At 33.0% G+C, this 72,089-nt stretch overlaps 4 protein-coding genes and 1 long non-coding RNA gene across 10 annotated transcripts; 3 read left to right on the top strand and 2 right to left on the bottom strand.

The window, feature by feature from the left end:
• Nucleotides 1-28,124: 28,124 nt before the first annotated feature.
• Nucleotides 28,125-31,372, bottom strand: LOC117905846 (receptor-like protein 9DC3). Its single transcript, XM_034818706.1, has 3 exons — nucleotides 30,886-31,372; nucleotides 28,565-29,353; nucleotides 28,125-28,174 (listed from the first exon to the last, which is right to left on the bottom strand). Exons 2-3 carry the CDS (start codon nucleotides 29,325-29,327, stop codon nucleotides 28,125-28,127), a joined length of 813 nt encoding a protein of 270 aa, XP_034674597.1. The 5' UTR covers nucleotides 29,328-29,353; nucleotides 30,886-31,372.
• Nucleotides 31,373-38,568: 7,196 nt separating this feature from the next.
• On the bottom strand, nucleotides 38,569-45,464 carry LOC117906083 (glycerophosphodiester phosphodiesterase GDPD4-like). 4 transcript variants are annotated; one of them, XM_034819027.1, is made up of 9 exons: nucleotides 45,196-45,464; nucleotides 44,130-44,216; nucleotides 43,189-43,286; nucleotides 42,367-42,427; nucleotides 41,582-41,662; nucleotides 41,256-41,348; nucleotides 40,799-40,888; nucleotides 38,960-39,087; nucleotides 38,571-38,870 (listed from the first exon to the last, which is right to left on the bottom strand). In XM_034819027.1, the coding sequence occupies exons 1-9, from the start codon at nucleotides 45,367-45,369 to the stop codon at nucleotides 38,705-38,707; spliced, it is 978 nt and encodes a 325-aa protein (XP_034674918.1). In that variant the 5' UTR covers nucleotides 45,370-45,464; the 3' UTR covers nucleotides 38,571-38,704. The 4 variants fall into 4 exon arrangements, with proteins under 4 accessions (XP_034674916.1, XP_034674917.1, XP_034674919.1 ...); XM_034819025.1 differs by having other exon boundaries at nucleotides 38,569-39,087; XM_034819026.1 differs by lacking the exon at nucleotides 40,799-40,888 and having other exon boundaries at nucleotides 38,569-39,087.
• Nucleotides 45,465-47,276: 1,812 nt separating this feature from the next.
• On the top strand, nucleotides 47,277-51,745 carry LOC117906130. The gene is made up of 5 exons (XM_034819088.1): nucleotides 47,277-47,560; nucleotides 48,156-48,226; nucleotides 49,625-49,730; nucleotides 50,791-50,923; nucleotides 51,373-51,745. Exons 1-5 carry the CDS (start codon nucleotides 47,478-47,480, stop codon nucleotides 51,535-51,537), a joined length of 558 nt encoding a protein of 185 aa, XP_034674979.1. The 5' UTR covers nucleotides 47,277-47,477; the 3' UTR covers nucleotides 51,538-51,745.
• A 3,640-nt stretch (nucleotides 51,746-55,385) lies between these two features.
• LOC117907700 (disease resistance protein RUN1-like) lies at nucleotides 55,386-67,338 on the top strand. Of its 3 annotated transcripts, none has more exons than XM_034821329.1 (10): nucleotides 55,386-56,064; nucleotides 58,682-59,762; nucleotides 59,865-60,149; nucleotides 60,244-60,346; nucleotides 60,428-61,479; nucleotides 61,549-63,216; nucleotides 63,292-63,873; nucleotides 63,966-64,541; nucleotides 64,628-65,267; nucleotides 66,668-66,712. In XM_034821329.1, exons 1-9 carry the CDS (start codon nucleotides 55,559-55,561, stop codon nucleotides 65,264-65,266), a joined length of 6,492 nt encoding a protein of 2,163 aa, XP_034677220.1. In that variant the 5' UTR covers nucleotides 55,386-55,558; the 3' UTR covers nucleotide 65,267; nucleotides 66,668-66,712. The 3 variants fall into 3 exon arrangements, with proteins under 3 accessions (XP_034677220.1, XP_034677219.1, XP_034677221.1); XM_034821328.1 differs by lacking the exon at nucleotides 66,668-66,712 and adding an exon at nucleotides 67,224-67,338 and having other exon boundaries at nucleotides 55,387-56,064; XM_034821330.1 differs by lacking the exon at nucleotides 66,668-66,712 and adding an exon at nucleotides 67,224-67,338 and having other exon boundaries at nucleotides 55,960-56,064; nucleotides 59,626-59,762.
• A 1,460-nt stretch (nucleotides 67,339-68,798) lies between these two features.
• On the top strand, nucleotides 68,799-69,428 carry LOC117907703. Its single transcript, XR_004650037.1, has 3 exons — nucleotides 68,799-68,948; nucleotides 69,043-69,152; nucleotides 69,400-69,428. It is a non-coding gene; the product is annotated as an uncharacterized LOC117907703 (long non-coding RNA).
• Nucleotides 69,429-72,089: the final 2,661 nt, after the last annotated feature.

The following is a 72,089-nucleotide window of genomic DNA, read 5'->3' as shown; positions in this document are numbered from 1 at the left end:
CAACATCGAATGACCCGCCGTACTGTCAACTAGCATGTCGATGTGTGGAAGGGGAAAATCATCCTTAGGATTGGCCTTGTTGAGATCTCGGAAATCAACACAGACTCTCACCTTGCCGTCTTTTTTGGGAACAGGGACGACATTAGCCAACCACTCCGGGTACTCGACCACTGATAAGAATCCTACACTAAGCTGCTTCTGAATCTCCTCCTTGACCTGCAAGCTCCAACGAGAATGCCATCGTCTCAACTTCTGTTTAACCGGTCTGGCATTGGGCAGAAGCGGCAAACGATGCTGGACGATAGATGGATCAAGGCCTGGCATGTCCTCATAGGACCATGCGAAAACGTCCAAGTATGCTCCGAGCAACTGGATGAGGCTATCTCTCTCATCAACAGATAAATCTGACCCAATCCTTAACTCCCTAGGCTGATCTGCTGTGCCAAAATCAACAATCTCTGTGTCCCCTACAGTAGGTGAAACTCTCTCATCAATGGGACTCGAATCGGAAGCAGAAGACGAGTCATCGTCTGAATCGTGCTGTGCAATCTCATCATCAATATCAAAAATCTGTGATGTGGGTAAAGATGGTGCAGATAAATCAATATCAGAAGAGACAGGCAAATACTCGAAAATGCTCAAATCCATAGATGAAAAGTCGGAAACATAGTCAGGACAGGAGACAAATCCCGATAAAACATCAAATGAAAAAGGTGAGTCCACAAAGTCGGGCACTCCCTCAACAAGGCCAACAGGGCCGTCAATCAAATCAGCGACAGCTATAACATCCTCAGCAATCCCCAGAGCAGGAGCTGTCTGGATCTCCTCAATGATCTCGATGAAAGACACCCCGAAAAGATTGAATGGTGAAGTGAGCCCAGGATGAACTCTCTCCTCGATCGGGCTCAGGTTCATCGTGAGCATCTCATCGATGTACTCGTCATGTGGCACGGCTCCGTCCACTATGTCGCTGATCTCGACAAATGCCCCATGATCATCAATCTTATTAGGGAAGCAAAGCGTCATAAGGCTCGTGCGATCCGGAGAGGAATGAGTGATCGACACAGAAGTCGAAGGTCCAGGGGCTCCGTCACTCAACTGTAACTGCTGGACGAGGCGCTAAAGCTCGGCCTCCTGAGTGGTGCTAAGTCCTCCGATGATCCCATCAGATGGTGCATGTGGCTCTGATGCCCTCACAAAGTAATCGGTTAGGCTCATGGTGTATGGACGGACAGGATAATAAAAGGGCATACGAGTCAAGCGAGCCCTCACCCTTTCCCTGCGCAGCCGCACCATATGACGATAGTCGGACTCAGTGGGAATGAATCCGAGCCCGAATGGTACTTCGCGGTCCGGAAAGGCGATGAACTCACTAGGCCCGTGCTGACGCCGCCTCAATCCCATGCCCGGAAGATAAAACATGCTCCGCATAATATCCAGCACCACCGTGCTGCTGTACTGATCGAAGGACATGGCCACAAAATCTCGGCAGAAGTCCTCTATTTCCACGGTCTGCACCTCATCGAAGGTGAATCCAGTCAGAAGAAGATCGTCATCAGCGTGACTAATCTCGAGCACAGGCTCAACAGCAATGAACAAGTCTCCCACAGACTGCACCACGACGCCCTGACCATCGTGAATAAACTTCACTTTCTGATGAAGGGAAGAAGGAATGGCTCCGGCTCTGTGGATCCATGGTCGACCTAGAAGCAGGTTAAAGGATGTGGGAATCCTCAAAACCTGGAATACGGCGACAAAAGTGGCCGGACCGATCAGCAGCTCGATCTCCAATGTACCCATGATCTCCCTCTGAGTACTGTCGTATGCGCGAACTGTCTAAGTGGAGGGACCGAAATCGGAAGGAGCGTATCCAAGGGCGATGGCAGTGGCAAAAGGACATACGTTCAGGGCCGAGCCATTGTCCAAAAGGACATATGGGACTCGGCGGCCTGAAAAGCCGATAGATATAAAAAGCGGAAGAGTGTGGTCCGAGCCCTCCGGTGGCAAGTTGTCGTTCGAGAATACGATACATGTGGCTCGGCCGGCCGTCATCATGTGAATCAAACCCTCATGAGTGGTGGTGGTCTCAACTCTGATCTGGCTCAGGGCTCTAATCAATGCATCTTGGTGAGTGCTCGAAGACGCCAACAAACTCTAGATGGAGATACGAGCCTGAGTGTTCTGTAGCTGCCTCAAAATTTCATCATCCTCTACTCTGACCTCCTCGGAAGCAGATGTACCCTCAACTGGCTTAGCTGTCGCGGGAGGTGGCTGTTGCATCACTCTACCCCCTCGGAGAATATACTGGATGTCCGGAGTCTGAGAAATATCAACATGTGGAGCCTGAACCTCCTCAACATCCGGGATCAGAATGTACGGCGCCTGAATGCTATAGCGGGTGAATATCAAAGGCTCGATAATGGTCGTCTGTACGGATGCCATCTCAAGAACCAGCCTAAATGGAGTGGGCACTTGAGGCCCCAAAGACATGCTGCTCGTCTCATAAATATCCCCCAACTCTATGGGCTCTGGATCCATGTCATCCCAGCTCAACATGTGAATGTGATCATCTGAATCAGCAAAATCCAGGAAATGAATACCACCATCTGGTGGAGGAACTGCATGCGTGGTATGGGCCGGTAATGGGTTTTGGGTTACACTCGGCTGACCCAAGTGAACTAAACCTCGATCAATCAAGTCCTGGATGGCGTGCCTCAGTGCGGTACACCTATCTGTCTCGTGCCCTGGCCCCTGATGGTAGGCACAATGCAGATCCATCCTAAACTGAGGAGGTAGAGGCTGAGGGGGTGGTCTCGGAGTGAGTGCAGTCAACAAACCGGTCTCTGTGAGCTTCCGAAGAGCCTGGCTCAACAGCATGCCTATTTGTGAGAACTGTCTCTACGTCCTCAAAGCAAAGGGAGTAGAGGCCTGCTGAGCTCCAGGTCGGGGATAAGGCGCCGCAAGTCTCGCGGTGAATTGAGCAGCGTAGCATGGCTGCCCTGCGGTCGTGTAGGAGACCGCGGGTCTCTCAATACCCTGAGCGGCACAATGAGGTAAAACCAATGTCTGTGGCATGTATGTCTGATCGTCAGCTGGACGAGGTGTCCGTGGCCTATACTGAAGAGATGCATAAGACGAATGAGGCTCGAAAAACTGTGGGATCGGCTGATGGCGCCTGAGAGGCCTCTGATTGGAAGAACCGATAGCGCTCACATCTGCTGGCCTCGGTCCTACGAAGGGCTTCTTCCCCTTAATATCACTAGGGGAATAATCTGTCCATAATCCTCTCGAGATGCCATCCTCGACATCGTATAAAGCCATAACCAATGACCCAAAATCTGCGAACGGTACCCTGACCACATGCCTGGCGATCCTGAGCCGTAAACTCCTCAAAACCATCTATATATGTGTGGACCCCACATTTCGGCTCAATGCGTTTCCCACTCTATGGCGAGCTCGATTTTTATTTTGAAAATTGATTTTATTTATTGTTTGAAAAATGACTTGGAGTCGCCACTTATTTTTGTTTTATTTTTTAAAGGGTAAACAAAATAAGAAAGAAAAACCCTAAGTGTGACTCCTTGTTTTGGAAAAGGTTGGTCTACGAAAAACCGGATCGGGTTCGGGGGTCAGGTTATTTATCGGGAAGGTACGGTAAAAACCATAGCACCCCTCTAAGTCCCTAAAGTCGGGTCTCTACTAATAAAATGAAGCTGACATGGCGACCAACGAGAAAGTCAATGAATACTCAAATCAATCATGCACGTATGAGAATTAGAAACAAGCATAAGGAGTGACCGTGATGCGAGAATATACATACTTGGGTCGCGAATGATCAATGCGCTATCATAAAAATGAGGTTAGTGCACAATTAAGGAATAATTTCGAGCATGTCATAGAGTAGAATAACACCAATCATGCATGACAATTAAATCAATCAATCAATCAGTTAATTATAAATTCATGTATGTAGGGCCCCCACCAAAGCCCATTTTATTTTGCATGAATTAATTCCATAAATTCCACTATTCGGAATTACAGAATTGAATCTATGCGTATTTTAAAACATTTTAAAAAATATAGGAAGTGTGAAAATTGCTTGCCATAAAGAAAAGTGGCAGCAAATTTTTATTGAAAATAAGATGTTGAGTGATCCTAAAAATTCTAAAAAATGAAAATTTGAAAGAATAAAATTATTTGATAGGAATGGAATTTGGGAAATGAAATAAAATAAACTAAAGTCCAGGAAATTAAATGGAAAATGGGAGTGTGGAGAAAAAAAATAAATCTAAGGATGAAAAGTTAGAAAGCAAAAATTGTTTGAAGGATTTGGAAATCGGAAAATTATTTAAGAAAATAAGAGTTTAAAAAAAAAATATTTGAGAACTATGAATGTGAGAAATCAATTAAGAAAACAGAACTATGATGAAGAATTTGGAAATTTGACGTTATTAAAAAAAACAATTGGAAGAATTATTAATAAAATGATTTGCGGGAAAATTATTTTGAAACTCACGGGAAAAGGTAAGTGGGTGATAACACGTGGCCCCAAGTTCACTGCCACTGCCACTATACCCACCATAATCACCAGGCTCTCTGCTAATACCTTCGTTTCTTGTGCAATTCTCCCAATGGCAGCATCAACAAGACTTGGGCTTGTTTTCAAACGCTGCCAAGTGTTCTCAGCCAAATCCTTTCTGATTATAATTCTTACTCCTCATCAAGTTGTGCCGAAACACCTTCGCATCAAAATCGGAATCAACAGCCACAGACGAGGAAGAAGAAGACTCGGACTCGCCTAAACACCAGACAGAGAGAGGCTTCCGGCGCCGCCAACAGTGGCCATTGGATCAGACTGTTGAAAGTGGAAGGGCATTGTTTGGTGGGTGTAAACTGGTGGCTGTGATCATAATGGAACCAGGCAGGCACCATTTTCTATCACTCACACACTTTACCTCATGGAAAGAGCCACATCTCAGCCTGTTGTTGAACAGAGCTATGCTCAAAGCTGCTGTGTTCATCCCATAGATCACTTGTCCCATTAAATCTGTTATCCAAATGAATACCTTCCTTCCGTCAACCTGAATATACTCCGAGCTCTCTTCATAATATCGGGATTTCCACATTATGCAGCTAGTCAAATTTGAGGATATTCTCTTTTTTTTATCAGAAAATTCAACGCATAAGTGAACAATTATGAGTTCACCCGTGCAGCAAATTGACTTATAGCTTCAAAAATCTGGGTAATCCCCTCCACATGCTCAGATTGTCAACAATGTGATGCACCTCTTCATATAAGCAGCGGACTGTTTCTCAAAGGTTGATTGTTCTCGAAGCTTAAACGTGTCAACAATGTCAACCATTTTGACAGCTTGAACTAGCTCCTCGGCTGAAAATTGCTGCAACTTGCAAAAAATGGCTTCCTGAACTAAGGGCAGTGTCTTTATACTCATTTGTTTCTTCGCTTCAAAGAATAAAATCTCAAGTTTCCAACAACTATTTTACATAGCTCTAGAAGTCTGATCTCAACGTCTTCAGAAACAGCCATGCTGCTTCTGTTCTTGCATCCGCCTCTGATACTCTTTAATCCTCAAGTGAGTAAAATTCCCTATTGCAAACTTTTCTGATCCCAATCAGTCATAGGCAAAGATTTCTTGGTAACCGACCTTGCTAACCTATCAATCTTTTCAATTATATCTCTGGAATGAAAATGCCCTGGCAACTCTAGGTCTTCCAAGATCTCTTCTATTCTCTGCCTCTGAATAAATCTTCAATTTCATTTCAACCTCATGTGGTTTGGCGTCTTTAGACTGTAACTCCTGTGAGCATATCCCTAATTTATTGGACATCTCTGCAAGGGATTGCTCGAGAGTCTCTTGCTGCACATTCAGACCTTTACCTTTGGCAACAGCAATGCTGAGCTTCTCTCTAACAGAAGATACCCGCTGCCCAGACTACACAAGTTCAGTTACAGTCTCCTGTAACTCAGAACGAGCAGCAACAAATGCCTCCTCTGCCTTTCTCAAGCTTAGAAACCGTGCCCAAATGGAAACCAATGGCGATGCTAACAAAACCCTTCTCCTTGGGACTATGAATGACCTCCGAAAACAAAGAGTAAACAGCAAGGGAGCAAACACAAAAAAACAGAGTAGCAATTGGACCAAAGAAAACATTGACCCAAGCTCCATCTCATATTGGATTTAATGGGCTTATGCATGGGTGGGAAAAAAAACAGGGGAACTATGATCCCGAATATGTGACTCAAACATCCAAAAGAAAGCTATAAAGGAATCAGACTACTCTAAAGCAAATTTGCTATGAAGAACAAAGCAAGGATACATCATCACATAGTCACAGCAAAACAAAGGATATCAATGGCAATTAAAATGTGGTCTAGCAAACATACCTGAGGGTGCTCCCTTTCTTCCCTCTGTTTTCTTTTTAGTTTCCCTTTACCCTCTCGAAAGCTCCTGGAATCTCCTCTTTCCCCCCTAAAGCTCTCTCCAAAGCTCTCTCTCAAAGATATCTCTGAAACAAACAATGGAGACACCACCACCTCCTATAGCTCTGGCAGCTTGCTTATAGCCCAAGATCCCTCTAAATCCCTGCTCCGGCAACCTCTTCTCTCTTAAGTCCCCTGCTCTGTAATAGAAACGCCGCTCCCACTCTAGCTAACAAAATCTCCTCTTCTCCCTTCTTCCCTCAGCTCTCTCTACCCCTTAGTAGCCTCCCCTCTAAAAAAATGTCCCCAAAAAAAAATATCTCCAACGGCCTGCTCCCAGACCAGCCTCGCACAGCTGCCTCACTCCACTCCCCTGCAGCTGCCATCCTCAACGGTTTTCAGCTTTTTTTCTGCTGAAAGAAATCTCCACGTGTCCAGCTTTCATTGGCTAACAAAGCCATTAGCTTGATACCTTATCAACCAGTCCTGGAGCAACACGTGGCCATCCCAGATGATGACACTTGTCATAATCGGGCTGTAGAGATGTCTCCCCAAAATGGGGGTCTACAAATATGCCCCTCTTCGGTAGAGTTCACGAGTGTAAAGAACATGAACACTGAAGTGAAAAGTAAGTGTGAATAGTGAGTGCGATGAAGTGAACTCTACCGAAGAACCAAGAAGACCCCCATAGGGACACTAGTGAGATATAAACTCACTCAGACTAACAGATGAACAACGAGGCTCTAATCCTAAAAGGAAATGATGTCTCAAAATGCCTCTACAGCCACACTAAGGATCCAAGCTCCCTCTAAGACGTCTCTAAAAGTGACTCAAAGATCGATGTCAAAGATGAGTAACGGTCGAACCACCCTAGAGTACGGACAAAACGCGTCTAAAGGAGACTGCCCTATGTGGACTACATGATGAATATGCGGTAAGCACAGGGTAACTAAGTGAGGAAAACCGAGGAAGAATGCAAAACCATGAAGGTAAGATGTACAATGCCAGTGGATATGCGAATACCAAGAACTGCGACCCTGAGTGACACAGCTGAGGAGAAACGACATCTGAACGTCAAAAACTCGGAAAGATGGTGACTCAAAATCGAACAAGACTCAACTATGTAGGCGCGACTCGGAGGCGAACAAGACTCAACACAAACTGATAAAACAATGACCGATCGATATAGGTGCGGTCCCAAAAAAACTCAAACTAACACAGAAAATGACCGATCGATATAGGTGCGGTCCCAGAAACTGAACTGACATGACAAGGAGATGGCCGATCGATATAGGTGCGGCCCCGACTCTGAACTGATAAGATGATGACCGTTGATATAGGTGCGGTCCTGACTCAAACTGACATGACAGGGAGATGGCCGATCGATATAGGTGCGGCCCCGACTCAAACTCAAACTGATAGGATGATGACCGATCGATATAGGTGCGGTCCCGACTCGAAAACTGTCATGACAAGGAGATGGCCGATCGATATAGGTGCGGCCCTGACTCAAACTCAAACTGATAGGATGATGACCGATCGATATAGGTGCGGTCCCAGAAACTGAACTGACATGACAGGAAGATGGCCGATCGATATAGGTGCGGCCCTGACTCAAACTGACACGATAATGACCGATCAATATAGGTGCGGTCCCAGAAACTGAACTGACATGACAGGAACATGGCCGATCGATATAGGTGCGGCCCCGACTCAAACTGACACGATGATGACCGATCAATATAGGTGCGGTCCCAGAAACTGAACTGACATGACAGGAACATGGCCGATCGATATAGGTGCGGCCCCGACTCAAACTGACACGATGATGACCAATCGATATAGGTGCGGTCCCGGAAACTGAACTGTTATGACAAGGAGATGGCCGATCGATATAGGTGCGGCCCCAACTCAAACTCAAACTGATAGGATGATGACCGATCGATATAGGTGCGGTCCCGACTCGAAAACTGATATGACAGGGAGATGGCTGATCGATATAGGTGCGGCCCCGACTCAAACTGACACGATGATGACCGATCGATATAGGTGCGGTCCCGACTCAAACTGACATGACAGAGAGATGGCCGATCGATATAGGTGCGGCCCCGACTCAAACTCAAACTGATAGGATAATGACCGATCGATATAGGTGCGGTCCCAGAAACTGAACTGTCATGACATGGAGATGGCCGATCGATATAGGTGCGGCCCCGACTCTGAACTGACACGATAATGACCGATCCATATAGGTGCGGTCCCGACTCAAACTGACACGACAGAGAGATGGCCGATCGATATAGGTGCGGCCCCGACTCAAACTCAAACTGATAGGATGATGACCGATCGATATAGGTGCGGTCCCAGAAACTGAACTGTCATGACATGGAGATGGCCGATCGATATAGGTGCGGCCCCGACTCTGAACTGACACGATAATGGCCGATCGATATAGGTGCGGTCCCGACTCAAACTGACACGATAATGACCGATCGATATAGGTGCGGCCTCGACTCAAACTGACACGACAGAGAGATGGCCGATCGATATAGGTGCTGCCCCGACTCAAACTCAAACTGATAGGATGATGACCGATCGATATAGGTGCGGTCCCAGAAACTGAACTGTCATGACATGGAGATGGCCGATCGATATAGATGTGGCCCCGACTCAAACTGACCCGATGATGACCGATCGATATAGGTGCGGTCCTGACTCAAACTGACACGACAAGGAGATGGCCGATCGATATAGGTGCGGTCCCGACTCGAACTGAACTGATAGGAAGATGGCCGATCGATATAGGTGCGACCCCGACTCAAACTGACATGATGGTGATCTAATCAAGTGGCCCAAAGCCAAAGGATATCCAGGATAACGATGCAAGCAAATTCGGAAGGAGAGGATATACCCCAGTATGACAACTCATGAGGATCGACAACTAGGTCAAAAGATAGTGAAGCCCCAAAAAGGTCCGACGATCCAAGAAATGGGGTATGCCCCAGTGTGCAACTCGTGAGGGTCAACAACTAGACCAAAAAGTGAATGAAACCTATGGAAGGTCCAATGATCCTAGGGAATGGGGGTATGCCCCAATATGTGACAGTGAACAGACATGAGATATACAATGTCTCAAAACTACTGTACTCTGAAATATGCTCATCCATCATGTAATGAAAATGTCCAACCTCAGATAGGTAATGCCAAACAGGACCATGTATCGTGACACCATGCTGACAAAACAAAACTAACTAGTGAATAACAACAATAGTGATCAGTGCTCAAAATGCAAAGAGTAAGCAAAACAATACTCAACATGCCAACTGTCAAAGTGAAAACATCGTCACTAATAAATCAGCAATCTGTCAGGCCTTGCCATCATGGAAGATGTTGAACCTAAAGTCCGAAAGATGTATGAAAACACAACCAAAGTGATCAAGGACTGATCCACGTCTCCTCCTAATCGAGATAAGGGTGAGGTCAGGTGTCATGGTGGGATGTGTAGGATAAAATAAGATGATGATCAAGCTCTAGTATGATAGGAGGCATGAAAGTATCCAGGGTGAAATAATCGAGTACGAGATCAAAGGTATGTATCCGAGATCATCCAAGTATGCCGAGAAGACTAAACCCGAGGTATCAAGAGCTCCATAATCCATCGAAAAGCAGTAATCACAAACAAGAAGTCAAGCCTCAATGTCAAAACCTCCAACAAGGTGCCTATGCCCCAGTGTGCAGTGATGACAACATGAAATAATCCAATGATCCATATCATCCAGTAGATGCTCCAATGTCAAGAACCAACCTGATCTCCCTCCAAAAGATGGACATGCCCCAGTGTAGAGGATCCAAGTAGGGTGGCTATGCTCCAATGAGAAATGCTCTCCATCCCGGCTATGCTCCAGAGTAAAGCAATGCATCCGAGTCAACAAATCAATCAATCTCTACTCCTGGTGCTAAAAATGGAAACCTCTCAACATAATCCATATGAATCAGAATCCCCAAGCTCTATGAGTAGGAATGAACTGGCTATGCCCCAGTATAAACCGTCTGAAGTGACTATGCTCCAATGAAAAATCAAAGTCCGTCACCAATGAGAGGGTCACGCCTCAAAGTAAATCATCATATCAAAAAATAACCATCAATGAGTAGAGTGTGTCCCAATGCAGAATATCGAGTAGAGTGACTGTATCTCCAATAAAAACGCTCTCTGAAATGGCTATGCCCCAGTATAGGGTCATCCCACAACTCCTAATCCATCGTAATCCAAGTGAAGAAGCGAACTGACTATGCCTCAGTGCAAAGCATCATCCCAAAAGAAAGCGTCATCGTTGAGCGGGGTATGCCCCAGTGTAGATAACGGCGCCTCCGAAAATCCATCACTGATAAGAGGGGTATGCCCTAGTGTAAATCATCATCTCAACTCCCCATCCATCATGCTCCGAGGAATAATCTCTGACCAAGCTCGAGTATTGCCCACGTGTGAGCTATCAAACACAATGTGAAGTAATGGCCTCAGGGTGGTCTTCAGACACGGGACGTAACGTAGGCCAAGGTAATAGGGTGAAAGAAACGAAAGGAAACTAGGCTAAAAAATCCCAATGATATAATCCTCATACCCCTCGTGCATGATATGCAATGCGTAGAAAACGTCATGAGTCCCAGACCTAGGGGTCCCCACACGAAAAGTGATAATAAATGAATGGTCACATCAAATAAGCAAGGATAAAGCGTGGATGCTGAACCCATGTCAAACATCAAACAGAATGAGAATAGAATGAGATAAGATGAAGTCGAATGAAACGAAGGGATAAAATAAAGATGGAAGAATGCGAAGAGATAGAAAAGTGAGTGATGGTCACCCTGCATCAAAACATGGAAAATAGTCACATCCGAAATAGACGGAATGAGGGATAGAGCAAGGATCCAGAGATACTGAAGAAATGTCGCTCGCCTCTCTCACAAAAATGAATGGGCGAATCATACTCTCACCCAAAATATACATCAAGATGAATCTCAAGAATAAGCTCCCATACAAGCTCTCTCTAACACATGAACTCAATGAAGCAACCCGGCACGTCCATACACATGCCCAATGAAGAATGATAAAATGAACAATGCGCTATTCTTTTTTTTTTTTTTTTTTTTTTTTTGCGCATACCCTGATCAATAATGAATGATCTCCCATGAAATACATAGCCAAACGAATAAAAACACCCCATGTACTGATGTAACATGAATCCTCGCTAACAAGACAACCTCTCAAAAATAAGATCTCTGGACCACTGCCCATAAGACGAACGGAGGAAAGAACATGACAATCCTCCATGCAATGACGTGTGAGAACCCACCACTCAAGGTGAAACACAGATAATGTCGAGTAAGCGATGATGAAAGAAAAGACATAGAACGGATATCATAAGTAGATCTCGCTCTGAAGGTCTGTCAATAATCTCGGCAATCTTCCCGCGCCAACGGGAAATGAACGAAGAAACCGACTCGTCCGATCTCTGCCTAATAGCCTCTAGCTCTCTCCTCGATACATCCACGACAGTATTAAATGAAAATTTTCGTAGGAACTCCCGGGCTAAGTCACCCCACGTCTGGCGTCGTGAAGACTCCAAGGAAGCGAACCATCGCTGGGCTGCCCCACTCAGAGATAGCGGGAATAGAGTAATCATCTGAGACTCGTCCAAACCATGAGCCCTCATCACGGTGCTATAAAGTTTGAGGTGGAGACGCGGGCAACCAATGCTTGTATATCTCTCGATGTCTGGCATCCTGAACTTAGCCGGCAAACTGGCTACCGGCATACCCTCAAAATCATCCCTAGGCCTAAATGTCCATATCCCAGAATCGATCTATGGACTCAGTGCGAATGGGATAAACAAGCTCAACATATCCATCCATCATCAAACCCGAACGGGAATCCGACCATTTATAAGAATAGAGACCATGGGTGGTAAAGAGAACAAACAAGAAAAAATCAACAGAAAGAAAACAGAGCATGTGTATGCGAGCAGTCATATGCAACCTAAACAATCCTGTGGCCTTAGATATCCACAGCAAAAATTATCCAATGGTCCTAAAGGCTATATATATAAAAAAAGATAGAACCTTCTGAACTGAGAAAACACAAAAGAGAGTCGAAATCATACCTGGGCCAAAAACTGATAAGCTCCTCCTTTTCTCCTCTTTTGCTCCTTCCGAAAACCTCCCTCTGCGAATGCCCTTTCTCCTCCAAAAAATCTCCACCTGCCATCTGTTTTCTTTCCCGCCCATTCCCCTGTTTTTGTGTCCCATCTAGCCACCATCACCAGCTTGATTTCGGGGTGGTCAGATGAATAAACAAAGAAAAACAATCATCATAAAAAAACCTTTACTGTTCGGGGGGTCTACAATATGATTCTATTTTCCACCTCAGATATTTTTTACTAAGTCATCAAATCCAAATCCACATTGGTAAATCCAACTAAATACTTATACATACACATGCTTATATATATATATATATATATAAAAGTATATTTTTTTAGAAATTTGTTTTTGTCTTGAACTTTTCTTTAAATAATCAAATAAGAGAAATTTTTTCTTTCTTTTATTTCTTTGAAACTTTTTAGGAACTACAAGTAGTCTAGACTATGTGATTAATTTTATTTTCTTTTTATGTACATAAAGAAAAGGAGAAAGAATTTGTTAGGTAGATTGTTATTAATGATAAATAAATGAAAAAATATACTTTAAAAGAAAAAATGGAAATAAGTAAGAAGGAATCCAAAATCTCATGTTCAATTTATCTTAGAAGATATAAAAAAATAAAATAAAATAAAATATTAATTAAAATTTTATTTATTTTCATATTATTTTTCTTTTGTATGTATATAAAAAATGTTTCAAATTAATCTATTAACTTTGAACTTATTATTTTTCTGTATTTTTTATTTTTATTTTTCTCTTAAATTTTCAAACTACCAAAAAAATTATATTTCTTTACCCATTTGTCCCTTTGTTGAACTATTATTTATGTTTAATTTCATTTAATAATTTATTTTTTAGGTTCATTAATTGAATTTTATTGTTTTAGACTCATTGATACATGAATGAGAGTGTTTTTGCTTCTTTGAAATTTGGCATGATTATCTTTGTTATATTTGTAGTTGACATGATTAGATGATAATTTGTATAAAAAGAATTTGGTGAGGCTTCTTTCAAGTAACGAATTTAGAGACCATTTCAATCCACCTAAATAATAATCATTTTCTAGATTGATAAAGATGATTAAATTAATAATTACTATCTAACATTAATTATACGAAAAAAAAAAAGATATTGATTGGATGATTCTTTTTCCACCCTAAGTCTTTGATCGGATTTTTCTCTTGGAGTCTATGTAAACTTCATTATTTATCAATTACCCCAAAAGTAGTGTGAGTGAGTGGGGATACTTTCTTTAATCCAAAATCATTGTTAGTGCTTTCACTTTAAAATCATATTATTAATATATTAAACATACTTTCATAGACCAATCCCCATTAAATAGTTAATTTCTTGGTCCTAAGCCCACTTTTTTGTTACTTTTTTAATTAGTATAAAACAATGAAAATTTAATTTGACCAAAAAGTTTAACTTACATGTCAAGTTCTAATGCATTAATTCTACCTAATTAGAAAGTAAAGATTGAAGTCTAACTGAGTGGACACGTAAAGAAAACAAACATAATTAGTCCCCACACGGTTTTGCATGTCAAGTCGTAATGCATTAATTCTACCCAATTAAAAAGTAAAGATTGAAATCTAACTGAGTGGACACGTAAAGAAAACAAACACAACTAGTCCCCACACGGTTTTGTGGAAAAGAGGTTGATATTTTGGTTCTTATGGTATATAATTATATCTTGGATTATATATATATATTTAACAAAATTTGACGAAGACTTAAGATTTCTTTATTCCAAATCATGAAAAAAAAAACAACAAATTTTATTATTTTATTGAATTTAAATATTTGGAATTACATTATATTTCATATCAAAATGCTTACCGATGTGGTTCAAAGGTATGAAATACCATCCTAATCCAAACAATATTTATAATATTTCTATTGGAAGATATGTGAGATTTCATAATGACCCTTGTAAATTTTTATTTATATATTTATAATAAAACATCAAAAAAATAAAAATAAAGATTGTTACAAAAGAATTACTAAATCCGAAACTATCATGATCTCAAACCCATTATAAAATAAAGTACAATAGGTTTAAAAAAAAAAAACTATGTTCACCATTTATTCTAGTAGACTAAATAAATTAAGTTATAGTTAACTTTTATGGTCATCATAATATATTTCTCAAAACTCTACAATTACATCATAAATAAATTAAAATAATACTATTTTTATTTTCAAATTTATTAGGTAAAATATAGCTCAAAATAAATGATTTGATAAGACATGTTTTTTAACTTTGACATCTATAAATCAATAGTGTGACAACACTGTCTAAGAGTTTGCAACACGACAAAAGTATTTTCTTTCTAAAGCATATTTTGCAATAAATAAATAAATCATTCTCCAATATCATCAATTGAGTCTTGTAAATAATTAATTAAAAGAGAAAAATTATATCTATTAACTTAAAGATAGTGATTAGTTACTAATTACATCAATAGTAAACTTATGAAATGTACCTAAACCAATCAATACCCTAATTAACAAAGTTAGTTTACACTATTGTACTTGTGACTTCAAGCCAAATAAATAATATGATGGTTAAATTTGCAAATATAATAAATTGTTGCCACTCTAGAGTGATTGAAGGATATAGCTAAAAAGTAAATAGTATAAATCAATTAAAAGGAAAAAAAAAAAAACAATTGTTAATTGAAAGAAGTGGAGTATGTTTTTTAGATTTGTCATGTTTTTTTCTTGATATTTCAAGTGAAACCGGCCAGAAATATTGTTCAAAAGTTAGAATGATAATGTTTTGATCATCTTCCACAAAACTGTGTGAAACCCCTACCCCTTTTTTTTTATAATATTAAAGCAAAACAGGAAGGTTCATGAGAAAGCATGAACCATTGACTTAGGGTCAATAATGAAAAATGATTTCTTAAGTTGGACCACAAGAAGTCAAGTCTCCCGTATTAGAGAAAGATGGGGAAATTAATAACTTGGGAGAAAATAGAATAGGGGAGCATGAGAGGGCACAGTTGGAATTTCCTGCATATCAATTACTATGACCCAAAGAGCTTGACTTCTATGACTCAGTATGGTCATGCTGAATTTGCAAGGTTAAAGTAGAATAATAATGTTTTATTGATCAAATAAATGAAAGGAGAAACTCAAACCAAAGCACTCGGTTTTCTAACTATTTTGTTTCTCATGAAAGAGAAATAAAAACATATTTTTATTTTTTGGTTTAAATAAAAAAATAAAAATTTTAAAAATAATTTTTAGGTTGTGTTTGGTTTCTAAAAAGTATTAAAAAAAATACTAAGAAAAATAAAAAGAAATAAAAAATGACATAATAGTTTTTAAAAAAAATTTAAAGATCATAAATTATTTTTATATTCTTCTCCAAATTCTTTTCACTTTTTTTTTCTTCTTTTATATAAAAATTAAATAATTTTAAAATGAATAAATTTATAAGTAATTAAAATTTTTTTTTTCATATTTTTCATAATAAATCAAATATATAAAAATAATTTTTCTTAACTTTTTTTTTCTTGCCTTAATACTTCCTTGAAAGCAAATTTAGCATTGAATTTCATCCAAAGTGTTTTTCTTCCTTCTCTATTATAAGAGGAAAAAACAATAGATATGTTTTTTCTTTATTAAAAAATCATAATCTACTTACTATTTTTGGTGAAAAATTCATCTCGATGTAGTGATTGAAGAAATAGGAAAATAAATGGTCCCTTCCCCATGACAAAGCAAATTTACAAAATTCTTTTCATATTAGCTTTATTACTGTCTCCTCCTCCATTTCTAAAGTGGAAATTCTTTATTACCTACAAAAGGAAAATAAATGATACCAAGGAGGATGAAAAGTTAACAAAAATTTTGTTTTTAAGACATGTAAACCAAAAATATAATAATTTGTATAATTCTTTTATAGACGCTAACATCTTATACTTTTCCTACCTTATCATCTTTGGACTTCTTTTTTTTTTTTTATCTCCATTATGATTTCTTTGAGAAACGCAGATTTGGACAACTTACCTGATATAAAAGCAGGAGCAAGAAATTGATGTGAATCGGTTTTCAATGGACTATCAAATATGAAAAGAGTAGAGAAGAGCAAAATTGGGAAGAAGAAATAGGAGTATGGGATCATCACAACCTGCGTCACATGCAATCCTTTTCATCTTCTTCATCAGAAACTTCCCTTCCCCTTCATTAATTCTCAATTTCATTTTCAACAATTTCCCTTGACCTTCTTTCTTTTCTCCAGTTATCTAAAAATTGTAAAAACAAATACAAATATGTAATACTTTGACCACCAATAGTAGATGAAATAACAAGGAAATGGGCAGGAAATTATATTTATTTATTTATTTATTTTTTTTTTTTTTTTACCTTTCCATATAAACACCAACAATGAAACATGAAATATTGATATAGTTACCATTTTCTTTTATTCGCCTTTATTGTAAAATAAAATATTTTTAATTTTATTTTTCTCTTTTCTTTATTCCTTTTAAATTTAATACCATCCTATGGTAATAATTAAGTGGTAAAAGAAAATAATTTCTGTCTTGTAAGTTAGTATTACTAATTGTAGAATATCACAAGATTTTTGGTATTATTTGTGTAAAAAGTTTGAAAATGAAATTACCCTTTTGGATCAAAGAAAATATTAAAAAGATTAAAATTAAAACAAAAAAAAATTTAATATTAATTATTTGGTTTAATTTAAAATTGCAAAGAAAAATAACAATTCAAATTATTAAAATATTCATATCTTTTCAAAAATTTATTTTTTGTGAAAGATAAAAGAGAAGAAAAAATAAATTTTAAAAACAGGTGAACAAACTTATTAATCATAAATTTATTTCTTTTCTATTTAAAATCATAATATTATTAGCACTAGCACCCACCATAAATAAAACCGTGTGGGGACCTTCTTTTCTATGAATCATAAATTCATAGAAACTTCCCTCCTCTCATTTTTCAACCATTACTTTTTTACTTTCTTTTCTTCTCTTTGATTATTTGAAATTTCTTAAACAAACAAAATAAATGACTTGATAAAACATGTTTCTTGACTTTGACTTCTATGAATCAATAAAATGACAACACTATGTAAGAGTTTGCAACACGATAAGGATATATATTTTTTTTTCTAAAGCATCTTTTGTAATAAATAAATAAATCATCTTCCAAAATTATCAATTGAGTCTTCTAAATAATTAATTTAAAGAGAAAATTTATATCTATTAACTCAAAGATGGTGATTGGCTACTAATTACAGTAATAGTAAACTTATGAAACCTTGACCAATCAATTCCTTCTTAAGACCATAAAAAATCCATGAAAAATTAGATTAAGGATTTTAGTTATTCCAAAATATCTTAATTAATGATATTGTTAGTTTACACTATTGTACTTGTGGCCTCTAGCCAAATAAATAATGTGACGAGTAAGAACCCGTTTGAAAGTGATTTTAGAAAGCGTTTCTAGTATTTTTAATACTTAAATGATAAAAATTTTCAAGTAATAAAAATATCAAAAGCGTTTCCTAAAATTACTGTCAAACAGGTTCTAAATTTGGAAACAATTATATAGATTGTTGCCACTTTAGTGATTAAAGGATATAGTTAAAAAGTAATTAGTAAATTAATTATTTTCTTTGAAAAGTGATATATTAGTAAAGAAAGTATGATAAATAAAATGGGAATAAAAAGCAAAATTGTCATTTGAAAGAAGTGAATATCATTTTCATATTTGCCATGTCTTCTTCTTGATCATCTTTCCACAAAACCGTGTGGAAGAATCAATAATGAAAAATGATTTCTTAAACTGGGCCACAACTTTGTGGAATTAGACAAAGATAAGGAAATATCTTGAGAAAATAGAGCAGAGGAGCATGAGAGGGCACAGTTGGAATGTCTTCCATATCAATTACTATGACCCAGAGAGATTGACTTCTATGACTCACTAGAGTCAAGGCTGAATTTAAAAGTTTAGAGTAGAACAATATTCTTCTATGAAATAGAGAAATTAAAGGATGCAACTCAAATCAAAGCACTTGGTTTTCTAATCACTTTATTTATCGTATACTTTTGTTTTTTTTATTTAAATAGAAAAACAAGATTAAAAAAAAAAAAAAGAAACCAGCTTTAGGGTGTTTGGTTTCTAAAAAGTATTAAAGAAAATATGAAAAAAGATAAAAAAAAATAATAATAGAAAATTTTAAAAATAGATTTAAATGTGACAAATTATTTTTATATTCTTCTTTAAACTCATTTCACTTCTTTTTTTCTTCTATATAAAGATTAAATGAGTTAAAAATAAATAAATCTATAATTAATTTTGATTATATTTATTTTCTCTTATACTTTTTATAATAAAAAAATGTGAGAAAATAATTTTTCTTAACATTTTTTTCTCTTATATTTGTTATATTTAATTATAAATTAAACCTTGTTTAATGCCAATTACAACTATGAATTGAATCGGGTTGACCTAGGTCAACTCAATAGGCCCAAATTGAGACCCAATAAGACATGTGCAGTTTGGGCTGGACTGAGCTTTGAATCATGTTCTAGGCCCAAATCTAAATTTGAGTAGGCCCAAATCCACCTATCTCCTCAAACTTGCTCAATCCAAATGCGTTTGTTTTCGTCTTATAAATCTAGTCAAAATTAGAAAATGCAAACTACCTATAGATTTAACCACAACCAACACACAAAGAAGAAACATTAATATTTATTTATTTATTAAAAAAATGGTGGAAGTAAATAAATTTAAATAAAAATGAAAATAAAGCATGTGGCAGTAGTGTGGACCCCACTCAAGATTGTATACATTTGGCTGTTTTTTAAAATTTACAATTGAATCTGAGTTTAATAATAACTAAAAGAGATAAGGTGATCACTTGACTTTTTATCCTTTCCCATGTTCCATGACCATACTCTACTAATCTTATTGTTTGAAAGGTCTAGCGACTCAATGTTAGGTAAAATGGAGTTGGAATTGCCAGAGGTGGTCAATGAGAGCATGTTGTTTGAGAGATTAAGCTCAATAAGATTTCTAAGGTTTCTAAACTTGTTTGTCTCCAAAACCTCACTCAAGTTATTTGAAGAAATATAAAGATATCTAAGGTTTATAAGCTTAAATATTGAACTTAGAATTGGCCCATGTAACTCATTCATATTCAAATAAATATTCTCCGATGAATCAAATTGGAATTCATCAATATGACCAATGAGTTTGTTATGACTAAGATCTAACACCACCAATGTTGACAGAGTATACAACCAAGATGGTATTGTCTCGTTGAACAAGTTATATCCTAAGTTGACATGGGATAGACCGGAAAATGAAAACTCATTCACATGAGAATGAATGACTCCTTCTAGCTGATTATTGGAGAAGTCTAAATCATAAAGGTTTGTTAGATTTCCAATTGATGGTGGAAACTGACCCCTAAAATTGTTGTTAGAAAGTCATAGTGAAATTAAATTTCTAAGGTTATTAAAAATATTTGGAATTTTACCACTAAAATGATTCCCAATAAGGTTCAAGGATGTGATTTGTTTAAGGTTCTCTAGGAAAGTGGGGATGGACCCTAAGAATTGGCAAATAGAGAGATCCAAAGTCTTTAAAGACTTTAAATTCCCAATTGAAGCAGGAACCTCTCCACTAAAATTTGTGGTGAAAGATTTCTGGTGAAATTAGGCCTGAAAATCCAGAGTCAAAGAGATTGAGATGCGTCAAGCTTGAGAAAGGGCCAACCCAGCGAAAACAAAGGACCCATTGAAGTCATTGAAAGCAAGGTTGAGCCTTCGTAGGTGGGAAAAGAAGAAGAGGGTACTATTGGAATGGATGGTGCCATAGAGCTAGCTGCAACTGAGGTCTAGCCCACTTACATGGCCTGTCACCTTATCACATGTGACCCCATCCCATGAGCAGCAATCACTACCCTTCTTCCAAGACTCTGTTTTCGGATAAGAAGTGACACCATAGTAATTGCATCCCCAAAAACTAGAATTTTCAATAACGGAAAATGATTTCCTAAGGTGGAACAGAGCATGAGATTGGTGACAAGGGCAGAGTTTGGTGGAATTAGAGAAAGAGAAAGATGAGGAAAGAAGTTGAGAGGACGAGAGAAAGAAAAGAAAACAGAGGAGGAAGAGTTTAGACATCATTCTTCCCAAAACAATTGAGAGAGAGTGGTGAGATGAGAGAAATGGAGATGGGTACACTCCAATTTATATGCAAATAATTCACTCTGGAAAACTTCTTGGAATTTTCGAACTTACCCAAATAAGACTTTTCTTATTACGATTTCCAACACATTAATTGTGGTGTCCTTTCAAAGGGAACCTGTATGCTACGACTTTTCTTGTTAAAATTTCTCATAACACATAAACCAAAAAGATACGTTTGCCTTTTGGTTTAGATAAAAGCAATTTTTTTTAAAAAAAAAAAAAACTCTTTAAATTGAAAGGGGAAGTTAATTGTAGTGAAGTACTCCATTTTTACGGTGGAAGTTCATTATCAGTAGTGGTCATGAAGCTTTTGGTATTTTTCTTTTAATTAGCAGTGGCATACGGACTACTAAGAAAGTGAAAAATCAAACAAGATCATGTAGTTAATGTAGAATAAAAACCTAGACCGAAGCACTTGGTTTTTTAACCACTATGTTTATTGTAACAGGGAAACCAAAAAGATATGTTTCCTTTTGGTTTAAATAAAGGCAATTTTTTTTAATAAAAAAACTTTTAAGTTTCATTGAAAAGCATTCTTCCTTAAGTATCATTTTAAGAAAAAAAAAATAGTATGTATGTTTTTCCTTTATTAAAGGAAAAAATCTTAGTCCAGTTACTTTTTCTTTTTATGAAAAATTCATTGATGTCTATTAAACAAGACAATTTTTAAATCTCATCCATAAGATATTAAAATTTCGAAATGTTTGTGACTTATTTAGATCATTATCTTGTCCCCTCTATATCCAAATATACAAATATATAATTTCAAAAGTATATCTCACTTTTTAACCCTATAAACAAACATAACCTTAATTTATGTTATAACCTTTATAATCATCGTAATCTACTTCTCAAACTCCAATTATATCATAAATAGATTGAGAAGGTGCTAATTTTTTCAAATTGATTAGATAGAGTGTAGTTCAAAATAAATGATTTGATGAGACATGTCAGTTGACTTTGATTTCTATGAGTCTAAGAAAGTGACAACACTATGAAAAGAATAATATATATGGCTAATTGAAGAGTTTACAACACGGTAAAAATATTTTCTTCCTAAAATATATATATTATAATAATAAAAATCATAAATCTTCCTTCAAAACTATCTTTTTAAGTCTTGATATGTATACTGTAAAGATAACGATTCGCTATCAATCACACTAATAGTAAACCAACTAGAACCTTCTCTTAAGACCATAAAAGTCCATGCAAAATTAGATTAAGCATTTTAATTATTCATGAGTACCCTAATTAATGTATTTTTTTAGTTTACAAGCTTAACATTTTAAGAAATTTGGTAATTAAATATGGTATTAAACCCTGTTTGGCGAGAAATGATGTATTTGAATTTCAACGCATAATATTTTAATTCACCATTGAAAATAAGAAAAAAACCTAAATTATAATAGTAATGATTTAATTTTTTTTTTAATATGTAATAATTGACTTAATCGAACCTAACAATCTAATTTTATTCTCGAGAGACATTTAACCCCTTTTGTTATAAATTAAACTCTAGAACTACCTTCATTTTATCTTCTAACTTACAACAAATTGTTAAAAAAAATTATGAGAATAAATATTTTATACATTAACTATTGAAGAATTCAATTTTAATAATAGTAGAATGAAAGTGAAATATAACTTTAAAAGGAAGACAATTGTTTATCAAATTGTTATTTAAATAATTATTGAAGATTTAAATTGGGAGGGGAAAACTATATTGATAGTGTTGTTTTCAACTAATTATTTAATTTTAGTATCAAATAAATATTTTTTTTTCTATCATATCAAACACTAAATGATGTATTGGATTTTCCTCTAACACTAGTATAAAAACCGTACATCATAATTTGAATCACTCTAAAACATATTCATCAATGAGTTTGTACCAACATAAAAGAAAGATATATACATTACAATTTTTATATTTTCTTAATTAGTATTTATGGATACAAATCTTATCAAGAAAGTACTAAAGAAGGAAAAAATTGTAAAGAAAAATGATATTTTATTGTTTGATTTCACTTTGAAAAAAAAATCATATATAATTATAATTAATTAAAATTTTATATATTTTTATTTTATTTTATCTTTATATAGAAAATAAAAAATAAGTAGAATGAGTTTAAAAACTCAAATAAAAAATAATTTATTAACTTTATATTTATTTTTTCTTTTCTTTCTATTTTTCTTTAAATTTTTTCAAAAACTTCGAGTTCTTCATTTTCTTTTCTTTCTTATTGGAAAAGCATCTTTGAATATAAGGAAGAAATGGTCCCAGACCAGAAAAGTAGTGATCAACACTTGGTGAAATAATGAGATCCTAAAGCCTGTCAATATTAGATAATGACTTCTCAAGGTGGAGCACAACAAGGCTCCAGTCATGGGGGCATAGTTTTGTGGAATTAGAGAAGACAAGAAAATGATCCTGCCGTATTGGAAACTCCTAACTTGCAAATTCAGTCATGACTAAAAAACTCCTAACTTGCAAATTCAGGCATGACTCTCTTGAGTCATAGAAGTCATCTTCCTCTAACTAATTCATATATGTTGATTTATCATTTTTATCTTATGCACTTTGCTTTTCACCCACCAAATTCTATATCTTATTGATTTTACAAGTTTTTTTTCCATGTATTGGTATGTATTGTCCTTTTTTTTTCAATGAAATCATTGTTATTTTAACCTAATTATACGGGGGTTAATTTCATTTACCTTTCTGTGATGTCTTGGCTAAATATAATTAATGTCCACTGATTTGATTTCATATATCAACTACTCAAGAATTCAATTTTTTTAAAAAAATATAAATTTAGAAGGACAACAATTATTTATCAAATTGTTATTTAAATAATCATTGACGATTTAAATTTAGAGGCTCCAATACTGAGAGCACATTTTTATGAAAAAAAAAACAGATGAGAAAGAAAATAACACGAAGCTAGACTTCTATGACTTGAACCATAGCTAAATTTGCAAGTTAAGAGTTTCCAATGGGCAAGATTAGGTAGGATATTGAAAATTCAAAAGGTAACATATTATGTAAGGTTAAAGTAGAATAATAATGTTTTTATGAATAGTAAAACTAAAAGGACTATGAGAAAGCATCAACCAATAGCAACGAGAAGGAAGTATTTACTACATACATCTTCTCTAAGAATTGAATATGTAAGATGTCAACCATCGGCATCATTTGTTAGAAAACAATATTTCTATTTTTTTTTTCTACATTAAAGCAATTTTGATGATCCGTCCCCTATGACAAAAAAAATTCACCGGATTGTTTACTAACAAAAACAAAAAGTGATGATACAAGTAGAATGAAAAGCTAAAAGATTTTGTTTTCTTAAAACTATATATATATATATATTATTTTTTTTTTTTTTTTTTTTATATATTATATATGTAAATTTGAAATTTATTATCTTGTATCCTACCTTATTCTTTTTAGACTTTATTATTATTATTATTATTATTATTATTATTATTTCCAGTATGATTTCCTTGTATTTTGCACGTATAAGTGTTGTAACTTTTTATTTCCTTCCACATTTTCTTTTTATTTTATTTTTCTCATGTTTTTCCTTAAATTTCTCGAACTAAACATAACCTATATGTTTTGATTTATCATTATTATCTCATTCGATTTTCCTTTCATCTTCTAAATTCTATACCTTATCCATTTTTCAGTCATGGTTTTTGTATATATTAGTGTATAATGGTTTCTTTTAAAAGAAATAATTAAAAAAAAAAAAGTCATTATTAGCTCATGATGCACTTCCAACATATTTTTCAACAAGTTATGGGAAGAATTATTGAGCACTTGAGAATTCAATTTTAGAAACACTACAAAGTGAAAGCATAATCTAATTTTGGAAGGAAGACAACTATTTATCAAATTATTATTTAGTCCGTTCTTAAATATTTAAATTTAGGAAGGAAACCTCATTTATAGAACCACATTTTTCATTTATTTATTTAATTTTAATATATATAAATAATATATATATATATATATATATATATATATATATACTTTGAATTTTTCTGTATCAAAAGTCAAATAATTATAATCATATCATATTTTTTTAGATCATGTATGAAACATAGTAGGTATGCAATTGTGGACCCTGCATTTCAGTTCGATGCATTCACACTCGATAGCGAAACTCGTTTTTTTATTTATTTGTGAAAAAATGATTTTTAGAAAAAACTTGGAGTTCCCACTTATTTTTGTTTTATTTTTAAAGGGTAAACAAAATAAGAAAGAAAACTCTAAGTGTGACTCCTTATTTGGAAAATGTGGTTTATAAAAAAAAATCAAATATGGACTCGAGGATCAAGTTACTTATCGGGAAGGTAAGGTAAAGACCATAGTATCCCTCGAAGTTCCTAAAAACAGGTCTTTACTAATAAAATGAAGCAGGTATGAGAATTAACCGATAGATCAAGAGATACCAAAATGGTGTTACACGCACGAGATTCATAACAATACAGAGAGAATGGTCGAAGTGAGTGTGTATGCGTACCTTAGCAGCAAGCACTAACACGCTGTCATAAAATGGGGTTAGTGCACAATAATGAACACAATGTATATCACACATGTCACTAAACAGAGTAAGAAGTCATCAGATATTACACTACACTTCACTCAAACTTATTTTTGTTTTAAAACTTCTTTGATGTGGCCCCCACCAAGGCCCACTTCATTATCTACCCCAAACAAATCAATAAACATTCAAAAACCGACAGGATATATAGAGGAATGATAAGTTGCCAAATCAAACAATAAGCCTGTAACATTCATACCGGAGAGTGCCCTTCTCCGGTAAGGTTTTGTTCAACTTCAAACGCCCCAAATCCTCCTCCAAAACCAAGGAAACTAATGAAATAGCATATCATCCTCTACTCTCCAAACACACAACTTTCTCTCTCTCGCTCACTTTCAGCTTGAAGACCTCCCTCTGTGGCTTCTCCCTCAAGCTAAAAAAACAATCTCTCTCAAAATATCTCCTGTAGTCCCTCACCTTTTACCTGCAAAATGCTCCCCCCAGAAAGATGAATAAACTACAAAAAAAAAAAAAAAATCCATCTCTCTCTCTCTCAACCTCAGAGAAAAACCGTCCTCTCCCCCTCAGCTTGCTTGCCCCTCAAGCTCCAACTCTTTTTTTAAAAAAAATATCTCTCCAAACCCCCTGAAAGCACCATTACCCCGCTGGCTAGAATACGCTCCTCCTAACGGCAAAACCTCCTCTAGAATCACCCTTTACAAGTGTCAACCTTCTATTGGCTCCTCAAAAAGCACCATCGATTCTCCACCAGCCAACCATGGATTGACACGTGGCTCCTTGAGAACCCTCCACTACAGAGAAATATAATTTGTAGAGATGCAAAAGAATGAGCCCTAAATGGGGTCTACACTAATATATGCTTTTTAATTTTGAAGTTCCTATTATATTCATTTTATACCATCCAAGAGTGCTTGAATTTCTAAGCTTAGTTTAAAATTTAAAAATTGAGAATATCATTGTTTATTAATAATTTTTTTTAGAAAATATAGATGTTAATTAATATGGTTTATAGCATTTCCTTTAAGATTATAATATTGATTGAGATGTCTTTGACTCACCATAAAAATACAATAATTATATTAATTTGATTGACTAATTGACTCAAAAAATAGTTTTTTTTTTTTTTTTGAAAAAGGATCAAACTTCAATATAGAAAAAAAAATGCTAATATTATAATTATGAGTTTTGACTATTCAATTTCAATTTTTAAATTGTTAAATATAAATATTTCTATATAATGATATACAATTTTATTTTATTTTTAGAAGAAAAAATATATTTTAGAAGAAAAAAAGCTCAATAACCTATCTTCTAACACAATTTAAAAGTTTTTAAGATTGGAGACGTTGGTTGAGATGTCTATTGAGTCAAGGATAAAAATACTATAATTATATTAACTTGATTATCTAGTTGATTAGAAGGACAATTTTCTATGATGTTCATATAAGAAATATAAGATACAATAATTTTTCAATTATAGTAATTCACAAATATTTTAAATATTTACATATATATTAAAAGAAGAATGAGACTTCATGATAAAACAAATGGTTATAAGTTTTGGTATTTAATTTTAATTTTTTTAATTATTAATTTTCCTTTTCAAGAAATACTAATATTACTTTGTAATGTTATATAAAAAATAATATTTAAAAAAATTCAAGAAAGTTATTGGTTGAAATTGCCATCCTATGCTACACCTTCTAAGGAGAATAATAAGCATTTTTTAACATTTTTTATTTCACCACTATACCATAGAAAATTTTGCTAGCTTAGAAAAATAGAGTTATTTACCAATTAAAATGGGTGCAATTTTCTTTGCATAATATAATGATAAACATTTTCATTAACTGGTTTTTCAAATACCATGCACCAATTTATTATTATTATTATTATTACCTTTTATAGCTCTCAAATAACTTTTATGGTTGACCTCTTCTCGTTTTTATTTATTGATTTTGTGCATGGAGTGGATGTACATCCTTATTTATTAAAATGAACTTGATTGAAAAATGTTAAATCATATAATTTAGTTACGTTTCTTTCCCTAAATATCTATAACAAGTATTAAATTTATTTAAATATTTGGCATACATCACTAATAATAATGGGGCTAATGTTGTACATTTCCAAAGAAAATGCCAATTGGGCTTGGGCTCTGACTCATGGATCTTAAGTTAAAGCTAGCTTCGGCCCTTAGGTTGCAACACTGATTCTATCTTGTTGTGGCCTAAACTTGGGCCATGAACAAATTGGCTCCCATGCATGTTTTTAATAAAAACAAATACTAGTTGAAAATAATCCCTTCTATACATATTGAAATATAAACAAGATTCTTGTTCTTTTCCTAATTAAGGTTCTTAAATAAATTGGGATGTAATGAAAAGACTAAATAGTTGTTTACAAGAGGATGGAGGACAACTCTTTTTAAAAGAAGGAGCCAAAGGATTTAATTAAAGAAAGAGAGAGAAGGGTTAACGATTAGGCATACTAGAAAAATCACCTTTCTTTCCTATGGATTATCACATTTGAGTGTTGGCTTGAGAAAAAAGGCACTCCTTAACTTTGCCTTACATTGATTGGGGATTGGAAGGTAGGAACAACAAATCGATCAGTTGGAACCATGTCAATTGGAGGAATTGAATCATTTATTGGTTTGAACTTGAGGTCTCACTCATCTAGATCCCTATTGGTGAGAAAACCCATGGTGAGAAGCCTGACTGTCATCCCAAAAAGTGATCAAGGGCAACTAAAGTAGAACATATGATGTTACAGCCTGTTTGATAAAAAATGGAAATGTATCCAAATGTCTCCTAACTCTTTAATACTTATTTGTTAGTGTATGGTTTTCAAGATATGACAATTGCTTTTTGAGTTTTAAGTTACCATATTGATTGGAAAAATACTAAACGAATGACTATTGCATTATCACAAAACAATAATAATAATAATAAGGAAAAAGACATTATTTTAACTTTATAAACAAGATTGCACTTGTATAATGACAATATAGATTATTTGCTAACATAAGAATGTAAAAGCCATTTGTTATATGCAACACATAATAAAATGGGAGTGGAACGAATTAATTTCTTCTTGTCCTTGCCTACAAGTGCTCCTTGTAGACCTTCTGATCTTTTTGTGAATGTTCTCTTCAATAAACCAGACAAACCGTTTAGGTTTCCCAGTTAAGAAAATGAGACACCCAAGAGACAACCCAATAACCAATCCACATCCATATCCCATCAATGTGATTTTCCAATCAAATCCACCATCAAACTCTGCATCCGCTTCCTTTGAAGATTCCGATGCTTCATCAGTTATGCATTTCTTTGACAATGGAAATCCACACAACCCTGAGTTCTCATTGTATGAATCATTTCCAAAAGTGTCAAATTGATTTCCTCGAGGTATAAATCCAGTAAGATGGTTTTCAGAAAGATTCAAAACTTCAAGAAATGTCAAACTTGTTAATTCTTGAGGAATGCTCCCAATAAGCTTGTTTGAAGAGAGGTCCAATGATTCAAGCAACTTCAAATTTTTGAAAGATGATGGGATATGTCCTGCAAGGCTGTTATGAGACAAATTGAGCCCTCGAAGCGAATTAAGATTTCCAATGGACTTTGGAATCTCTCCTTGGAATTTATTGCTTGATAAATCAATTGTTGTGAACGTATTCAAGATTTTCACAAATTCAATCTCCAACCCCTTGATTGTCACCATTACGGAATCTTGATAATAACTGTCCCCCATATATTTTCTTGTCACGTTGCCTTCGTCTACATTCATTGTCGCTTTCAAACTTCTCAGATACATTTCAGGCAAGTCACCCTCGAAATCATTGTAAGCAAGATCAATGATTCTTAGGCTCATGAATGGGGATTTGATTTTGGAACACCCTATATGACCATGGAAACTATTAGAGCGCAAAACAAGAACTTGCAACTCTGGAAGAGTTCCCAACCAATGGGGAAATGTATCATTTATCTTATTATTCCCAAGGTCTAGAACTTCAAGTTTTCTGCAAATGATCAAAGATCGAGGTAGTAGGCCTTCCAATTGATTACCATTGAAGTCAAGATTCCTAATAGCATTGCCTTTAAAAATGTTTGAGGAATGATGCCATGAAATCGATTCCTTCCTAAATTCAAAACAGAGAGATATTTGCTAAAATTCCCCAAACAAAGAGGAAGCATGCCACTCAAGTTGTTATTAGACAAATCAAGAATCCTCATGGAACTCGCTTTGCAAATCAACGATAAGATTTCTCCACTCAATTTGTTATGGGAGACTGAAAAGAAAAATGTAGAATTTGGAGGAGTTGGAAGTGGTCCTTGCAACAAGTTGGAATGAAGATCTAGAATATATAATTTTTCCCATGGGAGCATCTCAAACCCACTTATTAAGTTATAAGAGAGATTCAAGTACTGCAGTGTATTCTTTCCCATATTCCATGACCATATTCCACTAATGTTATTGTTTGAAAGGTCTAGACTCTCAATGTAGGGTAACATGGACTTGGAATCGTTGGACGTTGTCAATGAGAGCATGTTGTTTGAGAGATCAAGCGAAGTGAGGTTTTTAAGTTTTCCAAAGTTGCTTGTCTCCAAAACGCCACTGAAGTTATTTGAAGAAAGAAAAAGATATCTAAGGTTTATAAGCTTAAATATTGAACCTGGAATTGACCCATGCAACTCATTCATACTCAAATCAATATACTCCAATGAATCAAATTGGAATTCACCAATATGACCAGTGAGTTTGTTATGACTGAGATCTAACTGCACCAATGATGGCATAGTATACAACCAAGATGGTATTGTCCCATTGAAAATGTTAAAGTTATCAGAGAAATATAAGTCCTGAAGGTTTGTGAGATTTCGAATTGATGGTGAAAGCTGCCCACTAAAATTGTTGCTAGCAAGTCCTAATGAAATTAAATTTCTAAAGTTATTAAAAAAATTAATAACCTTAGAAATTTTACCACTAAAATGATTCCTATCGAGGTGCAAAGCAATGATTTGTGTAAGGTTGCCTAGTGAAGCAGGAATGGAACCTGAGAACTCACAACCGGGTAGAGCCAAAACCATTAAAGACTTTAGATTTCCAATTGAAGAAGGGATGGACCCTGAGAATCCACAATTGTGGAGAACCAAAATCTTTAAAGACTTTAGATTACCAATTGAAGCGGGAAGCTCTCCACTGAAATTTTTGGATGATAAATACAACTCCGTAAGGGAATTGTTCTCACTGAATTGTGGAAAGGTTCCACTAAGACCATTATTCCACCGTAAGTCGAGAACCTCGAGTTTCGGAAGGTGAATGTCATGGTCAGGGAATCTCCCATGCAATGCACCATCAAGGAGATCTAATGATACCAAAGAAGCCCAATTTAGCAAGAACTTAGGAAAAATTGAAGAGATGGAAATACCTCCAAGGTGAAGCTTTTGCAATTTGGTTAAATTTTGAACTAGAGAATCGAAGCCATGCGGGGCAAATTCTGTGTCAATATTCCAAGAGAGATCAAGTGAAACCAAGTTGGAGAGGTGAGAGATTTCTGGTGAAATTGGGCCTGAAAATTCAGAGTCACAGAGATTGAGATGCGTCAAGCTTGAGAAACGACCAAACCCAGCTGAAATAGAGGACCCACGAAAGTTGTTGAAAGCCAGGTTGAGCCTTTGTAGATGAGGAAGATGGAAGAGGGTAGTGTTGGAATGGATGGTGCCAAAGAGCCAACTGCAACTGAGGTCCAGCTCAATTACATGGCCTGTCACCCAATCACATGTGACCCCATCCCATGAGCAGCAATCACTACCCTTCTTCCAAGACTCTGTTTTGGGATAAAAAGTGACATCATAGTAATCGCAATACCAAGAACTGGAATTATCAATAGAAAAGGATTGCTTAAAGTGGAGCAGAGCAATGGCTGGTGATGGGGCACAGTTTGGTGGAATTAGAGAAAGAGAAAGAGGAGGAAAAAAGTTGAGAAAACGAGAGGAAGAAAAGAAAACAGAGGAGGAGGAGGAGTTTAGACATCATTCTTCCGAAAGCAATTGAGAGAGAGTGGTGGGATGAGAGAAATGGTGATGAATACACCCCAATTTATATGCAAATAATTCACGGTGGAAACTTCATGGAAATTTTGTACTTAAACAGAAAAACCCAAACAAAACCTTTCTTGTTACAATTTCAAACACATCAACTGTTGTGTCCTTTGAAAGGGAAGCTGCAAGCTACTTTTTTTGTTGTTAAAATTGTGAAAACACAGAAACCAATAATAAAAATAAAATAGATGAAATAAAAAAAATCAATATCAATTATCTTTTAAAATTTTAAAATATAAAATATATATATAACTATAAATTAAATTATTTAAATATTTATACATTTTCTATTATTTTGTAAGGTGAAAAATGAAGAGAAAATAAATGTTAAAAAACATGTTAAAAACTTATTTATTACTATTTTTTGTGTATTTATCTTCTTTATACTTCTTTTCCTATATTTATGAAAATTTCCAACATTCTCATAAAATAGTAGGAAGTTCATCTAAATGTTTCTTGCCAATGTGATTTTTTTTTTTTTTTTTTTGCCTTTTTCACCTATCTTAGAAAAAAAAAATTAAACCACTAACTTATCAAATCTATACCTAACACGCTTTGAATTTGGATTGTTAAAATGTATGAAAGCATTTAAGTAATTGAATAAAAATACAAAAAAAATAAGATCTATTAAAAAACATGTGATAATTTAAAAAAAAAATTGATAATTCAAAAAATATTTTCAAATCCATATAGAAGGGAGGAATCAAATAGGAAGTTGTCATTTGAATAAACAATTTTAACACTTGAATTAAATGTCTTAAAAAATATCATAGATTTGGAAATAGTTTTTGAAATGTCATATTTAGAAGAAAAAAAAACTATTTTTTAATATGTTATAGTTTTTGTCAAAATTCTCAAACAAATGAAAATAAAGGTCTTTTGGCTATGCTCCGTTATTTTCATGGTATTTATATGTTCTAATTTTTTATTTTAAATTACTTTTAAAAATTAATAGACTCATCAATGAATCTAATGTCACGTTATTTTCGGTTTATTCGCTGAGTGAGAAAACTTTATAAAAATATTGGAATTAATTATATAAAATATATAGTACAAAATAAATGACTTGACAAGACATGTTTTTTGACTTTGACTTCCATGAGCTGAGAAAGTGACAAGGCTAGCTAGGAGTTCACAACACGGCAAAGATATTTTCTTACTAAAGCATCTTTTACAAAAATATAAAAAAATATAAAAAAGAGACTATAAATTATTCTCCAAAATTATCCATCAAGTCTTCTACGTAAAACAAAAAGGTTCATGAGAAAGCATGAACCATTGACTTAGAGTCAATAATGAAAATTAATAACTTGGGAGAAAATAGAACAGAGGAGCATGAGAGGGCATAGTTCGAATTTTCTGCATATCAATTACTATGACCCAAAGAGCTGGACTTCTATGACTCAGTATGGTCATGGCTGAATTTGCAAGGTTAAAGTAGAATAATAATGTTTTATTGATCAAATAAATGAAAGGAGAAACTCAAACCAAAGCACTCGTTTTTCTAACCATTTTGTTTTTCATGAAAGAGAGATAAAAACATTTTTTTTTTTTGGTTTAAATAAAAAAATAAAATTTTTTAAAAATAATATTAGGTTGTGTTTGGTTTATAAAAAGTATTAAAGAAAATACTAAGAAAAATAAAAGGAAATAAGAAATGACATAAAATTTAAAAAAAGAATATAAATTTAAAGGTGATCAATTATTTTTATATTCTTTTTTTCTCCGATTATCTAAAAATTGTAAAAACAAATACAAATATTTATAACTTTGACCACGATGGTAGATGAAAAAACAAAGGAAATGGGTAGGAAATTATATTTACTTATTTTTTTTTTTTTACATATCCATATAAACACCAGCAATGAAACATGAAATATTGATGTAGTTACCATTTTCTTTTTATTAGTCTTTATTGTACAATAAAATATTTTTAATTTTATTTTTCTCTTTTCTTTATTCCTTTTAAATTTGATACCATCCTATGGTAATAATTAAGTGATAAAAGAAAATAATTTCTGTCTTGTAAGTTAGTATTATTGATAGTAGAATATCACAAGATTTTTGGTAATATTATTTGTGTAAAAAGTTTGAAAATGAAATTACCCCCTTGGATCGAAGAAAATATTAAAAGGATTAAAATAAAAATAAAAAGAAATTTAATATTAATTATTTGATTTAATTTAAAATTGCAAAGAAAAATAACAATTCAAATTATTAAAATATTCATATCTTTTCAAAAATTTTATTTTTTGTGAAAGATAAAAGAGAAGAAAAAATAAATTTAAAAAAATATGTAAACAAACTTATTAATTATAAATTTATTTCTTTTTTATTTAAAACCATAATATTATTAGCACTAGCACCCACCATAAATAAAACTGTCTGGGACCTTCTTTTCTATGAATCATAAATTCATAGAAACTTCCCATGTCTCATTTTTCAACCATTGCTTTTTTACTTTCTTTTCTTCTCTTTGATTATTCAAAACTTCTTAAACAAACAAAATAAATGACTCGATGAAACATGTTTCTTGACTTTGACTTCTATGAATCAATAAAATGACAAAACTATCTAAGAGTTTGTAACACCGTAAAGATTTTTTTTTTCTAAAGCATCTTTTGTAATAAATAAATAAATCATCTCCAAAATTATTAATTGAGTCTTCTAAATAATTAATTTAAAGAGAAAATTTATATCTATTAACTTAAAGATACTGATCGGTCACTAATTACATTAATAGTAAAGTTATGAAACCTTAACCAATCAATTCCCTCTTAAGACCATAAAAAATCCATGAAAAATTAGATTAAGGATTTTAGTTATTCCAAAATATCCTAATTAATGATATTGGTAGTTTACACTATTGTACTTGTGGCCTTTAGCCAAATAAATAATGTGACAAGTAAATCTGGAAATAATTATATAGATTGTTGCCACTTTAATGATTAAAGGATATAGTTAAAAAATAATTAATGTAAATTAATTATTTTCTTTGAAAAGTGATATATTAGTAAAGAAAGGATGATAAATAAAAAAGGAATAAAAAACAAAATTGTCATTTGAAAGAAGTGGAGTATTTTTTCAAATTTGCCATATCTTGTTCTTGATCATCTTTCCACGAAACTGTGTAGAAGCATCACCCATTGACTAGGCGTCAATAATAAAAAGTGATTTCTTAAATTGGACCACAACAAGGCTCTCGTAATGAGACACAATTTTGTGGAATTAGACAAAGATAAAGGAAATATCTTGAGAAAATAGAGCAGAGGAGCATAAGAGGGCATAATTGAAATTTCCTGCATATCAATTACTATGACCTAGAGAGATTGACTTCTATGACTCACTAGAGTCAAGGCTGAATTTAAAAGTTTAGAGTATAATAATCTCCTATGAATTAGAGAAATGAAAGGAGGCAACTCAAATTAAAGCACTTGGTTTTCTAACCACTTTGTTTCTCGTAAAAGAGAAATAATAACATACTTTTGTTTTTTGATTTAAATAAAAAAACAAGATTTTTTTTTTTTTAAGTTTTAGGGTGTTTGGTTTCTAAAAGGTCACCATAAATTTGTTTGGGCTCCACTCCTCACATTATTGGTGTGGAGAAGGAGTCTACAAGTGGAATTTAATGCACCAACCAAGTATGACTTTGAATAAAACCGTGTGGGTCCTAATTCATAATAATTTGTTTTATGTAGGCATACTACTTGTTTGGATTAGCCCATTCTATTCAAACCTAATATGATATTTATATGAAATTAAATATCAATATCAGGGTTTAAGTTAAGGTTTTTTTTTTCTATATTTAATTTGGGTTAGACCTGGACAAAGATTCTAATTTAACTCGAACTTAATTTAATATTTTTATAATATTTGTAACCTATATTATCCTATATAATAATATTATTATTTTTAGATTTTTTAAGGAAAATATCATATTATAATTATATCATATATATTTTTTATTTTTTAAAATATATAAATTTATTTATTTATTTTTGTTATTATCTTGAAATTTTATCTCATTTACTATTTAAATTTTGGTACAAATATATAGAAATTCTTTTCTAAAAAAAAATATTGTTGATGGATTTTGAATCATATGAGTGAACTCAAATCTAAATCACTTACCTAATCTTAACATAAGGTTAGAAAAATGAGATATTGCCTTTACAATCATCATAATCTATTTCTTGAATCGTTCATATATATACTTTTTATCATACTTTATTTACTAATGTATCACTTTTAAAAATGTTTCAATAAAAGTTTTAGGGAGAACATTTGATTTACCCTATTTACTTTACTTGTCACATTATTTATGACTAGAGGTCACATGATAGCATAAACTAACAATATACTTTAATTAGGATATTTTGAAATAACTAAAATGCTTAATGTAATTTTTCATGGACTTCTATGACTTAAAGAGGAAATTGATTGGTCAAGGTTCTAATAAGTTTACTACTGATCCAATTATTGTCGGTCATTATCTTTAAGTTGATAGATATAAAATTTTCTTTTAATTAATTACTTAGAAGACTTAGTAGATAATTTTGGAGGATGATTTGTGGTTTTTATTTTTTATTGGCAAAAGGTTCTTTACAAAGAAAATTTATTTGCCGTGTTGCAAACTCCTTGTTTGTGACTTCTTGACTCATAGAAGTCAGAGTCAAGAAACATGTTTCATCAAGTTATTTATTTTAAACTACAATCTACCTAATCAATTTGAAAAATTAGTATCACTTTAATCTCTTTATGGTTTAATTGAAGGATTCAAGAAATAGATTATGAGAAACATGTTTCATCAAGTTATTTATTTTAAACTACAATCTACCTAATCAATTTGAAAAATTAGTATCACTTTCTTGAATCCTTCAATTAAACCATAAAGAGATTAAAGTGATACTAATTTTTCAAATTGATTAGGTAGATTGTAGTTTAAAATAAATAACTTGATGAAACATGTTTCTTGACTCTGACTTCTATGAGTCAAGAAGTCACAAACAAGGAGTTTGCAACACGGCAAATAAATTTTCTTTGTAAAGAACCTTTTGCCAATAAAAAATAAAAACCACAAATCATCCTCCAAAATTATCTACTAAGTCTTCTAAGTAATTAATTAAAAGAAAATTTTATATCTATCAACTTAAAGATAATGACCGACAATAATTGGATCAGTAGTAAACTTATTAGAACCTTGACCAATCAATTTCCTCTTTAAGTCATAGAAGTCCATGAAAAATTACATTAAGCATTTTAGTTATTTCAAAAAGCTTCCTCAAATATACATGGTCCCAAACAGAAAAGTAATGATCTGTGCTTAGCTTAGTGATGAGACCCAAGAGCCCGTCAATATTAATTGGAACACATCAAGGCTCTTGTCACGAGGGGACAGTTTTGTGGACAAAAGCGAAAGATGAGAAAGAAAATAAGATAGAGCTTGACTTCTACGATTCAATAGAGCCATGGCGGAATTTGCAAGTTAGGAGTTTCCAACACGGCAGAATAGAGATATTAAAAATTCAAAAAAGGAAAATAATGTTTTATGAATAGACAAATGAAAAGGAGAAACTCAAACAAAGCACTTGTTTGATTTTTGAAAAGTATAAAGAAAAATAGCAAAAAAAGAAATTGATAAAAAATAAATAAATAAATAAATTTAAAAGTGATAAATTATTTTTATATTCTTTGGAGGTAAATTTTATTTATCTTATATAATTATAGTTGAATCGCGGTAAAACTAATGACTAAATTAAAAATCAATAATATGTATTTTTTGTCTTTGATGCTATCAAATTAAATATACATAAGTATTAACGTGTTAATATTTTAAATTTTATTAATACAAATATGTATGATATTTAAATATAAATATATTAAAAATGAAAAAATGTTCAATTATTTAATTTTAATTAATTTTATAATTTTTTTAAAATTCTATTATTTCTATTTAATATTATAAATTTTCTTAGAAAATAATATAATTTTTTTTGTTTGTTACATTAAGCATCTAAATGTATGTGGTTGAGTGCTTCTCATGGCTTTTCCTAAGCTTCGGGTCCTAAATTCAAGTCCTTCACCTGGAATTTCTTAAGCATGTTTTCTCTCCATAAACTTGAAAATATTAGAAAAGAAAATAATTAAGGTTATGGTTGGTTTTCGGGAAATAAAAGGTCAATAAATAACTTTTATTTACTATTTTAAATCCATTTTAATTATTTTAACATAAATATAAAGATCAAATAATTTTAAAATATATAAGTTTCTAACAATTTTCATTATATTTAATTTTTTTTTTTTCATATAACAACGAAGTATGATAAATCATTTTCATTGGCATTTTCTTTCTTTTATGTAATATTTTCTAGAAACCAAACATACCCTAAAGGAATGCCAAGTTCTCTTTATCATGTTTTATCTCAAAGAAAAATAAAAAATAATTACAATTATTAAAAAAATTTAAGAATATGTTTGATTCTCAAAAAATTTGAAGGAAAATATAAAAAAAGAAATAAATTTTTAAAAACAAATAAAAATAATTTATTAAGTTTAAACTTTTTTTTTCACTTTTTCTATTTTTTTTCCTATTTTTTTCTTTCATATTTTCCTTCAAATTTTTCAAAAACCAAACATAACCTTAATATTTTCCATGAACCAAAATGAGGCTTATTAATACTAAAAGTGAACTAGACATCTTTCTTTCCTTTTTGTCATAATTTCAATGTTTTAGGAATTTCTAAAAATAGAGAAATTCCCTGTGACAATCATAAACAAAAGGCTTAACAAGTAGTTTTTTAGGTGATTGAGGTATTAAATATTTGCTTCTTTTTAAAAAAATTATTTTAAAAAATTGAAACATTAAAAAAATGTAATACTTCATATTTCAAATTTTTAAAAGTAATTTTTAAAAACATAAAATAATTATATACGTTTTATATAAAAGTTTCTTTATCAAGCTGTCTCTATTTTTGTTTTTTAACCTTTTTAAAAAAGAAAAAAAAAGGTAGTGTACCCAAACAAGACTTACGAATATAGGTGCAAAACACCATGTTATGAATGAAGATCTTATACAGGCAAAATCTTTAGTGGGAAATAATAAATAAAAAAAGAAAAAAAGAAAAAGGAAAAAGGAAATTAAAGATATTATGATGAAGAAAAACCTTCTTCGAGACACTGGGTTCTAATGTCTTGCATGAGGCGCTGAAGCAAGGTCGGGTTGCCGGTAACCATGGCATCAACACGCTCGACCAGCATTCTCTCCATCGAGGCTTCATCATCAACAGTCCAGGCGTACACCTTCTTGTTCCTCCTGTTAAAAACCTTGAATGAAATATTGAATAGAGAGAAGCTGGAAGCTGCTTGGAGAAATGTGGATAGAGTTGTAGAGGGAGGTCATACCCACGTAGAATTCTCACAAGCTTTTCATCAATCAATGGGTGGTAGACGCCGACGATTCTGGCAGCTTTCATTCTCAGTAAGTTGGTTCTAGCCCCAGTAGAAGGGTCCTTCATGACAATATAACCTACCTGCATGACAGTTAATGAGATTAACTAAAACTTCACGGCAGCCCGGGGAATGGTAGTTGAGCCATGTTATGCCTCTGGTACAGGTGCATAGTTGCTCTTCTATACTAAAATAACTTTGAAAAAGATAGCATGATCAAACAAACTAGATATATTTGGTTCCCTTTTTTTTTTTCCTTTTGTTGTTTTATATACTAAAGATGAGCAAATCCCCGATAATAGGTCAACACGTACAGAAATAACCACTCCCAATGACTTAGGAATTTATGCTAAATAATACAAAGCAAGTTACATGATGTGATGAACATATCGTTCTCTATCCCAAGTGCTTTAGGGATTACAAAATCCTCATATAAATGCAAGATAAACCCAACAAGAACACAACCAAATCTGAGAGATCAAGCTGTTATATGAGATCGTAAAAGGAAACTTATTTTGATGAATGATAGCACCCAAAAGGGCTGGAAGAAAAGGAAAGAACCTGAGACTGCTTAACAGACACATATGGCTTTTGTGTGTTCTTTCAAGGTTAAAAACCTTGCCTACATGATAATAAAAGTAGTACTTGTTCTTTCAAGGTTAATAACCCAGGTTACTTGATACTACAAAATAGTAGTCCATAATGTATTTTCTTATTGGAGAATGGAGAGAGAGAGAGAGAGAGAGAGAGAAGACACAGAAGATGGAGGGGAGGGAGGGAGGAGGAGACAGGGGCTTATAATTTTCAAGAGAGGAGAAGCAGAGCACTAAGGTTTAGTACATTTTGGAGTAGAACCAAAAAAATGATGAGAATACAAGGGTGAGTCATTAGTACAATTAGTTCATTTTGTGTGTTTCCAGTACAAAGTATGTAAGAATTTAACAAATCCCTTATCAAAATTATCACTTCTTCTACCAGGCCTGTACAGAACCAAAATCACGCCAGAATCTAATGTCTCCTTAATGAAGTGCCATTCAACTTCAAATTATTAAGCTCTATAACACTGAACCAGCTTATACAATGTTGATGTCAGATCTGTCATCATCCTCAAACAAAGTGCTTTTCTCTCAACAGAATTCTTAATTTGGCCATCTAAGCTCAAATGAACCTATTTACTAAACAAGAAACCTTTTTCCAGAGCTAAACAGCACATCTCTTATTTTGATTTTATTAGGTAAAGGAAAGGTTATAGCCTAACATGCCTGTCTGCTTTAAAAGGTATAAGAAACTTGCACAGACCAATATGCGACTTTCTTAGAATTTGTAACCTTAATCCTGGGAAATTATCTTAAGACTAATTAAGGCTTCAAGATTTTGCAATTGTCATTCTTTTTACAACAATGGAAAAATACATGATAGGAATGACAAATAAACACAATTTCAATCTCTTAGCTTTTTATACTGAGTTGTTGTTCAAGAAAGGGAGCATATTTTCCACCAAGACTAAAGATACAACAGAGGCCAACCAAAGGGGGATTAACACATAGAGCCAAACTTGATCAGTCAAGCATATTGTATTTATCTCCCAAGAAGACATGAGGATATCAGTCCTAACACAGCCTACAAGTCGGTATTTCTTCAAGCTCGATAATGGCTACTCAGATTCCTCTATAACTAAAAGAAAACTAAGAATTTTGCTATCAACATTGAGCAATCGTATCTGAACCCATCTAACATTTTTTTTTTCAGAAAAAAGAACATGAAGAGGTAAAATACTGTTGAACTGGTCCTTACCGTGACATCAGATGATAGTTTGATCACGTCCCTTGATAAACTGTCACTTTTAGCCCACACAACACAATTGCTACACTTTGTTCCCTTAACCTGAAAAGGTTCATAAAGGCCTTAGGCCTACATATCTTGGAAAGACATATATCTAAAATATGATTGACATATCAACTTGCAGAAAGCAAAACCATGGAAGATTCCCCCAAAAAAATACCAAAATTCATAAGATAGTGATACATAGTTCCAAACTATATGAAACAATTTGTCCTCAACAAATCATGAATTCCCACATTAATTAATAAAAAATTAACTATCAGTAATAATATTTGTTTTCTCTTTGTAGTATATTGTGCAATAAAGATAAGACGTCAAATTTATTATATTGTGCATGTACATACACATTTTGGGAGTTAAAGGAGAAAAGAAAAAAGAAACTAAAAGAGGACAAAGAACAGAAACTTACAGCAGAAAGAATATCCTTTGCAAGCCCTTTTTCATATGAAGGAGGCCCAACCTTTGCATCCAGAATGACCTGCTGAACTGAACCTGATATCAACTAAGAATAGCCATTTGAACCATAATCAAACAAACCAATCAATGAAGCCTCAGAAGAAAAAGCAAGATTGTGGGTAGATATGAATGAATAGTATCAAGACATTTCACTCAAGTGCTATTAGGCATAGCTACAACAAAAGACTGAATGAGAGAGATTGACATGGTGTGACAGTTACAAGTACACTAGTAAGAAGGGATATGAAAAGTAACTAGAGAAACAGATCCTGAAAATACCATCAGAGCATCTTCAATGGTGGGTATCTTCACATCACTATACTCCCGGGGAATTTGATAAATGGTATCCAGCTCTTTTATCTGACAACCACAAACTAAAGTATATTCTCAATCAACAATACTCGTATATCTATCTGAAAAATAAGATATCTGGTGGGGATAATGTGATAAAATTGAAACATATTATTGGTTTTCTTAACAAGTTAAACTTAAAAATTCCAAAAGAAACTTGTTCTATGCAGTGGTTTATATGCTTCAAAACCAGAACTTTTTTTTTTCTTGTTTTTCCTGATAGGTACTTCCAACCAGAACATACAAGCTAGCAAACAACATAAGGATCAATGAAGTTACCAAAATAGCCAGAAGAAGGCCCTCATTAGAGGTTAGACAATAATGAACACTATATTTTGCTTCTAAAAGCCTAATGGCACTACTAAGTTAGAATTCAAATGATCCCTTTTATGACCTAGAACCTGTTTTATTAAGAAGTTAAACCATCTAGCTTCTAGATAACCGCAAAATATTCTTTAAGAAGCCTTCTGGTAGGAAATACCCAGAATATAAACCATTATAGTTTTCTTTTAGCATAAATTCATCAAATTTGTCATGTTACATCAATAATCTGATTAACCTTAGCTTTTGCACCAGAAAATTTTAAAAATGACAACCCCAGAATTGATATTGCAAAGGAATGAATCAGTTACTAAATCTGAACACATTGTTAATGACAACATTCACAAAATGACTTAATGCAGTTATTGGGAAGCCAAACCAGCAAACCTCACCTCCTTCATGCTCAAGTACCCAACTTTGGCAGTCATGTTACCAGATATCCGCTGCAACTCCCTGCCTGTGACATGTAAGAATCAAGTCTCCAAGCAGCATCCAGGATAATTCTAAGACAATATAAGGTTAATGATGCTTGAAAATGAATTAAAAAGTCAGATTATTCAGAAGGATGCAGCATGCTGCAAATGATGTTCACCAAAAGGTTTGTTTCAATAAATAACTCTTCCTGCTCAAGGTATCTTTCCACTGACAAAAAAAATGTTCAAGATGCACCTTCTTCTTTCTTGCTATTGGTTATCTTAATGCAATTTCTCAAAACCTAAAACCTCCAAAATCTACTATACAGGATTGTTGAAGTACAAAGTTTAGACACTAAATGAGATTTATCTATTGACAAGCAATGGTTTACCATAGTCAAAATTTAGTACTACAAACCTCACTAAGCGAAACAAAGCATATCTAGATTAAAATTTTATATGAATCAGTATTTTTTTTTTATGATAACTGAGGAACCTTCCACGGCCAAGCCCTTAGGACTCTCCATGGGGACCCAAACTTCAAGATGCTGACCGCAACCACAACAACCAGCACCAAGTAAATCAGGGTATTTAACCAGTGGAAGGATTCATATAAATCAGTATATTATAAGTCCCAGAGCAGGAAATGTAATGAAGGTTCATCCTACATAACAAAATTTTACTTAAACACAGCAAAGCATTCTCTATTAACTAATTAAAGTCATTAATTTGCATAAGATGATAACCAGGAAGTGGATGGTGGCAAACCATTTTACAGTGAGGTGAAAGCAAAAAAAATACCTGTCATGAAGAGCAAACAAAACCCCATCTGAAGAGCGAGAAACATCAATCTCAATGCAATCTACTTGTGAATGAAGAGCAATTCGATATGCATCCATCTGTAAATTGAAGAAGAAAGGAAAGGAAATAAGAATTAAAAACTTTCAGCATGACATATTTTTTTCAAAAAATGCATGACTGAAGATGCTGAAACATGTTAGTGCATCTATGGACAACCTTTTAACTAACATCAGAGGGACTGGCTGATTCTAGCACCATAATCCTCATTTATTTAATAAATATCGAAGAATGCTCACTTTTCAGTGACCATAAACCAATTAATGTTCAAGATCCTATTCAATAATTAGCAACAACATGGTTCTACATTCTTTTAGGCACAATATCAAGCTGCTGCAGGAAAAAAAAAATCAAACTTAAAGTCGGTTTATACAGGGTTGACACCTTAGGCAACCCAACGTAAGACAAACTAATGTGTAGCGTGGACTAGTATTTCATTCTGCCCCAGTTCATCTTGATTTATATGCAAATTATTCCAGAAAAATGCAGTCATACAAGGGTCAGAGAGAGGATCAACAACTTATTTCATTTGGCACTGAATCTTGCCATACCAGTTAGAGATATTAGCAACAAAAACTTCTCAAGTAATTTTTGGACCCTTCTCAAAAATAAATTTAGAATTTATCATAATTAAAACACTACAGAAGAAACTTATACAAGTTTTTAGGCCTAAAATAATATCATAGTATTCAATCCTAGATAAGGCTGTTGGAGGTGTTAAACTTACTTGCCTCATTTATCATATGTTACTCGAGAACTAGAATTGGAAAATAACTAATACATAACAAATAGAATCTCAGACCTCGAGACCTGGAAGATGAATTAGCATCTCAAATAGAACACTTTTATGAAAAAGGCAATAAAAATGGACATGAAATGCATACAGTGTTGGGGAAAGCCTTGGTCGAGTCACCACCATGAGCGCATACAAGAGGAGGATTATTCAACCAACCACACTTTCTCAATTGCATCTGTGTGACAATTATACAAAAAGGAAAACTAATTAGCCAATGCCTAATAGTAGAGTCAAACATATCCCCTCATTAAATAAAAATGTATTTCAAGTAAAATACCGTCAGCCAAGAAAGAATTTGGGCTTGTAGGTTCCATTTTCATTTTCTAGAAGTTGTGGTAAGTAAAATTTGTCAGAGAATTTGCTTCAATACCCTGTTTTCTAAATGTTAAAACCACAAGTCTTCAAAATGTTGCTCCCCGCCCATTAACGAAAGAGTAACCAAACCAATAACAAATTTAAGGTTTTCATCTTTTTAGAAAAAATTTGCTCAAACAAACTGTATTTAGAAAATCAATGCATATAATATAAAAATTGCTAAAAATAAGTTCTCCCAAATTAATATCAAAGAGAATATCTGCCAAGAATATTATCTACCAGGTGTCACTTCCATCCATTAATTTCAGCAAATAATAGATAGTTAATTAAAACAAGATACGAACTTTATCTTTCCCTGATTCACAACTTTAAATACTCAAAACAAAAAATCCAAATAAAACAAAGCATGGATTCGATCATCACATTCCTACAATACAGCTGAGCCTTAATACGGTTCATCACTTGGGCATATAAGTAACATACTAAAAATTCCACACTCTTTTTTTTATGAAAAACTCCCAGGTATTCAAATCTACAGAAAATTTTTCAGTAGGTATAAATTCCATAAAACAGACATTTGATTACCATATGGGCTCATTAACAACCTAAAACATGAAAATAAAACTTGGGTTTTGACTTCGATTGCAAATTTTCCATCGAAACAAGCAGAGACTTTCTCCCCCAAAAGAAAACAACATATGGGTTCAAAACAAAAAGAGATTTTACAGTACCAGATTCCATTAATTCGAAAAGTAACAAGAAAAATACCATCTTCTGGGTCGATCAAGAACCTGAAACATAGAAACAAAAACTGGGTTTTGACTGCAATAAATTCCTACCTGATGGAAACGTCTGAGTCGAAAATGGAAGAAAATGGGGGGCACAATAGCGATGAAGGCAAGGCATATGATGATGAAACGTACGGATCTGAAAGATGAGATTCTCAGGTATCTCTGGCTCCGCCCATGTCTCTGAAGCTGTGGTTGCTTCTTCCCAATCCTAGAGATCGCCATTTTTTCAGAGTCAAAGGCTTCTGAGAGAGAAAATCAAAGGCATAAAGCCATGCTTTTGTGAAGAATGATAGAAGTTCGGGGACTTTTTGGTAAATATCTGCAAAATTAATTAAATTCTTGTATTGTATTTATTTAGAAAAATGAATTTTTAATAGCAACGTCAAATATAAATCTGATAATAGTGTACAATTTTATTTAGTATTTATTGAGAAAATTAATAATATTTTATAAAAATGGATAATAATATGAATATTATTTTATTATTGAATTTTCATTTACTTAGTTTAAGAATAACCCCTATTTTTTATATTATTCAATTTTTTTATTTATGAAGTAAAAATAAAAATAATGTACCATTAAATTTTATATTTAGGAATGTATTTTAAAAATAATTTTATACTTAGTGAATGAATAAAAAATATTTATATTTAAATATTAGTCCAATATCAGAAATAAAAGATAAAATATTTTGTTTTTTTTAAAAAAAATTAAGTTGAATAGATGGGGAGTTTGTACCACATGGCCCATCTGGCAGTTGCATTTTCATTTTCAGAAATAATTGAAAACATGTTGTGAATTTGATATTTTTAAATTCCACATTTTTTAAGGAATATTTTAAAAAACAGTTTCTTACAATATTTTAGTTGATGTGTTTTGTTGGAAGCGTTTTTAGAATAATTGCATATAAAGTTTCTTTTTGGGAAACACTGTAAACAATTTTTCAATATTACAACATATTTTTTAAACTTTTAAAAGTATTTTTAAAATTTTGTTAAATACATAATTTTTTTTTAAAAATATTTTTTAAATTAAAAATATTTCCTAAAATTACCATCAAATGCATGGACTTTATAATGGCTGTTAAGATAATGGATAGTTTCTTATACCACTTCATTCCATTTCTATTTCATATATAATTAAATAAATAATAATTTAATTTTATTTTATTTTCTGTTTTAAATAATAAATAAAAAGTAAAGTGTACATACCTTTAGAGAAATTAAATTAAATTTAAAAAATTAATTTTCATATTTAAGTTCTTAAATAAAATTATGTTCTTAAAAACAATTAAGAATCATTTAAAAAGTTATTAAAACAAAACTATTTCTTGATAACTATTTTTTTTATAGAAAAAAAAAAAAAAAAGAATGTCATTAAACATACCTTTAGAGGTTGTGGTGAAATACTTTTTGAAATTGAAAAACATATTTGACGGATTTTGGAATAAAATCAATTATTTAAAAGTTAGTTTTGAAAAGAGGATAATTATTTAGAATATATTTGAGACATTTTCTAAGTATTTTTATAAATAAAAAATTGAGAATTAATTAAAAATTTAAAATAAGTCAAAAACTTTCACATTATGTGGTTAAAGGGTGAAAAAATATTTTTTATATTTAAATTTATAAAAAATGTATAAATCCTAAAACTATTCTAAATATTTCCATTAATTGTATGGTCATATAGTATGAGGATTAAAGGTAGTATTTTATATTTACATTTAATACATGAATGTTATTAGGATTAAAAATTTATATAAATAAAAAAATGAAAATTAAAAATATAATAAGATACATTTAAAATATGAAGCCCCATGGTCGGTCGAAGTGCATTGGAGGTAATGCCTTTCTTTGATGGAACTCAATTGCCATTTTTTAATTTATATTTATTGACAAAGGTATAAATTCCCTTATTTTACTTGTTATAAAAATTATGAAAAAAAATTTTAAATTATGGTGAAAAATTATTATTATTATTATTATTTGAAAAGAACCCCTTCTTTCCACCGTGGCAAGTTGCGAGTTGCCACGTCACAACCTTATTCCTGCTGTTAACAAGACAAATTTAAGAATAAAATAAAAGTAAAATAAAATAAAATTTCTTCTTTAAAAACAAGCTTTGTGTCGGTCTCACGAAAATTAAATGATTTCATTTCTGAAAAGGAATCGACACCAATTTCTAGGAGAAATTTAATACTGCATGAGTCTGAAATTGTTTCAGTTTCAATCCACCGGGGGAATTTAAAGAGAAGAAGAGGCTTGAAGAAACCCTAAAGTAAATTTGGTTCATTTTTTTCCGGGAAAATTGGGCGGAGTTTTCTCGAGAAAATGCCGGTTTCCCCCACGAAGATCGGAGTTGGCCCTTGGTTCAATAAGAAGATCGTGGATCCTCTTCTCCAAATCCTTCGCAGGTCACTGCCTTTCTCTCTCGGTTGATTAGGATTTGGTGATATTGGAAGTAATTCACGTCTGTTTGTGTACGTTTCTGTGTAAATCAGTTCAAGGTTTGGATTTGAATAGTGTGTTTCTTTGTGTTGGATTTGAATTGAAATGCTTGGATTTTTAGGGCCTGTTTAGTTGGGGAATCCAGAACTGTTGTCAGTTTCGGAAATTTGCTGACCTACTTTCATGGAATGGTTTTTGGGAGATTTCCTGAAGATGAGACATTTCCACAAGACGTGAAAGGACTAGCTTTGAAAAATGCAAACACTTCAGCGATTAAAAAAGAGTCAAAAATTTTAATTCTTTAGCTAAAAAAAAAAAAAACTGAAAACGCCATTCCATTTCCACTACTAAGCAAGCTCAACTCTTTCAATGCTACTATATTAATCTTGTAGGGATATTATGTTTTGCTTATAATCTGCCTTCTGATGTTCTCTACTTGGATTGATTTTGAAATGCTTCTTGTTTGATCTAAAATTTGGTAGCAAACAATTGAGATTCTGATTTCTTCATGAACGATCATTTTTTGAGGTATTGATGAGAAATTGGGTTGAATTTTTTTAGGGGGGCGGAGCCGAAGCAATTGGCTTTCTCTGCAGCTCTTGGGATTACTTTGGGAGTATTTCCTGTATGTGGTATGTTGGTTTTGGGCATTTCTAATTTTATTTTAATAGCAGTATTTTGGGAATAAACTTTATCAATTAATCAAAAAATTATTTGTTTGAAATATTATTTTATTGTTCTAGCAGTTTGTATTCATCTTGACCCTGACTCAACTATATGAATTGAATGCATCCAGATGATATCTCGATTTTGTATTGCAAATTTTATGATATTTTGATGCCATTCTATGACTTTGAACTTAAAGAGAATGTGGGTCTAGTAACCGTTTGGCAGAATTGTAACTTCTAGTGAAAATTATATTGAAAAGACCGATGTCTTCGAGAAAGAGGAGGCGGGTGGTTGTTTGGCGGGAAGTGTTGCTCACAGCTTAGAATTGGGTTATTTTGGATTGGTGTTCAATGTGTAACAAAGAAGGCTGGTTCATGGATTAGCTTCATTGTTCACTGCCTAGAACTTGTGGGTGCTGATGTTCTTCTTCCTTTTTCTTCTTTTGTTTTTTGTTTTTAGGCTTTCTTGGATGACATTGAAAATGCTTTTGTATATGTTGTTGAGTATCAAAGCAGGCACTCAGAGTAGTCTGGGTATCTGAGGTCTAATCCCCCCCACTTTCTTTCTTTTTTGTGCATTTAGGAGCCGCATTATAACTATCACCAGAAATGAGAACTCCAGATTTTTAAAGATCATGAATTTATTTTTCTTTGTAAACCTTTCTTGAATCCTCTGTTATGCTTTCCTTTTTTGATTCTTGCACTTGATTCTTTTGAGTTCTGTTCCATTATTGCATGTGCTGTTTTTACTTTTCTAGTGAATTACCATTCATGAAAGATATCTGCCATGATTGTCTGGCTACAAAATAAACGAAGAAAATAACGTGAAAGTGCTATCTAGCAACAAATAGATGGATGTTCTTTCTACTTCTATATCTAAACTGATTAAAAGAGATGCAGAGGAAAACAATTTTTTGCAGACTAGAGTTCTATAGCAAGCATGTTTCTCTCATCTCGTTCCTGCTCTGCCTTCTTACACAGTTAGACCCACTCAGGAGAAAATTAATATCTTTGTAGGTTTTAGATGTTTTCTAAAATGATGCTAGAATCCATAACTCCCTGAATCTGAATTGTCCTGTTTGCATACCTTTTTCTTCTCCCTTAATATATCATGCCATTTCTCTTATTTATAGATAAGGTCATCGTTTTTGCTTAGGCATTTTTTGCTACTGCAATGCTTATTTTAAATAAATTAAGTGGTTGTGCTGATTGGTCAAAATTGGTGAACAGGCATAAGTTATTCAATTAACCATGTGCATAATTCTGCTTGTATTTTCTTATGATATGGATGCATAAAGCTACTCGATGTAACTTGAGTTCCTTGGATAACATCATATCTTTAGCTAATTTTATTAATGACAGGGGTAACTGTGTTTTTATGTGGAATGGCGATTGCATTGCTTGGATCTCTTTGTCATTCTCCGAGTGTGATGCTTGCTAATTTCATTGCTACTCCAATAGAGTTGAGGTAAATAGATGTTTCTTTTATGTGAAGTCATTCTTTCTCTTCTGTTGCTCAGTGTTTCTAGCTACAGGGTACAATTCAATTTTTAATCTGATGTTCATATGTAAAGTTGTACTTCTATTTGTTTATTTGAAAGCTAGATAAAGTGTGAAATTAAAGTTGCTCGGATACAAATATATGACATGGATTTGGCACAAATTCTTAGATAGTATCTCATTTAAATTTTTTAAGTTGGCACAAAATCTTCTTTTTTTCCAATTTTCTTTTTAAAAAGACCTTCATTATAATTTTTCTTTACTGTACATTACTACAAGTTCCCTGCATGTTTGATCCATATTCTCCTTTACTTTTTGCATTGTTTATTTTTTTAGCTGCTTCAATTTGTCACTTAGAGGTTACAGAAATTCATATGATTGTCCTTTTTTTGTTTGCCATATTATTTATGGTGGGTCATGAGTTACAAGTGCGATTATGGAAACTGCCCAATGGATTAACAAGGTATTACAGAAAAATTGAAATTTTGGAATAATATAAATTCCTTAGTTAGTTGTGTTGGACAACCAATTTTCCTAATAGCATGAGCTTGTAGGATTTGCGTCCACAATGTATATCATGCACTCTAGTACTCTCCCTCACGTGTAGCCTTCATTTTTGGGCTTATTAAGTTGGGTAAATAAACATGCAATGGTGAGCTTCAAATACTTGACCTTCCACCAAATAAGGCTTTGATACCATGTTGAACAACCAATTTTCCTAAAAACTTAGGCTTGTAGGATCTAGGCCCACAATGTACATCATACACTTTAACGAGTAAGACACAACTTGCTCATTCTACCTAATATAGAGCATTAATATAAAAAATGAGAAGGCAGACAATGTACAAATCCCTTAAAAAGGGATGCCAACAATTCCAAACTTCATTTGACGAATTTAGGCACACCTGGTGTTTGTCTAATACATGTACATGCTTGACAGATAATTGTCCATGGATGCTGTCCTTCACGGCTTTTGTTTTGTTGTCCATCTGTATGTTCTAATTGTTGTACCATGTTTTATATTCTAGTCTGGTGGTTCCCTTCTTGCGCTTTGGTGAAGTCATTTCTGGTGGACCTCATTTTCCATTGACGTCTGATGCTATGAAAAAGGTTTTGACTGGCCATGCTTCTCGAGAAGTCTTATTAAGCATCGTTCATGCGGTAGGTTGTCAATCACTATTTCTAAGCTGATAGCTTCTCTCTTTCAACTAAGCAATTTTAAGGGATCCAATGAATATGACTTGCAAAATGGTAGATAAAGATGATGATTCGCTCATTTTGAGTAAAGGACTGTCAGGGTTTGCATAATAATCAAAAGAACTGAAAGGGAGCAAATTAATCTGAGAAGATTGCAAAGAAATGTGGGGAGAGAATGTGTAATTATTTAGGAAATTGTTGTGGCCTAGTTCTTTATTTAACTCTTGATTAAATAGACTAAAATGGCAAAACTATTATTGATTTTTCCCCCTTTGAATCTATCCAAGATCTCATTAGAAATTGTAGAATTTTGATCTCACATTGTACTCTAATAGTAAAATTTCCCTTTCACCTTTCTTTCTTTGAATCTGCAAGGTCTTACTGAATTTCAATTTTTGAGCAATCTTTTGTAGTTGCTGGGATGGCTTGTTGCAGCACCCTTTATCTTGGTCATACTCTACATAATATTTTTGCCGTGTTGCAAACTCCTGGTTCGCAAATTCAGTCCTGTTCCTTCAAGTCCGAAGAAGCCCGTCCATCCCCACATGGAAGTGAAGCTAAAGGTAAGGGATGTGTGATAAAGATTGTATTGAAACCATTTGCTTCATCATCCCCATTTACTGTAATAATGCCATTTGTGCTTCTAACATAACACTGCTTGTACATAAAACTTTACTGGAGTAAATGCATGTAATTATCCTTTATAAACATGTTGAATTCAGTATTGTTACCTGGTTGACTGTTTGGATGAATCTATGAAAAATGAAATTTGTGCTTTTCTTCTCATTCTGATTTCATTTGTGGCATTTGCTTAATTGGATTTCCATTCTTTTTCTTCAGAAACCGATTTCTATATGATCCAATATATGATTTGGGTTTGAGAACATTGCATTATTACCATTGTGTCACTCTTGTTGAGTTGGTGGCTTGGATAGTTGATTATCAAAAGTTCTGAATCCAACTACATCCTCACCAAGAGCTTCTTAAGCTGCTAAAAGTAGTATTTGATGGTAAGTTTTAAGTGTGTTTAGATGGAACTTTATGGTTATATTTGGTTCTCGGAAAGTATATTAGGGAAAGAAAAAAACTGATTTTTATTTTTTACTTTTTATTTTTTATGTTTGATTATATTATAAAAATATGAAAGGAAATAAAATATAATTTAAATTAGTTAGAAATTTATATATTTTTAAATTATTTAATCATTTTATAAAAAAGTTAAAATAAGTGAAATGATTTTGAAATAGCATATAAAAATAATTTATTGATTTTAAATATATTTTTTATTTTTCTTTCTTTATTTTTTTGTGTTTTTCTTCTCTATTTTCTTTTGTTTATATTTTCAAGTAGCCAACCATAACCTATGAGTCTCACACTTTACAATGTGATATATCAACATAATTTTTGTTTAATTGCAACTTTTAAAAAATCATAATTATCCATAATTCTCAAACATAAAATGGTTTTGAGGAAGGTGTATTTCCTCTTGCAAAAGTAACTATCTATATTTTAAGGGCAATGCTTTGGAACCTTCACCCTTGGTGCCTTGTAAGTGGTCATAACCTGTGTCAACACGGTGGTCTCGTAGATGGCCAATTCTTGTCTAACCTCTCGATCTATGTTATTTATTTATTTTTGGGGTGTTTGATATATGGAAAATACAAATATTTTATTAGAGGAAAGATCAACTCAATTCTTCTTTTTCATTTTTTAATAACCAAAACATAAGATCAAAAAAATTGTAAGCATTTTCATTACTGAACAAATCGTCAATGTCTTCAAAATTTATTAGAATCTGGGTGTTGTTGCGGATATTAGTTAGCAGGTCATTATTTTACGAAATGGGCTAAACTGGTTTGATCTCAAAATGGCCTAATTTCTCAACATTATTAAAAATAAATTTCTAATGTATTTATGTTCATAAATTATTTTTATGATTTTATTTTTTGAATAATTTGACGGCAAATAAGATGGTTTTAATCGATAAAGAGATATAAGACCTATTTAGAAACTGGTTTTAAGAATAATTTTTTATTCTTCAGAATAAAAAAATAAGAAAACATGTTTAATAATCATAGACTGTTTTTTAATATTAAGAACAGAAAATAAACTGTTTTTAGGGTTGTTTTAGAAAATAATTATACAACTATATAGAATGATTAAAAGTAAAGCATTAGATATAAAAATTAGTTTTAAAATATAATTAAAAATATTTAAAACATGTTAAAAACGATTCAAGTTCCCAAATAGATTTTTGTTATATAAAATAGTAGAAAACAGTTTTCAAAAATTGTTATTAAAAACTATTTTTAAGAACTAATTTCGAAAACGATTACTAAACAAGGCATAAAATTTCTCAATCTTTTTAATTTTAGGTAATAATGTTTATATTGATGTAAATTTCAAAATATCAAAAGAAAAATGTGAAAAAAATTAAGACTATGTTTGGTTCCCAAAAAAATTTGAGAGAATATGTAGGAGAAAGAAAATATAGAAGAAAAATGAAAGGAAAATAAAAAATAGATTCAAAATTAATAAATTATTTTTATATATTTCTTCAAAACTTATTTCACTTTATTTCCTTTATTATATAAATATTAAATAATTTTAAAATGTATAAATTTTTAATTATTTTTATTTTCTTTAAAAGATTTTATGAAAAAATTAAACATGAAAATTTTATTTTTTTTTAACATTTTTTTTTGAGTCTTAAGAGAATACCAATCAATCCCACTGTTATCCAAAAACAAGGAAAGATTCCAATTTTTTACTATCTTCCAATAAATGAAAAATAATTAAAAATAAAGAACTGCACCAAAATCAACCTCAATGATTCCTATCAAACCCACAATACCAGCACCATGAGGGTTTTAACTTTCTTGTCCTAGAAGTGTTGGTCACCCTTCCGTACAACTACTGAGAAAGATGATAGTTCTTTTCCTCATCCACACACAAAAGTTAAGGAAAAAGAAACACATTCCACTTATTGAAAAAAGATCCAAGCCCTTCTAAAATTCGAAACTTTAAAAACTATATAAAATAAAATTTCAAAATATATATTTAAATTATTTAATTTTTACATAAAAATATTAAAAAAATAAAATGAATTTAAAATAGGATAAAAATAATTTATTAATTTGAATTCTATATTTTATTTTATTTTCTCTTTTTCTTCTCTAATTTCATTTGTACAATTTTTCATTTGAAAAACAGATATTTCAATTGCATTAATAACTGAGAGGGACAATGGAAGCTTTGTTGACTATCCGGTGGGAATTCTCTGAAAATTCTTCTACAGAAATATGTGGAAATTAATTTCATGTTGCCTTCACACCTACCATTTGAAAATTCTTCTACAGAAATATGTGGAAATTAATTTCATGTTGCCTTCACACCTACCATTTGAAAATTCTTCTACAAAAATATGTGGAAATTTCATGTTGCCTTCACACCTACCATCCATCCAAAGGCCCTTTTTCTTTTCAACTTTATCCTCTCTATAGCCCACCATTGTTGAATGTCAAAAAGATCAGGAGAGAAATTTCATAACTCTGAGTACTACTGTCTCCTAGAAATTTCAACATCTTTTCTTCCAATCTACCTACCATGATGAAAATTGGTGAGGAAGGCCATTGGAAGCCACTTATCTCTTCAACTTTTTAATACACCCTCTATTTTACTAACTAGATTTTACCATACTTATGTGAAGAGATTTTCAAATTCAATTTATTATCAATTTTATATAATTTCGTCATAATAATTTTTGATATACGAAAATGTATAATGAGAATAAATATTTTATTTTCATTCTAATTTTTTATTAAATAAAAATAAATTTTAATTTTTTTACACTTAAAAATAACTATTTTGATAATATTTTTATTATTATTACAAATATTAAAAGTATCTTTTTAAAATGTGATTTTAGTGAAAATATTTTCTTTTAAAAGTATTTTAGGAAAGAGTCATTTGAAAAGTGATTTATTATAAAATATTAATGTAATTTTTAAAATATTTAAAAGTGTTTTCCAATGCCTTATTTTCCTTTAAAAATTTTTCATATTAAAACTTAAAAATGTTTTTTCGAAATACTTCTAAATGGACTGTAAGAGTCTCGCAGCTTCATTGGAAAATAAAAGCATCAAATAAAAATGAAAGGAATAAATCAAAAAGGAAGAATGCAAGAAACATGGACATGGCATAGATGTACAAGAATAAGCAAGTCTTTGAATGGCAAAGGAAAGGAAATAAAAGTACAATGAGAGACAGTGAAAAAATAAAAAAATTTGAAATCCAGAGTCGCAAGTCTCATTATTGAGGCCAGCTGTTGGTTCATGTGACCCCACCATGATTCCATCTAAAAGCAATCTGAGAAAATGGGCAGTACTGGCAGCCACACAATTGGAATAGGACAATTTAGCTTGTGGACTCGGAACAATATTTCTCTTTCTTCTTCCATGAACTTTCATTCTTTCCTCTTGCCTCCAACCCAATAAAGAGGAAAATTGCTTGCCAGAGGAGAAGAACAGTCATTTGCAACCAAAGACCCTTTCTTTTCGTTCTTAGCCTCCTTGTAACTTTGCCAGATCCAGTCCAGAAATGGCTTCTAGCAGCTCCTTGAAAGCGTCGTCTTCCACTTCTAATTGTGATGGTTATAATTATCATGTGTTCTTGAGTTTTAGAGGTGAAGACACCCGCCAGACTTTCACTGGTCATCTTTATGCTAATTTGGTTGCACGTGGAATTCACACCTTCAGAGATGATGAAGAACTTGAGAAAGGAGGAGATATCGCATCAGATCTCTCGAGAGCTATCGAAGAATCAAAGATTTTTATTATTATTTTCTCAAAACACTATGCTGACTCCAAGTGGTGTTTGAATGAACTGGTAAAGATCATCGATTGTATGACAAAAGAGGAATCTGTGGTTTTGCCGGTTTTCTACCATGTGGACCCAAGAGATGTACGAAATCAAGGAGGAAGTTTTAAAGATGCATTTTTGGAGCATGCAAAAGATGCAGATCAAGAGAAGAAGAAGACAATAGAAACGTGGAAGAATGCCTTGAAGACAGCAGGCAACCTAAAGGGATATGATCTGCAAAATCAGTAACTATATTTCTTTTCACCTCTACTAGATAAATTTTATCCTACTTTCTTTAATTACAAAGCTGGGTATATTTCCTATGTGAAAATTATATTTTTCTATTTATATGGAAACTTACTTCATTCTATCACTATCAAATTTTAAACAAAATACATGAATTAGTTGAGAAATTCTAAACTAGCCTAGTTTAAGATTGGATTGAGGCTTTACCGGTCCATTATTGAATCGAATCTACTTAATATTAGATATATTACCCTCCTGCTTTATCTTTCTATTTGTTTATATGACCAATTTATTTTATACAAGATGGTGAAGTTTTTTATTCAAAACATTTTAAAAAAGAAAAAATCTTAATTGAATTTGACTAATATAAAGCATTTAACATTCTACCACCATGATTTCATATATATAAACTTCATCATTTTAAGTTTAATAAAATAAAAAAATATATTAAAATAAAATGTATAAAGCCTGAAAATGCACTAATATTAATTTAATTTGATCTAAATTATCTTTAATATATGAAATAATAGTAATTGTATTAAGGTTTGATTGGTATATGACCAACCCAACATATGTTTTAGTTATTACTTATTACTTGTACATTCACGTGGTTTTACTTATTTTTATCTTCAAAATTTTGTTCATTCCTATGATTCAATATAAGGTTCATTTATTTGATTTAATTCTTGTGGTTTTACAATTTTCAACCCTTTTTGATCATTTTTTTTTTCACATGTACATGCGGTAGCATGACCTTGGATTTCATGGTGAGACCTACAAGTAAATCATTCTTTTATTTTATTAATAAATAGTTGAGATAAATAATTTAATAGTGTAAGGACCTAGGGTTGGAGGAAAAATTACTACTAAATATTTGACTAATATTTAATATTTGATCAATCCAAATAGCTTCATTTATTTTATATTTTTTATTTTATCTTTTTCTTCCATCTTAATTTTGTTATTTTATATTTTTCTCTTTCTATAGGAAAATTACTACTAAATATTTGACTAATATTTAATCAATAAAAAAGAGTCCAAATGGCTTCATTTATTTATTTATTTTTTTGAATCCTTTTCTTCCATTTCACTTTTCTATTTCATTCTTTTCATATTTTTCTTTTCTACTTTCATGTGATTATTATTATTATTATTAGTATTATTACTACTACTACTATAGTTTATAATACAAATACTATCAATATTAATTATAATTACTATTACTAATATCATCATTTTGTTATTGTTATTATGATTATTGTCATCATTACCATCACTGCCATCATCATCATATCACTCTAATATATTCAAAATCTAAAGCTTTTTAAGTGCTTAATATTGTAGTTTAATTTAATGAACACTTTTAGTAAGATATAATTATAAAGAGTGAAAGTGTAAATGACATGTCTAAACTTCGAACCATTTTTAATGCTAGCTCAAAAGTGTAGTTCAAAGGTTGCTTGCATGAAGGATTCTCTCATCTCTTTAGGATCCCTACATCTTGTCTGTAGTCTCTATCATCTCTATTACAATTATCTTATGACACGTTGAATGGTCACGCCTCTTTAGAGATATAGAATTTATAGACACAAGCCTAGTATAATGTTTAACCATTCTATATTGCAAAGACATTTGTGATTGTATATTGCCGATGAATTCCATGCTCACTCGCTGCAAAGATTCTCATGCACCTTCTTTATTATTTAGAGTCTCAATTTTCTTAGTATTTGTGCATAAATTGTTCAAACTTGTTCATCCAAATTTGCTACACTATAATGATCATATTTTTAGTATGATATTCTTCTTACATAACCTGTTTTGTGATCTAATGATACATTATTATTATTATTATTATTATTATTATTATTATTATTATTATTATTTTTATAAAAATTTCATTCCATTGACCATTTGGTTAGTTAGCCCTACGCTCAATCCCCAAAAACTCTTACTATATATATAATTTTTTTTACTTAATTTACCAACTTTATTCTCATAATGAAAGCATTGTGAATATGAAAGCACTAACAAAAATGAGTCTCTATTCTCTTATGTAAATTTTCTTTAAGAAGTATTTCAAATCTTCTTCAATTAAATTCAAGGTTTTTAATCAACAAACAAATCATTAAAACAATGGTAAGTTGATAAAACATAGATACAAGTGAATGAGGAATTTAAAGATCTTTTTTACAAAATAAAGGGGGAAAGAAAGTTATGTGAGAGCATAGTGGAGAGTTGTTAAGAATTCTCTTTAATCAAGAAAAGTATTACTAGATTAGGGAACTTGGATGCCAAATTGGAAGCTATCTTGAAGCTTGACATATCAAGAGTTATCTCTGTTTGTGTTATGATTATAGGATCCCTTATCATGAAGTCAAATAATGTTCTATACTAGTCGACTTCAATTTGAACCTTTCAACTAAGTAAGCAACTAAAGTTCACAGTTTTCACTTTTTTCTTACTTGAATTTATAGCTAGGAATAATTAGAATGTACTTAAATAAGTAATTTAATAAATTGGTTTGATTTTTTTTCTATTACATTCTATTGTTCAACTTTCTTTCATATTGATTATATTTGTGACAGATTCTAATACCACGTACTTTATGATTAATAGATCTGAGGCAATGTTTATTCGAAGGATTTGTGAAGATATCGTTATAAAATTGAATCGTATGCCTTTAGATATGGGCTACAACATAGTTGGAATCGACTTTCATTTGAAGCAGTTAAAATCACTTATAAAAGTTGAAATCGATAAGGTTCTCATGGTTGGTATCCATGGGATTGGTGGAATTGGCAAAACTACCATCTCTAAGGCTATTTATAATGATATCTCATCTCAATTTGATGGTAGTAGCTTTCTTGAAAATGTTGGGGGGAAATGTGAAGATGGTCTACTTAAATTACAAAAGACACTTCTTCAAGTTATCTTAAAGTGTAAAGAGCCAAAATTCAACAATATTAGCCAAGGAATCATTATGATAAAGGAAAGGCTTCGATCGAAAAGAGTCCTTATTGTTCTCGATGATGTGGACAACTACATGCAATTAGAAAACTTGGCCGGAAAATATGGTTGGTATGGTGCAAAAAGTATAATCATCATAACAACTAAAGATAAACATTTGTTAGCTCAACATGAAGTAAATGCACTTTATGAGGTGCAAGGGTTGAATCATGAAAAATCTGTTGAGCTTTTCAATTGGTGGGCCTTCAAGCAAAATACTCCCAAAATTGGATTTGAAAGCCTTTCAAATAGTGTAGTGGAGTATGCTAATGGCCTTCCAATAGCACTTAAAGTTTTGGGTGGCTTTCTCTATAATAAGTCAATAGATGAATGGAAATGTCAATTGCATAAACTAGAAAAAATACCTGACAAGACAGTCCAAAGTGTGCTTAAAGTAAGTTATGATAAATTGGATGATACATGTAAAGAGATATTCTTGGATATTGCATGTTTTTTCAGAGGAAAAGACAAAGATTCTGTTTCAAGAATATTAGGAAGTTGTGCAATGATGGAAATAAAAGTTTTGAATGATAGATGTCTTCTTACTATTTCAGAAAACAAGTTAGATATGCATGATTTAGTACAACAAATGGGTCAAGATATTGTTCGTCAAGAATGTCTTAAAGAGCCTGGAAACAGGAGTAGACTCTGGGATCATAATGATGTTGATAGTGTGTTAAAAAGAAATACGGTAAGAGCCAAATGTATTTTGTTTAAGAAATAATATATCTGTATAACTTAATTGATTTTCGTACATCTTGTGCTTGACTTATTCTTGGCTTTTATTTTTTAGGGGACTCAAGCAATTGAAGGACTATTTGTACATGGTTCTCTAGCAAGCCAGATATCTACAAATTCTTTCACAAAAATGAATAGACTTAGATTGCTAAAATTCTATGATGCAATGTTTTGGAAGAAGAACCCCCCCAAGGATCTCGATTTTCCTTTTTCTGAGTTAAGATATTTCCATTTTAAGGGATACCCTTTAGAATCCTTGCCAACAAATTTTCATGCAAAGTATCTTGTTGAACTTAATTTAAAGGACAGCAACATAAAACGACTTTGGAAAGGGAATGAGGTATTATTATAATTGTTGTTTCATTAATAATTTTTATTATAATTTTAAAATTTATAAAAAAAATTATCTACTAAGACATTTTATTTTGTTCCAGATTCTTGACAACTTGAAAGTCATCAACCTCAGTTACTCAACAAATCTTGTTGAAATTTCAGACTTTTCAAGGGTGACAAATTTGGAGATCCTAATACTAAAAGGTTGTATAAAGTTACTATAAAGGTTTATTTATTACTATTATTATTAAAATTATTAACTAATTGTTTTCTTGAATATGATAGGGTGCAAGAGCCTTAAGAGTTTTCCTGCAATCAAAGGAGATATGAGTAAGCTAAGAGAGATTGATTTGAGTTCTACAGGAATAAAAGAGCTTCCATCCTCAATTGGACGTCTAAAGGCTCTTCAACACTTGAATTTGAAATGTTGTACAGAGCTTGTGAGTCTTCCGGATAGCATTTGCAATTTGAGCTCTGTTAAAACACTTGATGTCCGAGCATGTCCAAAACTTGAGAGAGTGGAGGTGAACCTAGTGGGATCTTTGGATCTAACTTGTTGCATTCTAAAGCAAAGAGTAATCTCGTGGAGGAATGATCTATGGTGGAACGATATTCTATGGCATGATCATCCACGGCACGTTAAAGTGGAAGACGAGGTCCTTAACCATCATGTTTCCTCCCAGTCATCACTGGTAGAATCATGTACAAGAGACTACAGAGGCATCGGCGGTGATCGTTTCCACCTATCTGCACTGGAAGTATTATCCATAGGTAACTTCAGTCCAATTCAAAGAAGAATCCTCAGTGATATTTTCCGCCAATCTTCATTGAAAAGTGTATCTCTTTGTAACTGCAATCTAATGGAAGAAGGAATCCCTAGTGATATTTGGAACCTATCTTCACTGGTAAATTTATCTCTAAGTAACTGCAGTCTAACGGAAGGAGAGATCCTCAATCATATTTGCCACATTTCATCATTGCAAAACTTATCTCTGGATGGGAACCATTTTAGTAGCATACCTGCGGGCATCAGTCGACTTTCCAATCTAAGAGCCCTTAACTTGAGCCACTGCAACAAGCTTCAACAAATTCCAGAGCTTCCATCAAGTCTGAGAGAACTTAATTTGAGCCACTGCAACAAGCTTCAACAAATTCCAGAGCTTCCATCAAGTCTGAGAGAACTTAATTTGAGCCATTGCAAGAAGCTTCGAGAAATTCTAGAGCTTCCATTGAGTCTAAGATTTTTAGATGCCCACTGTTCGGATGGTATTTCATCAGGCTCCTCATTGCTGTCAATTCGTCCTCTGGTCAATTGCTTCAAATCAGAATTAATTCAGGTATGATTTTCATTGCACAGACTTATTTTCTTTTGTACCCACTGGATTTACATGAGGCTTTTTGTGCAGGGAGGCTGGACTTCTGTTGGTGCTTCTAGCTTTGAAAGCAGGGAAAGTAGTATTGTTATGCCTAGAAGTAGTGGAATTTTAGAGGGGATAAGGAATCAGAGTATGGGAAGTGATGTAACAATAGAGCTCCCTCGGAATTGGTATGAAAATAATGACTTGTTGGGATTTGCTTTATGCTTTGTTTGTGTTCCGGTACTTGATGATGAATTGAACTTCTGTCCATTGGACTTCTATTGTGAGTTGGCTATCAAGGGAAATGATCTATTGAAAGATATGGATAAAGTCTTATTTAAATCTGGGTGTTGTTGCTTTAAAATTAATGATGATAGTGTATCAGATCTAGCGTGGGTTATATATTATCCCAAGGATGCTTTTAGGAGGCTAGATCACTCCAAGCAATGGACACACTTCATGGCTTCATTTCATAGCCGCAGAACCTTTGAAGTGAAAGAGTGCGGGATCCATCCTATATATGGTTGCTTCAAATATCAACAAAATGAGGAATGCCAACGGAAGCTTTGTTTAAGGGGTCATGCTATCAATGAACTACCCTTTATCGACCGACCATTTGAACTTGATAGCTTATGTTTGCGGGAGTGCCAAAACCTTGAGAGTCTGCCAAGTACCATCTGTAAGTTGAAGTCCCTTACAACTCTCTCTTGCTCTGGCTGTTCACAACTAAAGATCTTTCCAGAAATCCTAGAGACTTTGGAAAATTTAAGAGAGCTTCATTTGGATGGAACTGCTATAGAAGAACTACCAGCATCAATTCAACATGTAAGAGGGCTTCAATATTTGAATCTGGCATATTGCAGCAACCTTGTGAGCCTTCCACAAACCATTTGTAATTTGAAATCCCTTGTATTTCTTTCTTGCTCTGGCTGTTCACAACTAAAGAGCTTTCCAGAAATCTTAGAGACTTTGGAAAATTTAAGAGAGCTCCATTTGGATGGAACTGCTATAGAAGAACTACCAGCATCAATTCAACATGTAAGAGGGCTTCAATATTTGAATCTGGCATATTGCAACAACCTTGTGAGCCTTCCACAAACCATTTGTAATTTGAAATCCCTTGTATTTCTTTCTTGCTCTGGCTGTTCACAACTAAAGAGCTTTCCAGAAATCTTAGAGACTTTGGAAAATTTAAGAGAGCTCCATTTGGATGGAACTGCTATAGAAGAACTACCAGCATCAATTCAACATGTAAGAGGGCTTCAATATTTGAATCTGGCATATTGCAACAACCTTGTGAGCCTTCCACAAACCATTTGTAATTTGAAATCCCTTGTATTTCTTTCTTGCTCTGGCTGTTCACAACTAAAGAGCTTTCCAGAAATCTTAGAGAATATGGAAAATTTAAGAAAGCTTTATTTAGATGGAACTGCTATAAAAAAACTACCAGCATCAATGGCACATCTACGAAAGCTTCAAGATTTACACCTGAGGGGTATGCAATGCTTAGAGGGTCTGGGAGCTGCCAGCATCATTCAATTTTCTGAACTGAGGGTCCTCGACTTGAGTCACTGCCAGAAGCTTCTACAAATTCCAGAGCTTCCCCAAAGCTTACGATTTCTTGATGCCCATGGTTGTCCTTGCCTGGAAACTTTATCAAGTCCCTCAAGTTCGCTTGGTTTTTCTCTGTTCAAATGCTTCAAATCAGCAATTGAGGTATGATTTTCAAGACATTTAAGCTTTTTATTTTATTTTATGAAAACACAAGATTTACACTAATATTTCTTGCAGGAGTTTGAGTGCGGGTCCTATTGGAGCAAGGAAATCACAGTTTTTATTCCTGGAAATAATGGAATTCCGGAGTGGATAAGCTATAAGAAAAAAGGATTTGAAATAGCAACAGAGCTTCCTGAGAATTGGTGGGAGGATAACAACTTTTTGGGATTTGCCTTATGCTCTGTTTTTGTTCCACTTCATATTGAATCCAAGGAAGATTCTCGTTTGAAATGTGAAATGAATTTCCCTCATAACTTTGAATATCCGGATGGTTTCGTAACTAAATTCTGGTCTGTGGATGAACTCTCGTTTAGACGCAGTTATCCATGTTGCCATAATGGTGGTGAATCAAATAAAGTCTGGGTGGCATATTATCCTAAGGTTGCTATTGAGAATAAGCATTGGTCAAATGAATGGAGACATTTGAAGGCTTCATTTTATGGTGAAGAAGTGAAAGTGGAAGAGTGTGGGCTTCATCTTATATATAAAACCAACATCTTGAACAGAGATTCCAATGCCACCAACCATTGGCCTCGGTTATTGAGTGAAAATACAGATTCCAACATCGAGCTCAAGTGCTTCGAATCAGCAATTGAGGTATGATTTTCAAGACATTTAACTTCTTTTTTTTTTTTTTTTCCTTTTTCTTTTTGACAAAAACACAAGATTTACACTAATATATCTTACAGGAGTGGTCCTATTGCCAGCAGAAAGTCGAAATTTTAATGCCTGGAAATAATGGAATTCCGGAGTGGATAAGCCATAAGAAAAAAGGATCTGAAATAGTAGTAGAGCTTCCTGAGAATTGGTGGGAGGATAACAACTTTTTGGGATTTGCCTTATGCTCTGTTATTGTTCCACTTCATATTGAAACTAAGGAAGATCCTTTGAGTTTGAAATGTGAATTTAATTTCCATCATTTTTACTTTGAATATCCGGATGGTTTCGTATCTGAATTCTGCCCCGTGGATGAACTCTCGGTTAGATGCAGTTATCCATGTTGCCATAATGGTGGTGAATCAAATAGAGTCTGGGTGGCATGTTATCCTAAGGTTGCTATTGACAGTAAGTATTGGTCAAACGAATTCAGACATTTGAAGGCTTCATTTGATGGTGGAGTGAAAGTGGAAGAGTGTGGGCTTCATCTTATATATAAAACCAACATCTTGAACAGAGATTCCAATGCCACCAACCATTGGCCTCGGTTATTGAGTGAAAATACAGATTCCAACATCGAGCTCAAGTGCTTCGAATCAGCAATTGAGGTATGATTTTCAAGACATTTAACCTTTTTTTTTTTTCCTTTTTCTTTTTGACAAAAACACAAGATTTACACTAATATATCTTACAGGAGTGGTCCTATTGCCAGAAGAAAGTCGAAATTTTAATGCCTGGAAATAATGGAATTCCGGAGTGGATAAGCCATAAGAAAAAAGGATCTGAAATAGTAGTAGAGCTTCCTGAGAATTGGTGGGAGGATAACAACTTTTTGGGATTTGCCTTATGCTCTGTTATTGTTCCACTTCATATTGAAACTAAGGAAGATCCTTTGAGTTTGAAATGTGAATTGAATTTCCATCATTTTTACTTTGAATATCCGGTTGGTTTCGTATCTGAATTCTGCCCCGTGGATGAACTCTCGGTTAGATGCAGTTATCCATGTTGCCATAATGGTGGTGAATCAAATAGAGTCTGGGTGGCATGTTATCCTAAGGTTGCTATTGACAGTAAGTATTGGTCAAACGAATTCAGACATTTGAAGGCTTCATTTGATGGTGGAGTGAAAGTGGAAGAGTGTGGGCTTCATCTTATATATAAAACCAACATCTTGAACAGAGATTCCAATGCCACCAACCATTGGCCTCGGTTATTGAGTGAAAATACAGATTTCAATGTTAACAGAAGTCTTGATGATGCAGAGAACCCACACAACAAAAATCAAGACTTCTCTAGTTTTCAACCTAACACACTTTTCTTCACCCTCCTATAAGGTACGTCTTCTTTCTTTTCATTTACTAGACTGATATTCCGTTTTTTTTTTCTTTTCTATTATTTAATTTTTAATGTTATAAATTTGTTTGCTTTTAGTTATCCCAAAATTTCAAGAAAAAATTGAGATCCCCAATTGTTGGGCTCAAAGACCTAAATTCTTTTTGTTTTTGTTAAAAATGTGTTAGGAATTCTCAAAAGCTAATCTTTGGAATGAGTTATTGGAAGGAAAGGAGCATATTTAGATATTAGAAGTCTTTAAGTCCAAAATTTAGAAGGAAAAAACGGAACGCATATATTGATTAACAAAAGATGAAAAAAAAAAAAGACTTTTGAATTAATTTTATATTCAAGTTTTAAATATTATCATATGTTTTTAAAATGTAAGTCAAGTTGGTTGAATCAAGAATTAGTATTTATTTGTCTGCCATTTTGGTCCAAGTTTGACCCTAATTATAAATTAATTAGTCACATTTTTCATACTTTAATCTCACTCGTATTTTTTTATACCTAAACCATAATTTTTTTTGTATCTTAATCATATTCTTTATACTCTAATCATATTTTTCGTTCCTTGATCATGTTGTTCATCTCATTATAACATTTTTTTTGTACTTTAATTATATTCTTCACACCCTAATCACATTTCTTTTGGTCTTATTACCTTAGTCATATTTTTTATATGCTAATGATATTTTTGACATTATAATGACATTTTTGTACCCTAATCATATTCTTGTACCTAGATCACAATTTTCATCTTTTTTCTATCTTGATCACATTTTTCACATGCTAATTACATTCTTCATTTTTTTTACTTAGATACATATGTATACCCTAGTTACATTTTTGGTAGGCATGCCTATTTTATGAAATAACTAAAATATCTATTTTTGAATCGTTACAACTTTGAATGAGATTTAAATATAAGTTAGTTTGTAGTTTTATCTATAAATACATAATCATTTAACATAGGAAAAAAATTAACAAAACAATTGTAATTTTCTAATCTACACATCTTTTCTTCCTTAAAAAAATAATAGACATACAAAAATAAAAATAAAATTAAATCTAAAAAAAATAAAAATAACTTCTCTTAGATTTTATTATTTTAGATGTTATTTTAATTTTTTAAAGATGATTTTTTAGAATTTATTAGTTTTAATTTTAATTTATAATTTAGCTTTTATTTTTTTATTTTTAATTTGAAAAAAAAAAAAACCTCTTTGTTCAAATATCTTCTCTATTTTTGTTGTTAATTTCAATATATATATATTAACAAATTCTATAAGAATGACTTGACTTATAGGTAAATCATCTTTGTTTATTTTTTACTTTGTTCATATAGATGGTTGTAATTCAATATGTGACATGAATTTCATTGATGATGGATTTGGATTAGTGGATGATCCCTCATCTAAATGCTGGCCCATGGGTTTGGATTGCAAAAGATACTAATGCTAATGAACAGAGAAACTATTGTATTGCAAAAGATAGTTTTATTACTCCATTGTACTAAATAGTTTTCATCTAAATGGCTTTAGGAGGAGGGTGAAGTATTCTTAAATTTGGGTATACAAATGTTGTTATTCTCGTATTTTTAGTGGTGATGTATTACGGAAGCTTTTATCTGACAAGGATGCATACAACCAATTCTTGCTTTCACTCGATTGGGTTAAAATTCAAAACAATGTGAGTTGGAATTTTGCTTTATGCAATCCATCTTCATTGTGATCTTATTGCTTCAGAATATTTGCACATTTGTTTCCTATGGTTTGGTATACAATTCTGTTTATATAGGGCTTCACTTTGAAAATAACTATCTAAACACCTAAGTTAGGGGCATATACCTTTTTGTTAACCCACTAAAGAGATAGTGATTCTTTTAGTTCATCAGATTTTAGTTTAACCCAGATATTGCTTTGATAGATTTCTGTTGTATATTTCTATGTAACCAGGCATGTCAACCCATGAGGTGTTGCCAACCATTTCACTGTAAGTTGGTGCTATTCACTTGTGGACAGTGATGGTGCGGCTACACTAGTGCTAGGGAGCGGTAAGAAGGCAGTTGAGCTTAGACTCCAAGTGATTGCTAAGATTGCAGGATATGGTGATGCTACTCAGGTACTATTAACAAGTTAACTTACATCTGTCTTGATCTTGATATGACAACAGATGACTTGATACTAAAACATGATTGGCTTGGGCAGGCACCTGAGTTGCTTACAACTACCCCAGCCCTTGCAATACCAAAAGCTATTTCTAATGCTGGCCTGAAGGCTTCTCAAATTGATTACTATGAAATAAACGAGGCTTTCGCCGTAAGGATTTATTCTTGTGCTTGTTATACTTCTACCATCTCTTTTATCAATTAACAGTTTATGCTAATTTTATGATCTCATTTGTTTTCTGCAGGTTGTAGCTCTTGCCAATCAAAAGTTGCTTGGTCTTGATCCTGTGAGTGTTCTAGTTCACCGTCTCTACTATAACAGTTTATGGCCCAGGACGCCACCAGACCGCTACCATAAAACCCATATATAAATTGCAACATTTCTCTCCTGCTTGGCTTGGTTGCCAAACCCACTTCTCTACCCCTCACCCTTGATTGCCAAACCCATTTCCTCTTTCATCATTGTCGGTACCGAACTCATTCTTTTTTTTTTTTCCCTCTCTTGTAATAGCTGGCTGATTCTTCAAGCATTGTGGGATGCGGCTTGGTATTTTTTTCTTTCAACATTGGCACTTTGTTTTATTTTTTATTTTTTCGATTTCACTCTATTATTTTCTACCTTATGGCTTTCTCTAGGGTTTTGAATTGCTAGGGTTTCAAGTCACCAGAGGATTTGGAGGCTTTTCAGGTACGACTTCTCCATTTTTTTCTCCACTCATTACTGTAGAAATTTCGATTTGGTAGCTGATTTTTCTTCCTTTCTTATGGATTGAGATAAGCTCTTAAGTTTGATGATTTCTCAAAGATATTGTTGGTGTAATTTGAAGCCCTAAATGTAGGTATAAAAATTCCACCTGAGAGTGCCCCAAAAGGCTTTACTGGTGTTTTAGACAGGAAAGGTATGAAGATCATCCGCCTACTTGGATATCATTGTGTTTTAGACAAAAAGACTTCTCCATATGAAAATTCATTTCTCAAAGATCTTTTACTCGTTCCTGTGCTTAGGTAACCCCTGATTTACAGATTCTAGATGGTGGAGAATAGATAGGCCTGTAGCATTTTAGGCCCGTAAAACCCTTGGGATCTAGTGACACTGGTAGGTTTATATGGTTTTTCTATTTTTTGCCCATCTTTTTGCCCCAATTTTGTAGGAATTATGTTCTATCCTATGGCTTCTATTTTGGAACCAAAGGATTTATTTACCTTTTAGGTCTAATTCAACTCCATTCATTTCTAGGTGTTGAAAACTTTTCATTTTTGAGAAGTTATGCTTCTGGGTATTTATTTTGTGCGGTTTATCTTGAAGAAGCTGCATCTATCAGTTGAATTTGCTCTTACAGGAGGAGCATGTTACAGGTATGTTTCCTCTTGATTCTTTCATTTTCTGTTCCCATATATTTGTGTTAACTAGGTCATGTTTCAGGATGAATCTATGTTGATACGGTACTCTGGCAAAAAAGTGAAACAACTTAAACTAAGCAATGTTTCAAGAATTATTCTTGGACAGTGTACTGTAAGTTTATATAAATTGGAACCAGAGAACTTTTAGACCATTCTTGAATTCAAACTTACATCTTGTTCTTATATTTTCCATTCTGTTGTTGTAGTTCATCCAAATCTCTCTCTCCATTCATATCTACTCTTGAGTTAAGGCCTCAACCTTTCAATATATGCCACCGATTTTGAGGATGATTTCTTCTTAAAAGTTGCAGCTAGAGTGAATTTTGTTGCTCCATAACTACTCTTCAATGTTTATTAGCATTACTTATAGTTAGTTCCACAATAGTGTGAGTCATGTGACTAATATATATGTTTGTATTTGTGAGAGTTTTTTCATATATACAAATGGAATCTTACGAAGTTCTGCTAGAAGTTTTTTTTTTTTTTTTTTGAATTTCTATCATATTCTGATTTGGATTTATTTATTTCTTTTTCTTTGTTGGTTGCACCTTTTGATTTGCGAGAAAAGAGGATGAAAAAGAAAAACTCAAGATGTTCTTATTAATTTAACCATCTGATTCTCTTTCAGGGTGGAATATGAGGGAAATTTGAAGGAAATCCTTGGTTACACTAAGGATGATGTGGTATCAAGTGACTTTGTGGGAGACTGCAGGTGAGGCAAATCTTACAATATCTCTTTTTCTTCCTCATCTTCAATACTTTGCTTATTTTGCAATTGAATTGTATAATCAATTGCCCTTTGACAGGTCTAGTATTTTTTTAGGCCAAGGCTGGAATTGCGCTGAATGACAACTTTATCAAGTTGGTCTCTTGGTACGATAATGAATGGGTTTACAGGTAATTTTCACTGAATGTTCATAATTTAAGCCACAAGTTATAAATAATGAAATATAGTTAAATGAACTACTTCCAATGTGCTGCCGAGCTTCTTTTTTTTTTATGATTCAAATATGTAAATGTAAATCGATCACACCTGCATCATTGTTCAAGTTGCATTTTCTGAATACCTACAAAAAGTTGGTTAGCTACAAGGTCAGTTTTCCTGGGATGTGTTAGTTTATACCTTTGAAACAGACAAGTAGAATCTAATTTGCATTCCAGTTTGGGGATTAACACCATTGGAAAATAATACCTATTTTTTTGGCAAAGTTGAGGGCCATAGCATATGGGCAATGCATAGATTTTCATGATTTTGGCAGTTAAGTGCCAATGTCCATGAATGTCTGGGGTGTGGTGGGACTCCAGGAGAAGGTGTTGCGAGGTGAAGAGGCCATGCAACTCCTCTTTGCAGTTGACAAGGAGGGAGTTATCTTTGGCATCTCAGGAATGTATGCTTAGGCAAGAAGACAAAAATAGAGTTGAAGGAAATTGAACCCCCAATGAATTATGAGGAGAAATAGGGAGGGAGGGAGTGGGAGATGTGGGCTGAAAAGGGAGTGATCCAGATGTTCTAATCCCTACAGTTAAAATCATTAGATCCTATTAAAATTTGGAACTTGTTTCCAGCTGTTCTACATCACTGTGAGGTTTGTCAAAGCAGTGATTTACTGTTGTTGAAATTAAAAAATAATGTAGCTTTTCTATTCATGTGTTTCAGTTGGTTAAGAAGAAGATGGAACAGTCCAGTGATAATAGTTGGAGCAGAAGATGAGGAGCACCAATTGACTATGGAGGACATTGATTCGAGTTTTGAGTTCATGTACATCCTGTAACAGAGGAGGATGTTAAAGGAGAAGCTCAATATAAACATACAGACTTTGTAAAAGCAGGTATGAGGTAGATGAAATTTGTGTTACATAGTCTAATAGATCTGTGGAGTTCTGATTTTACAGACATGCTTACATGCTATTGTAACTGTTTCTAAACCTTATCTGGTTTTAGAAAACACATGAGATATCTTTTTGGAATGGTGTTTTCTTGTCAACAGATCATCATATCCATTAACGTGACTGTGTTTTGACTCATTATTGAGGAAGTGTGCAACAAGTTGACTGTAGCCATTAGTTTAGTGCTAGCATTTTAATGCCAGCATTACTGATTTGGGGGGTTAGGTTTTTACTTTTATACTGGATCTAGTAGGAACTTTTATCGGGATGTGCAGAATCATTAAGTTGTATACAATATGCAACATCTGAAGTTCTATATATGGTTATCTGACAATTGTTTCAAAACAGAACACCTGATTAATCCAGTACTGGTACTCCATTTTCAATTGAAAAACTGGGATTTCCACCAGAATGGAATTAAGTACTTTATATTGTGTTTCTTTTATCTCTATCTGCTACTTCTGTATCTGTCATTGATCAATCCATGTGTGATATTCTGCATCATCTTTGCTAGTGGAATCAGAATCAAAGCTGTGTACTGAAAAACATATTTCCTTTTCTGTCTTTTTGGCAGTGGTGCTGAAGATGCTGCTTAACTGGTTGTCCATTAAAGGTGTTCAGCTTGAACACCGGAAGGTTCAACCTGGAAACATATCAATTCTTTGATACTGTTAAGAAACACTGTGGCATCCGCATTGAATGCATGTTTCCAGATGCTATTGAAGTTCAGGGATCGGTGAGTGTTGCCGTGTGCGGAAAGTGAGACCTCACCTTCTAGCTGGCAAAATTTAATTTGTAAACGTTTAGTCTCATTGATGTAGTTGTTGCAATAGTAATGCAAAGCAAGTGCAAACATGACAACTTGAACTCTCAAGGACAGTCAATGGCGCAAATTTGCAGAGTCAATCAACTTAAGTTGTGGATAAGTTTTATTGTTCATTGTGCTTAAATTCTGAAAAGCTTATTATAATAGCCAGTTTGTAACCTGTGAAGTGAGATGGCAGTACACTGAAACTAAATCAGCATATCTGACCATGCACAGACATTTTATATAAAAAATTAACATAAAGTAACTTGTGGAACTCTACAATTGCAAAGCACAGGAGAATTCCCCTGCTATAAAACACCTTTTACTGCAGCCACCATTTAATGCTTGACTATAAAAGATGCTTACAGCACCGGCAGACAGGAGCTATACTGCTTTATATACCTTTTGGTGGGGCGAATTAAACTGCCACAACCATATCTGGAAGCTTCAGTTGCACCCTCCTTTTGGCTGCTGCCTTGTCTTTCAAACTATAATGGGGAAATAACACTAGCCGCAACCATATCCTATGTTTGCGCCAGCTATATCCACGCTTTGTGGC

This window comes from Vitis riparia, chromosome 18 (genome assembly GCF_004353265.1).
Source record: "Vitis riparia cultivar Riparia Gloire de Montpellier isolate 1030 chromosome 18, EGFV_Vit.rip_1.0, whole genome shotgun sequence".
Taxonomy (NCBI): Eukaryota; Viridiplantae; Streptophyta; class Magnoliopsida; order Vitales; family Vitaceae; genus Vitis; species Vitis riparia.
This window is presented reverse-complemented; position numbering and strand designations above follow the sequence as displayed.

What these genes read in the sequence shown, in the direction of transcription:
- LOC117905846 (XM_034818706.1), bottom strand. Translation starts at nt 29,327, where the DNA reads ATGAGCCTAAGAATCATTGATCTTGCTTACAATGATTTCGAGGGTGAC. An exon ending in AAGGTCTACAAGGAGCACTT is followed by an intron (nt 28,175 to 28,564) that starts GTAGGCAAGGAC and finishes TTGGGATGACAG; the next exon opens with TCAGGCTTCTCACCATGGGT.
- LOC117906083 (XM_034819025.1), bottom strand. Translation starts at nt 45,369, where the DNA reads ATGGCGATCTCTAGGATTGGGAAGAAGCAACCACAGCTTCAGAGACAT. An exon ending in TTGTTTGCTCTTCATGACAG is followed by an intron (nt 42,428 to 43,188) that starts GTATTTTTTTTG and finishes TGTCACAGGCAG; the next exon opens with GGAGTTGCAGCGGATATCTG. An exon ending in CCATTGAAGATGCTCTGATG is followed by an intron (nt 41,349 to 41,581) that starts GTATTTTCAGGA and finishes GGCTATTCTTAG; the next exon opens with TTGATATCAGGTTCAGTTCA.
- LOC117906130 (XM_034819088.1), top strand. Translation starts at nt 47,478, where the DNA reads ATGCCGGTTTCCCCCACGAAGATCGGAGTTGGCCCTTGGTTCAATAAG. An exon ending in GGGAGTATTTCCTGTATGTG is followed by an intron (nt 48,227 to 49,624) that starts GTATGTTGGTTT and finishes TATTAATGACAG; the next exon opens with GGGTAACTGTGTTTTTATGT. An exon ending in GCTACTCCAATAGAGTTGAG is followed by an intron (nt 49,731 to 50,790) that starts GTAAATAGATGT and finishes TTTATATTCTAG; the next exon opens with TCTGGTGGTTCCCTTCTTGC.
- LOC117907700 (XM_034821328.1), top strand. Translation starts at nt 55,559, where the DNA reads ATGGCTTCTAGCAGCTCCTTGAAAGCGTCGTCTTCCACTTCTAATTGT. An exon ending in GTGTGTTAAAAAGAAATACG is followed by an intron (nt 59,763 to 59,864) that starts GTAAGAGCCAAA and finishes TTTATTTTTTAG; the next exon opens with GGGACTCAAGCAATTGAAGG. An exon ending in GCTTCGAATCAGCAATTGAG is followed by an intron (nt 64,542 to 64,627) that starts GTATGATTTTCA and finishes TATATCTTACAG; the next exon opens with GAGTGGTCCTATTGCCAGAA.